The following is a 72,089-nucleotide window of genomic DNA, read 5'->3' on the forward strand; positions in this document are numbered from 1 at the left end:
TGTAAAGTGCCAGTTAGCCCTGTCTATGTTATGGGCAAACCTGTTATCTTCTTTTGAGGAGGGTAGAGAAGGTTTTCGTTGGGCTTGTATTAGCCTACGATACTTGTGGGGTGGTGTGATTTCGTCTGCTGCCTCAAGAATTTCATCATCTGTCAGCTCTTTACATTTCTCTTGGATGGCTTTTGAATGTTTATGGAAAAAGTCTGATAATAGTTTTAAGGGACGTTGGGGCTTTTTAATACCCTTTCTTGTGCCTTTGGGGCCAACACAGACCATTTTGATGGATTTGTCCTGTTTTTCTGTGATCTTGTGGGTAGTCGAAGATTTTACTTGTTTGGTTGTTTTATCTTGAACATGGTTTTCCTTAATTAAATCTTCAGTAGGTCGAATTCTTTTTTTTTGGTTTTCAAGTGGGGTTTCCCCCTTTTCATGAATCGTTGGTTGTAGTGATGGGATGACAGAACTTTCATCCGGACTCATGTTTACAGGGGATAGATTTGAGGAATTGTCCCTGTGGATCGTTGCTATTACCGTTAATACGGTAATAGGTGAAGCTGTCATGTTTTCGCTTTCAGGTGCCGGTGCTGAACACACGGCTCCCGGCACACACGAGCGTCCTTGCTCTCTCGCTCCGGGCTGGATCTCCTTGATGGAATTAGGACCCTGGGCCTCTCTCCTCCCAGGATGAAGACCAGGCACGCCGCTCTCCTGAGCGACAACCTCCTCCGGCCCCGGCACGTCGAATTCACGCCTCACCAGTACCGTCCCGCCTGCGAGCTCAACGCCGCCTCCCCTCCGGGAGACCACGGAGCGCCGGCCGCTGCGGCAACCATCATGGCCGGCTCAGGGGAAGCACCAGTTGGCAACGACGCGGGACTCAAAGCGGGCCCCCCTCCGGGGGAACGCTGAGCACTGGCCGCGGCTAGAGTCGCCACCGCACACTCAAATGCGGAGCCGGCCATCCCAACCGGACGGCTCGACGCAGCCCCCCTTCCGAGGGGCCGCAGAGCTCTGGTGAGGACCAGGCCAGCGTGCAGGTATTTAGCAGTCGCAGCAGGAGTAGAGGAGGAGCGAGTCTCATCACGGTAGCCATCCTGGGCTATGATGCCTCCACAAAGTAAGTCGGCTTCACTTTGGAGTAAAGAAAGTTTATCGTTGGAGAAGCGTAGATGGTTTTCACTGCCTATTTTGTGGGGAAAAAGAACGCTGGCTTCGTTTCCATTTACGAGGTGTAGTGATTGATTAAGACCCGAACTCGGGTGGATAACCATGTCATCGGTTGTTTGAGTAGGGGTAGGAGAAGATTGTTTGTGGTCTTGTGCAAAGATTGTAGTTGTGGTTTTTATTGATGACAACTTCGAATAGCTTCATAGGCAGCGTCCTGTAGTATCTTCTGGATACAGGAGCAGCATCAAAGAAGGAGAAGAGGCAGCCTTGGCCGTCCTGCCTGGTATGACTGCAAGAATGCCATTTGCCACCACTCCGCGTCCGCTCCGTGGAGTAAGTGAGTCTTTGTAGGGTCAGGTGTAGCAGGAAACACACCTCCAACAGTAGAACTGGAGAAAAGACTAGGTGGTGGGAGTAAGCTGCAAGACTGCCACTCGCTGACACTTCGCGTCCGCTCCGCGGAGTAAGTGAGTCTTTGTAGGGTCAGGTGTAGCAGGAAACACACCTCCAACAGTAGAACTGGAGAAAAGACTAGGTGGTGGGAGTAAGCTGCAAGACTGCCACTCGCCGCCACTCCGGATACTAGGATCAAGATTTTTGCGTTGAGAGTGTGGAGGATAGCAGGGATTACTTTCTCAACTGTAATACTTTTTTTATTTCTGGTGAGGTAGGGTGGTGCTAATGGGGGAGCTAGTGGAGTAGGTCTTGTGGTGGATAGGTAGAAGGACACCAGTGAGTGGTCTGTCCATGAAAGAGGCAGGGTAGATGAGATGGTAGCTGTGTAGTTATAGTCTGCTATCCAATCCAATATTCTACCTTTTAGGTGGGTAGGTTTATTAACTTTTTGAGTCAGTCCTAATGAACTGATTATATTAACTATGTCTGTGGTGTTTTTGTCCATTTGGTCATTGAAACCTATGTTAAAGTCCCCTAATAGGAGTAATTGTGAGGACAGTTTAAGGTTGTTCATAGGTAAGTTACGCGGATCCTCCTCGAAGGTGCCAAGAGGACCAGGCGGTCTATATATTAACTGGATAGTGAGAGTTTGTGAGTTATTTATCTGGAATTTAGCAGAAAGAATTTCACATGATTGTGACAGGTGGGTAAGGGCTAGTCTTAAGGAGATACATGTTTTAGAAATGATGGCAATGCCACCACCTCGGGCACCGTCTCGGTCTTGTCTAACTATTGTGTATCCATCCGGGATAGCTAGCATGAGTGAGGGTCCTGCTGCATTGTGAAGCCATGTATCCGTTATTGCTAGGAAATCCAGGTTGCCTTCTGTAATAAGGTCAGCTATGTCAGTGGCATGGGCGACGAGCGATCTTACATTGAGAAGCGCTCTTTTGAGGGGGAGGGTCTCGCTATTTTCTTTGACTAGGATAGGTTTGGCTGTATTATTATCATCACGTAACTTGTACTTGTGATTGTTAATCTGGGGGACATTTATATTAGGGATGGCGGAGATCTCTTAGAGTGGCTAGGTTTCAGACTAGGCTTGTAGTTAGTTTTCAGGTTGGTAGGCGGTAGGGATCTTCTCAATGGTTCATATTGGTTAATCTGGAACGGAGTCTAATGGTTCTATTGGCCGTGGCATAAGTTACTGTCTCTGAGGCACTAGGGGCTTTATTTGTTACTGCCTTTGTCAATGTAGGCAAACTAGGGTCTGAGAAAGGTACTAGCGGGAGCTGAGTGAAATATACTTGGCTTCTGGTGCCGATGTGTGTAGTGGCAGCTATGGTGCAGAGCATTATTACTAAAGTTAGCATCTTTCCCAGTTAGAGTATCAAGGATATGATGTTTCTCACAGATGTATCTGGGCAAGGTTACACTGGGTATCACAAAGAATGGCTCCACTAAACAGCGTAAGAATAGGAATACCTATCAGTCAACTAGTCACTAGGCATAGTTGAGCAGTGAAAGTAAGGCATCTAGACAATAGTACAATTATCAGTGTTCACTTAAACAGCATTACTCCAATAGAGCAAGTCAAGCAGCTGGGCACCTGAGCAGTAGCAAGGCAATGACATGAAGTGCAGTAGTAACGAAATAAGTCAGTACAATAGGGCACCTAGGCTAAATCATCATATGGGAAGCAATGGTAGGCAAGAGAGGGCAAAGCAAGATAGTACAGAGGCCTGTTATAACAGGGTATATGGGACATCTGTGTGAGATTAGGGTTAGCAAGTTAACAATTATCCGTGGTGCAACAGTGTAGAAGGCACTTAGAAGTTTTGGCCGGATCACAGTTATACAGCCATAACAAACATGTTAAGTCAATGCTGGTAAAGCGGCCAGGCTAAAACACAATATGGGCAGAAGTGGTCCAGTAATCCAAAAATACATTAGACCACTAGGCGAGGGGTACCACCGTACAAGCAGAATACAACAGTACTATTTGTAAGTGTAGGCAGGATTGAGGCTGGCAATATGATCAACACCAATATGAGGATACACATAAGGCATGGGGCGAGAATCTAAATTTAATATTTATAAAGCACCTACTGCCATTTTTATAGCTTTGTGGTGCTATAGAACAGAAGGCCCTTCTAAAGACCGTAGTCTGTGCAAACATGACAATAAAAAGAACATTGCAATGTGTGCAAATAGTAATTAGAATGATGTGACCATTCAATTACTAGTTTCAATGAGTTGTTTAAAACATTATAAAAATAATACAGAGCCATGTGTTCAGGTAAAGAGTTGACTGCTATGTCAGTGACTATGTGACACCAGGACCAAATTCATCATGGGACTTAGCTGTATTCTATGGGTTGCAATGCAAGATTGGAAAGGGTATTATAAAGCGTATAAACCCCAAGGGCAACTGTCTACAGTTGAGGGCTTTGCTATGCTTTACATGCAGAATGCATGCAAACTCAATAACATGCAGTCATATGCAAATACACAATTGTCAGATAAGTCAAAGATATATTTAATGCATGTCCTCTTGTCTGTACTATCGGGTTATTGCAGTACAAATGTTTTAAACTGGATACACATGCAATGGTGGTAATAAATAGCCATATGTAGAGAAAAATACTGTTTCGTTCTGCATGCCATCACCAATCTACAAGCAACTGTGGTTCTGACCATCCATTTCCCCGCTGGAAGGAGTCCTTTGTGTCTGGCCTTGGGCTAGTGGGAATTCTAGTGAAGTATTTTGCTCATTTTGGTACCATGCAGTTTCCGTTGGACCACCACAAGCCTCACTCTAACCCATAAGCACAATGATGACACAAAAGCAGCATGCACATTTGGCAGTCACATCTGTGACACTCTGCAATGCATGTCCATCCATCTGGTGAACCCTCAGGAATACTCAGTAGAATAATCTGTTTCATATGAGGTTATGTATAAATGGAAATATATCAGCGGGAATGACAAGGCAATAGTATCCTGAAATATGGTTCTGAAACATGCACAATTGTCAGATATGTCAAAGATACATTGAACACATGCCCTCATGTCTGTATTGCAATACAAATATTTTAAATTGAATACACACGTGATGGCAGTAACACATAGCCAGCTGCAGAGAAAAATACTGCCTTGTCCTTCATGACATCACCAATCTACAAGACAATAGTGGTTCTCTGGAGAAAAATTGCTTGCTTCCCCCAACTGAGTCCCTGAATATCCATTTCCCTGCCAGAAGGACTCCTGAGCACCTGACCTGGGGCTATTGGGAATGTTAGTGACGTATTTTGCTCATGTTGGGACACTGCAGTTCTTATTGGACTACCAAAAGCATAACTCTAAACCACAAGCACAATGATGACACAAAAGCAACATGCACATTTGGAAGTCACATCCGTGACACACTGCAAGATGGACCCTCAGGAATACTCAATAGACAAATCACAGTTTCATATGAGGTTCTGTATGCATGGCAATATATCAGCAGGAATGACAAGGTAATAGTTTCCTGAAAATCCTTCAGAACATATTGTATGAAGACCAGCTGTTATGTACAAATCAAAGCCTAACACATAGATGAGGACATGTGGGTGAAGAGCTCCTCAATGTAAAGCATAGCATATCCTGCAGTAACACCAAAGTGTGTGTTATGCAGGGCATGCCAATGTTATTTTGAGCAGTCTTCTGAGAGTTAATGACTTGATTGTGCAAGTAAATGAGTTCCTGTAGTAGTTAAAATAAGACAGGAGTGTGCCCTTTCATCTGTTGCTTGCACTTAGGTCCAGTTTAAAACAAGTACCAACAATGACTATAATTTAGTCTTTTGTGTAGGTAATATATAGGCATTTGTGAGGTACTGACATCATATTAATGCGTACGTACTTGCACCATTTTCCCGCTGATGCCATGTCAAGGCCAGGTCCATTATTGCAGTGCTTGGGAAATGTTGATTCCTTGGTTTCTAGCTACTTCTATCATGACGAAACCTCAAAGTTTGTGTTGTAAAGGGCTTGCAAGTGTTATTTGTAAACGGTCTTCTCTGTTTTAATGCCTCAATTGTGCATCTACATAAGTTCCTGTACTAATTAGAAGACCGATGCGTTCCTGTTAGGCAGAAACCTGTGCAGTTCCCTTGGGGAACACTGCAAAAGATTTAAGACTACAGGTAGAGCAGTAAACCCCTTTGGTAGCAGTCTGTACCACCCAGATTTACCTGGTAGCTGTGGCTGAGCAGTCAGACTTCTCTCAAGAAGAGTTAGGCAGTATGTAAAGTATACACAATATGTACCAAAACACAATAGCACAAGCAAACACTGACCAGAGCTTGGTTTCAAAAGTATATAGTTATTTATTTAAAATACACATAAGTTAAAAACACTCTAGCAAAAATATAGTAAAAGCACTTCAACACAGTTATAATGAAAGTAGATTCAATCCTTTCTCCTATCTAGACAACTCTAAGTAAACACCACTTAATTAAAACAGAGGTGAGTGCTTAACGTTAGATGACACTCTAGTAGTTTCCAAGAAAGGGAGAGAAAAAGCAGAAATGGGTTAGACACACCACTCTAAGGTCCAGAGCACTTGCAATAGGCTTAAAGAAGAATAAAGTCACAGGTGAGCAAAAGTCACTAGGCAGGGCCCACTCTTAGAGTAGCCGGAGCGAAAATGTGCCCAAGATCACACTGTTAGTTAGAGATTCAAAGTCTTGCAAAGAGTCAAAAAGAGGTTAGAGTGGCTCAGAAAGTTTAGCCAAAGTGTCCCAGGCACTCCCAGGTTCGAAAGCCGGGGACTAAATCTACCCCGTACAGTCGGTAGCAAGGGAAGCCAGGCAGAACACAGTACCTTAAGCGGAAAGGATCCTCCAGCGGTGGCAGTTGTTCCAGGCAGTGGCAGCAGGGCTCGACGTCGGTCAGGGGAGAAGAAGTTCTCGCTGAAGAGCAGAAGAAGAGGGTCGTTGCACTGCCCGGGAAGAAACCAGCCGCGGAGTCCTCCGGTTAAAGGGTTGGTACCGACTTTCGCGGTATGGGGGTAAAGTGTGGTATTCCGGTTGCCGGGGTGCTTGGCACAGGCAAGGCGGCCACGAGATACCTCAAAGAACGGAAAGAAGGCGAAAACTGGTTGTCCCCACCAGTCAAGGGAAGGAGCCACTCCGTTAAGAGTTCTCCTCGGTCGTCGGGAAAAAGTGGTGAGACGGTTCAGCAGGGCTCCACCGGGTGGTGTCGTCGAAGCAGGTCGGCTCAGCTCTTCCCTCGTCGGATTCTTGGTCCTGTGGCGACTTCTGAAGTCCCAGTCCCCAAAGCCCTGCTTTTATGCAGCAAGCCCCCATTCACCCAGCCTAGCTGTCACTCAAACATGCTAAGTGGTGAGCCGGGCGGCTCACCACTTGGGCCAATCAGGACGGAGTGCGACTTGAGTTACCAAGGTAACTCAGTCCAGGGTGCCTAAATCCCCCTCCACCCCTCCTAAGTACCCCAGACAGAGTGGCACCACTTTGGAGGGCTTCTGTGGAGAAGCCCGCCAAAAGTGGAACAAAGGGCTCCACTTTGGGTCAGAGTTACAGAGGCGAACACCAACGCCATTTTAGAATCAAGTTTTGGCAAAAAGTCCCAACCGGAGTTATAAAAATAAATATATAAACCGGCGGTATGTTTAAGGCTACCGTAAATAATTAATTAAATGTGTTAGCCTAAAACAATGGGAAATCCCATAGGGAAATATTCGCGGTTGAATATAAAAAGTAGTTTCCACTGCCACCAGCCAAAACTCGATCAGGGGGGACGGAGACGTGCCCCCTCGACTAACAGACCCTGGGGCAATCGAATTGCCCCAGCCAGTACGTCCACAATATGATGGTTTGTACTGGTTCTGTTCAGGATTCAAGACTAGCAAAGTCTTTGGTGACTTTACATGCCCTGGGAGACAGTAGTCAGTCCCAGGGTATGGAGTCTATGTTGGGGAGTCCCTAGGACACCCCTGGGTCACGGCACAGAGGGTACTGTGTGACCCACATCACAAAAATACATGAGGCCCTATGGAGTAAAAGACCCCATAGCCCATTCAACACAAGGTTTAACCAAGAAAACACACTTCAACATGTCCAAGAGTGAGGGTAAAAGAGTCTCACTCTTGGCAGGAGAAAAAAATTAAACCCCAGAAATCCAGCAAAGCTGCTGGGGGACTCACTAGGTAGGGAAATTCAGCCTAAACAGAGAATTCTCCCTAACACTCGCCCCCCCCAGACTAAGGGACAGGAGGATTTAATCCACTCCTGGATGAACCTCATACCTCTAGTCGATGATATACATCCTAGAGAGTCCATCAGCATTTTGATGGTGACACCCTGACCTGTGCTCAATGGTGAACTCAAAGGTTTTCTTTTGTAAGCTAACGGACCTACAGACCCTTTGAGGAACATCAGTCTTTTTGTTATAGGGGATCTGGTTGACCAGTCCCTCAGAAGTTGGTACAACTTCTGAACCTATGTTAGGCTTTTTCAAGGGGTCCTTATAAAGGATTCCCTTAGATCTAGAGGGGCCTCCAAGGTTCCTCACCACCTCTCTTGTGGGAGCAGGTTGGGTCTTAGGCCTCTTGGTTGGAGGGGTTGGGGTTAGGCAATGTACCTGCTTCCCCTTCCTCTTAGATCTACCCTTACCTATTTTAGGAGTTCCCCCCCTAATATTAGGATTTGAGTTGGGGTCTTCAGTAGAAGGTCCAACAGTCTGAAGGTTTTTGGCCTTAGACTTTTCTTTTCTGGTTTTCCACCAGCACTGAGAATTACCAGTTCTCTCGGGTCCAGATAGGGGCCTAGTTGGTCTATCCACCTCTTCCTCAGAAGCAGGGGGAGTCAGAGACTCTGAGACTAGGGGAACAATGATGGAGCTTGGTTGGGGCTCCCATGTTCCTAGCATACTATCCGGAAAGGTGCCTGGGTCAGAGGTCAACTTACTAAACCCAGGGCTTGTAGTGGGGTTCTCAGTAGAGGGTCCCACAGGCTTAGAAGGGTCCTTCAAGGTAGCCTTTCTAGCCAATTTGGTTAAGTTCTGCTTCTCCATACTGGGAGGCCTGGGGGTATGTGACACTACTCCTAGAGTTCTTAGGTCATTCCCTAACAGGACCTTCCCAGGTACCTCAGCCTGAACACTGACAGGGATCCTTACTGTCATGTTGTTACATTGAATGAGGGCTGGTAGAATAGGAACCATTTGGACAGGGCCTCCAGACATCCTAGTGGGACCTTTGGGTGCTTTGGCCACATCTTCAGGTTGAAAGAAGCTTTCATCCACTACTGTTCTGCTGGCCCCAGTGTCTCTCCTGGCAGGAGTATCCTGGCCATTGACAAGAACACTGTCCACATAATACACCTTAGAGTTAACAGGTAGGGAGTTATACACAACCCTATTCTGGGGACTAACCAGACCCATAGGCTCTAAGTTTACAGTTGCTTGAAGACCCAAGGGTTCTTCAGCAAAGAGTTCAAAGTGGGCACTAGCCATCTGTACTTCATCCTCAGGAGTGAAGGCTAAGGAGACTGTGCTGATCCCTGCAGGTTTACCCTTGCACTTGGGATCTCCTTTGATATGGTCAGTACCCTGACAGACATAGCATTGTCCAAATGCTCTATGGAAGGGTGGCTTGTTCTGACCTCCTTCTGGCTTGTGGCCAGAAGGTACAGTAGCCTGACTAGGTTTCCCATGTGGCTTACCCTGGTTATTTTGTGGTTTGGGGCCCTCTTTGGGATAGGAATTATTAGAATTCTCTTTGGAGTCTTTTTTAGGCTGTTTCTCCCCATCCTTCTTCTGAGTTACCCCAGAATCCTTGTGAGTGGCCCTGTTGGCAACCCACAAGTCAGCAGCCTTAGCTAGTTTCCGGGAATCTAATTCCTTGGAATCAGCCAAGTGTTGTCTGAGCTCAGGAGAGCAGGCATCATAAATAGTCTCCAACATAAACAAATTCTTCATACCTTCATAAGTGTTCACCTTGTAACCCTTAATCCATCCCTCTAAGTTTTTCAAACATTCACTCACCCAGGTAGCCCAAGGGGTACCATCATGCTTTTTGAGGCTCCTAAACCTCTTAAGATACTGGGAAGGGGTCTTCCCAAACCTAGCTATCAAAGCTAGTTTCACACATTCATAGTCCTTCCTATCCTCCTCCCCCATCTCCATTACCACATCAGTGGCAACAGGGGGAAGCCTAGAGAACAACCAGGTGAGTAAGTCATTTCCTGTGATGTTCTGGAGCCCATGATTATATTCAAACAGAGACAACCAATCCAACACATCCAACTTAGGCTCATACATACCAACCAATTCTTTAGGCATCCGGGGTCTTTTAGGACTGGAACTTCTAGAGGAGCCAGAGAGAGAAACATTCTCAACAGATAATTTCTTCATTTCTAAGTCATACTTGAGCTCCATTTCCCTTAGCCTTAGTTCTTTGTCAGTTTGAGCATTAAGTTTCTTATACTCCAATTCTAGCTTCATTTTCTCCAGTTCAAAGTACTGAGGACTAAATGTGGGACCTGGTAAAGGTCCAGTAGGTACAGCAGGTAGAGCAGGCAGAGGCCTAGGGGGGACAGTTACAACAGCCTCACCCTCCTCTTCTGACTCTTCCTCAGAAACATCAACATTTTGTTCCATGTTAACTTCAACACTGTCATCTACAGTTGCTGGAGTGGTAGGTTCCTCTGAACCATCACCCAGACTTTGGTTAGCTAACAATCTTTCAATCAGCTCCATTTTCTTGCCCTTAGTCAGGAGATCCTTATGTTTACAGAGCACTCTTAAACAATCAGCAGTTTTGGCTGCAAGGGACTCTTGACTATAGCTTTCTATAACTGACATGTTAGAGGTTTTACTTTTTCAGTGCTAAGCTTTGTGGTTAGTTGCACTAAGGTATCTAAAGCACAATAAAATGTATACTCAATACAAATCCCACCGCTGTACACCAGTGTTAGGCAGAAACCTGTGCAGTTCCCTTGGGGAACACTGCAAAAGATTTAAGACTACAGGTAGAGCAGTAAACCCCTTTGGTAGCAGTCTGTACCACCCAGATTTACCTGGTAGCTGTGGCTGAGCAGTCAGACTTCTCTCAAGAAGAGTTAGGCAGTATGTAAAGTATACACAATATGTACCAAAACACAATAGCACAAGCAAACACTGACCAGAGCTTGGTTTCAAAAGTATATAGTTATTTATTTAAAATACACATAAGTTAAAAACACTCTAGCAAAAATATAGTAAAAGCACTTCAACACAGTTATAATGAAAGTAGATTCAATCCTTTCTCCTATCTAGACAACTCTAAGTAAACACCACTTAATTAAAACAGAGGTGAGTGCTTAACGTTAGATGACACTCTAGTAGTTTCCAAGAAAGGGAGAGAAAAAGCAGAAATGGGTTAGACACACCACTCTAAGGTCCAGAGCACTTGCAATAGGCTTAAAGAAGAATAAAGTCACAGGTGAGCAAAAGTCACTAGGCAGGGCCCACTCTTAGAGTAGCCGGAGCGAAAATGTGCCCAAGATCACACTGTTAGTTAGAGATTCAAAGTCTTGCAAAGAGTCAAAAAGAGGTTAGAGTGGCTCAGAAAGTTTAGCCAAAGTGTCCCAGGCACTCCCAGGTTCGAAAGCCGGGGACTAAATCTACCCCGTACAGTCGGTAGCAAGGGAAGCCAGGCAGAACACAGTACCTTAAGCGGAAAGGATCCTCCAGCGGTGGCAGTTGTTCCAGGCAGTGGCAGCAGGGCTCGACGTCGGTCAGGGGAGAAGAAGTTCTCGCTGAAGAGCAGAAGAAGAGGGTCGTTGCACTGCCCGGGAAGAAACCAGCCGCGGAGTCCTCCGGTTAAAGGGTTGGTACCGACTTTCGCGGTATGGGGGTAAAGTGTGGTATTCCGGTTGCCGGGGTGCTTGGCACAGGCAAGGCGGCCACGAGATACCTCAAAGAACGGAAAGAAGGCGAAAACTGGTTGTCCCCACCAGTCAAGGGAAGGAGCCACTCCGTTAAGAGTTCTCCTCGGTCGTCGGGAAAAAGTGGTGAGACGGTTCAGCAGGGCTCCACCGGGTGGTGTCGTCGAAGCAGGTCGGCTCAGCTCTTCCCTCGTCGGATTCTTGGTCCTGTGGCGACTTCTGAAGTCCCAGTCCCCAAAGCCCTGCTTTTATGCAGCAAGCCCCCATTCACCCAGCCTAGCTGTCACTCAAACATGCTAAGTGGTGAGCCGGGCGGCTCACCACTTGGGCCAATCAGGACGGAGTGCGACTTGAGTTACCAAGGTAACTCAGTCCAGGGTGCCTAAATCCCCCTCCACCCCTCCTAAGTACCCCAGACAGAGTGGCACCACTTTGGAGGGCTTCTGTGGAGAAGCCCGCCAAAAGTGGAACAAAGGGCTCCACTTTGGGTCAGAGTTACAGAGGCGAACACCAACGCCATTTTAGAATCAAGTTTTGGCAAAAAGTCCCAACCGGAGTTATAAAAATAAATATATAAACCGGCGGTATGTTTAAGGCTACCGTAAATAATTAATTAAATGTGTTAGCCTAAAACAATGGGAAATCCCATAGGGAAATATTCGCGGTTGAATATAAAAAGTAGTTTCCACTGCCACCAGCCAAAACTCGATCAGGGGGGACGGAGACGTGCCCCCTCGACTAACAGACCCTGGGGCAATCGAATTGCCCCAGCCAGTACGTCCACAATATGATGGTTTGTACTGGTTCTGTTCAGGATTCAAGACTAGCAAAGTCTTTGGTGACTTTACATGCCCTGGGAGACAGTAGTCAGTCCCAGGGTATGGAGTCTATGTTGGGGAGTCCCTAGGACACCCCTGGGTCACGGCACAGAGGGTACTGTGTGACCCACATCACAAAAATACATGAGGCCCTATGGAGTAAAAGACCCCATAGCCCATTCAACACAAGGTTTAACCAAGAAAACACACTTCAACATGTCCAAGAGTGAGGGTAAAAGAGTCTCACTCTTGGCAGGAGAAAAAAATTAAACCCCAGAAATCCAGCAAAGCTGCTGGGGGACTCACTAGGTAGGGAAATTCAGCCTAAACAGAGAATTCTCCCTAACAGTTCCTTTGCACTTACGTCCTGTTAAAAACAAGTACTAACAAAGGCAAACATTTTCAGGGTAATTCATAGAATTTCGCAGAAAAGTGTCGCAAGCGGCTGGCGCAGAGTGTCCGCGTGTGATTGTCTGCGCCAGGCGCGTGCGCCAAAACCGATTTCCGCGCACAGCGTATTCATGGATTTTAGGCTCCCAAACCAGCCGTGGCGCAGAGTATCGCAGCGACCCTGCAGCAGCGCCAGTAACGCCCCCAAGAACGCCCTCGCGCAAGGAAAAGCCATCAAAATCGCTAAATCATCACAAAGGGCTGCGCTAACCCTGGACCAGTTTACAGGGCTGCCAAACAAGGAACGCAAAGCGGGTAAAGTTCATATCAGGGGTACGCAGGAAGTTTTACATGCGATTAGCCAGGGTACGTGTATGACAGGGGTACGCGTGAAGTTTTACACGCGATTAGCCAGGGTACGTGTATTACAGAGGTGCGCGGGAATAATAACACGCAATTTGGCTGGGTACGTGTATTACAGGGGTGCGCGGGAATTATCACACGCAATTTGGCTGGGTACGTGTATTACAGGGGTGCGCGGGAATAATCACACCCCCACCCACGTCTCCCACCACCCCCACCCCCCAGCCACCGGGGGCAGCCCCCACCAGGCTCCCACCCATATCTACAACCCCCCAGCCACCATGGGCAGCCCCCACCAGGACCCACTCATGTCACCCACCACCCCCACCCCCCCAGCAGTGTGGGGCACCCTCCACCAGGCCCCCAACCATGTCTCCCACCACCCCCAACCCCCAGCCACCATGGAAGCCTCCACCAGGCCCCCACTCATGTCTCCCACCACCCCCACCCCCCCAGCAGTGTGGGGCACCCTCCACCAGGCCCCCACCCATGTCTCCCACCACCCCCACCCCCAGCCACCATCGGCAGCCCCCACCAGGCCCCAACCCATGTCTACCACCCCCCCACCCCCCAGCCACCATGGGCAGCCTCCACCAGGCCCCCACTCATGGCCCCTATCACCCCCACCCCCCCAGCAGTGTGGGGCACCCTCCACCAGGCCCCCACTCATGTCTCCCACCACCCCCACCCCCCCAGCAGTGTGGGGCACCCTCCACCAGGCCCCCACCCATGTCTCCCACCACCCCCACCCCCCAGCCACCATGGGCATCCCCCACCAGGCCCCCACTCATGTCTCCCACCCACCCCCACCCTCAAGCCACCATGGGAAGCCTCCACCGGGCCCCCACCCATGTCTCCCACCACCCTCACCCCCCAGCCACCATGGGCAGCCCCCACCAGGCTCCCACTCATGTCTACCACCCCCCAGCCACCATGGGCAGCCCCCACCAGGCCCCCACTCATGTCTCCCACCACCCCCACCCCCCCCGGCAGTGTAGGGCACCCTCCACCAGGCCCCCACCCATGTCTCCCACCACCCCCACCCCCCAGCCACCATGGGCAGCCTCCACCAGGCCCCCACTCATGTCTCCCACCACCCCCACCCCCCCAGCAGTGTGGGGCACCCTCCACCAGGCCCCCACCCATGTCTCCCACCACCCCCACCCCCCGGCCAGCATGGGCAGCCCCCACCAGGCCCCCACCCATGTCTACCACCCCCCCACCCCCCAGCCACCATGGGCAGCCTCCACCAGGCCCCCACTCATGGCCCCTATCACCCCCACCCCCCCAGCAGTGTGGGGCACTCTCCACCAGGCCCCCACTCATGTCTCCCACCACCCCCACCCCCCCAGCAGTGTGGGGCATCCTCCACCAGGACCCCACCCATGTCTCCCACCACCCCCACCCCCCAGCCACCATGGGCATCCCCCACCAGGCCCCCACTCATGTCTCCCACCCCCGCCCACCCCCCAGCCACCATGGGCAGCCTCCACCAGGCCCCCACTCATGGCCCCTATCACCCCCACCCCCCAGCAGTGCAGGGGCAGCCCCCACCAGGCCCCCACTCATGGCCCCTATCACCCGCACCCCCCCAGCAGTGTGGGGCACCCTCCACCAGGCCCCCACTCATGTCTCCCACCACCCCCACCCCCCCAGCAGTGTGGGGCACCCTCCACCAGGCCCCCACCCATGTCTCCCACCACCCCCACCCCCCAGCCACCATGGGCATCCCCCACCAGGCCCCCACTCATGTCTCCCACCCACCCCCACCCTCAAGCCACCATGGGAAGCCTCCACCGGGCCCCCACCCATGTCTCCCACCACCCTCACCCCCCAGCCACCATGGGCAGCCCCCACCAGGCTCCCACTCATGTCTACCACCCCCCAGCCACCATGGGCAGCCCCCACCAGGCCCCCACTCATGTCTCCCACCGCCCCCACCCCCCCGGCAGTGTAGGGCACCCTCCACCAGGCCCCTACCCATGTCTCCCACCACCCCCACCCCCCAGCCACCATGGGCAGCCTCCACCAGGCCCCCACTCATGTCTCCCACCACCCCCACCCCCCCAGCAGTGTGGGGCACCCTCCACCAGGCCCCCACCCATGTCTCCCACCACCCCCACCCCCCGGCCAGCATGGGCAGCCCCCACCAGGCCCCCACCCATGTCTACCACCCCCCCACCCCCCAGCCACCATGGGCAGCCTCCACCAGGCCCCCACTCATGGCCCCTATCACCCCCACCCCCCCAGCAGTGTGGGGCACCCTCCACCAGGCCCCCACTCATGTCTCCCACCACCCCCACCCCCCCAGCAGTGTGGGGCATCCTCCACCAGGCCCCCACCCATGTCTCCCACCACCCCCACCCCCCAGCCACCATGGGCATCCCCCACCAGGCCCCCACTCATGTCTCCCACCCCCGCCCACCCCCCAGCCACCATGGGCAGCCTCCACCAGGCCCCCACTCATGGCCCCTATCACCCCCACCCCCCAGCAGTGCAGGGGCAGCCCCCACCAGGCCCCCACTCATGTCTCCCACCCACCCCCACCCCCCAGCCATCATGGGCAGCCTCCACCAGGCCCCCACTCATGTCTCCCACCACCCCCACCCCCCCAGCAGTGTGGGACACCCTCCACCAGGCCCCCACCCATGTCTCCCACCACCCCCACCCCCCAGCAGTGTGGGGCACCCTCCACCAGGCCCTCACCCATGTCTCCCACCACCCCCACCCCCCGGCCACCATGGGCAGCCCCCACCAGGCCCCCACTCATGTCTCCCACCACCCCCAGCAGTGCAGGGGCAGCCTCCACCAGGCCCCCACTCATGTCTCCCACCACCCCCACCCCCCAGCCACCATGGGCAGCCTCCACCAGGCCCCCACTCATGTCCCCTATCACCCCCACCACCCAGCCACCATGGGCAGCCTCCACCAGGCCCCCACTCATGGCCCCTATCACCCCCACCCCCAGCAGTGCATGGGCAGCCCCCACCAGGCCCCCACTCATGTCTCCCACCCACCCCCACCCCCCAGCCACCATGGGCAGCCTCCACCAGGCCCCCACTCATGTCTCTCACCACCCCCACCCCCCAGCCACCATGGGCACCCTCCACCAGGCCCCCACCCATGTCTCCCACCACCCCCCAGCCACCATGGGCACCCTCCACCAGGCCCCCACCCATGTCTCCCACCACCCCCACCCCCCAGCCACCATGGGCATCCCCCACCAGGCCCCCACTCATGTCTCACACCCACCCCCACCCCCCAGCAGTGTGGGGCACCCTCCACCAGGCCCCCACTCATGTCCCCCTGCCCACAGGCCCTGACAATCCTCAAGCATGGGCCTCATGGCCAGCCACCACAGCCCAAAGACACAACCAAGTATTACATGCGCCCATGATACTACTCCAATGGAAACAATGTAAATCAACACATGTGTCTCACACACACACAATGGTTGCAAGTGAACCTGAAAACCCATATCATGACATGCATGAAAACAATGAGATGAAACCACACATTGAAGAATGAAAAAATCCAAATAATGTATTAATAACAACAGTAATGGCAATCAAAATTAAACAGAATAAACAAGTAAAAAAAAAAAAATTAAGCTGGCTGTCCCTTTTCAAATTAAAATCAATAAATGATAATCCAAAAAAATGTGTTCCAAAGTTCAACTCCATAAAAAGGAAATGAAGGGAAAAAAGAAATAGAAACCCATTGCTCCATGGGAAAAAATATTCATAGTAAAAAAATGTCCAAATCCAAAGTCCAACTATGTACAAAGTATTCAGGGTCCATCATCCCAACAGAAGAAATGAAACTTATATACAAAAGGTGGAGCAGTGTCCGTCGACTCCAAATAAAAATAAACTATAAAGGAAACCTATCACTAAATAACTATATACAATGCTGGCGGGCCAGTCCAGCGGCTCACTTAGTGGTGTTCCGGGCCAGGGCATCATCGAACTCCTCGTCTATGTCCCGGAGGCGGTCCTGTTCCATGGCCCGAGGGTCCGCAGGGACGCCCACATGTTCACCTCCAACTCCCTGCGGATTGCCTCGAGGCACTCGGCCCACCTCAGGGCCCTCCGCATTGAATTCTCCACCCTGACCATCGTGAGCCGCGCCTCTTCCGCCCGCCGCCGCTCCGCATCTATGGCGTGGCCCAACCGCTGCCACACGGAAGACACTTCCCGTCCAGGGTCCTCCTGCCCTCCGGCCGATGCCTGCCCCTCCGATGTTGAAGGCCCCGAGCTATCGTGGCTCCCACCTACAGCCTCCTGCTGCTGCAGCTGCTGCTGTCCATGTGCCCTGTCCGATGGTGCCTGCACATCCTCCTCCAGCTGGGGTGCAGTCGTTGATGTGGCCACCCCTGCTGGACGTCCGACTCCCGACTGTGGCAGGGATCTGTTGTCCACCAGCCTGGCCGCACGGTCGGAGGCAGCTCCACAGGGCACCCAGGTGACACATGGGTGGGAAGATGGCATGGAGGACGACTGGGGCATAGGGGGTTCCGTGGAGGAGGGGGTCGGAACAAGGTCCAGGAAATGGAGGAATCCAGCCCTGGTGAGCTGTCCCAGTGGGTCAACGCAGTCAACGAGCCATGCAAGAAGACGTGCAGACTCATCATGAAAAGACTGCAGGTCAGCTCGCATGGCCTGTTGACGCAACGCCACCCCACCCTGGACAGGCTCAACCTGGTGCAGGATAGCCACATCCACAGGGAGAGGAAGGCCAGGTGTTGTAAGCCAATCCCCTCCCTGAGAACGGGTCTGAAGGTAGGCATCCCCGCTGGTGCAAGATGATGCAGTGACAGGAGCAGGGACAGGATTGCACACAGGCACCTCCGTGGCGGCCTGTGCTGCCTCCTGTCCCAGATCCTGCACTGCACCACTAGCACCAGTGGAATCCCCACCTCCAGACCCCGCCTCTGTCGCTTGCACGGCCTCCTCCTCCTCCAAACCCCCCCACCAACCTGGATGACTCCATGCCATCTTCCTCGGTTGGGCCCTGTGGGGTCCCAGCTGCCCCTTCTGCTGCCGAGGAGTCCAACTCCAACCTCCGCCTCTTGGACCTCCCCTCGGCAGCTGCAGCCTGGGACACGGCACCGGACTCCTCACTCCCCGACGAGATCAGAACCTGGGAGGGGATCCGGGCCTTGCGTCTCCGGCTGGTGGTGCGACCCCTGCCGCTGTGCTCCACAGCACCTTCTCCGCCCTCTTCATCAGTTGACGCTGCAGACAGGGAGAAAGAAAACACAGGCATCAGGGCACTGTCCAATGGACTCATACACACATGACAGTCATACATGAGTGGCATTGGTAAACCTCAGACATGGCATCACAATTCCCAAGACACATGTCATTTCAACTTGCACACATGAGCCATACAACAGCCATATTGCAACAGCCAGCACCATCCATTCACATACAACAGCATGAGCAGCCAAAGGTCATCCACACATCACATGCAACATAGGGAGTACACTACACATGCACACACACCACCAAACTTGCATGCATGTGTACACCTCCGCCAACTGTCGCAGTGTTCCGATCGACATCCATGTCACACCTGACAATCATTCCTCCACATCCTGTGCCATGCAAGCCCACACACACAAGCACCATCCATGTGTCACACATGAGACCCCTCGCATGTGTCACCCTCACGGCCCTGTACACCCCCCCCTACTTGCCCACATAAAAATACATGTTCAACCTGCACACTCCTGGCACACCACACGCACAGCTCACAATCAGTATGCATGTACACTTACCGCTCGACTCCAGACGGGTCTGCCTCTCAAGGACCTGGACGTGGAGCGCTGGGGATATGCATTCCAGGACCCTCATCTGATCTTCCGACAAGTGGCCCCGGCGCCCCTTAGCATCCGCTGCCTTCAGGAGGCGCCGGGCCTTGTTGAGGGTCCTGGACCTGAAGTCCTCCCAGCGCTTCCTGACACGTTCGTAGTCGCGGACTGCCACCTCCTCCGCATTGATGGCAGTCACGATGTCCATCCAGATCCGTGTCCGTCCTTCCTTGTCGGCGCGCAACCTTCCGAAGAGGGCATCATACTGCCCCAGGACATGCTCCACCAGGACACCAACTTCGGCGGCAGTGAAGCTGGTGCCCCTCTGCCTCCTTGGCCGGGGGTTGCCACTGGTGCCAGATGTTGCAGTGCCCGACATGGCAACCCCAGAGGCAGGAGTGGGTGGGCAACTGGGTCCTGGGGCTGGGCTGTGGGGCGATGGAAAAGCAGTCGGGAGTCTTCGGTTCCAGCAGGGGTGGTCACAGCAACAGCACCCCTGGCTGATGTGCAGGCAGCAAATGGCAGTGCACGTGGGCAGCAGGCAGTCAGGCAGCAGCAGATGGCAGCTGGGAGCGTGCTCAGGGGTCTGGGGGGCAGTAATTCGGCCTTCTGGGCAGGAGTGTGGTCTTCCGTGTGTGAACGCGTGGCCAGCTTGATACGGAGTGATTTTGCACGTGAAAATCCAGCACGTCTGCGTGTAATCCGAGGAAAGGCCCTTAGCTCGTAAGCGCGTCAACACACGTCTGTACATTCATTTGCCCAAAGGCCACCAGCGTATGCGCGTCTATGAAGTCACGTGCACGTTGAATATGGCACATGTTTGAAATGTTGCGTGTTAAAAAAATGAAAGACACGTCCGAGTGTCAAAGCGTGTAATTGGTGGAAATGGCCTTAGCGCGTACACGCGGAAGTGACAAAGCGTGTAATTGGTGGAAATGGCCTTAGCGTGTACACGCAGAAGTGACAAAGCGTGTAATTGGTGGAAATGGCCCTACATGCGGAAGTGACAAAGCGTGTAATTGGTGGAAATGGCCCTACACGCGGAAGTGACAAAGCGTGTAATTGGTGGAAATGGCCCTACCGCGTACAGGGCCTGCATAAAAGGTACGTGTAGAACACCATTTCCTTGTACGTGCTTTTCGTGGAGAGCGAGTGGGTGAAATCTGTACTTCTTGTCGTTTCACACGCGATTTACTTCACGGCGTTTCAAGTTCGTACTCCCTGTTACCTCTGACAGCTTTTTCTCTTCTTCTGGTTTTCCTGGGCCTGTTCCCTCAAACAGCGTTCTCTTCTACTGTTGTCCTGTCTCCTCAGACAGCGTACAATTCTTCTTTTGGCGGGGGTGTTGCCAATGCGTACACGCGCTTCTTTTTCACGCTCTTTTTCCTGGCAGACGGTGAGTCACGCACGTATCTAACATCTGTGCTCGCCCCGTGTGTAGCCTACCCCTTCAGAGGTCATTCTAGGCTGCGTGTGACACGCATACGTTCATTCTTGTGTTACTGGGTGCCACAGCGTAGTGCAGGTTTTTTTTTTCCGCACACGTGGTCTAGGAGGGGTTGCGTGCACGTCATCTCCCTTTTTTGGGCTTCCTGTGCATTGCGTGACCCGTCATCTTTCCCCAGGGGTCACATTCAGCCTTGCTAGAGCACTAGGGTACAATTAACATCTGGTACCCAACCCCTTTGACCCCCAATTGCCCAGGACAATAGTTTACAGCCACTCCCATACGCACATTAACATCAGTGCCATGGTTGGGAAGCGTGTAATCCGTAAGGGTGGCAAAGGTGGACGAGCCACAAGTGGTGGCCGTGGTGGATCCGGTAGGGGACGTGGTTGTTACTTGCAGGGTGACCCTGTCCCCCCATGTGTGGAGGACCAGTCAAGGGCACCCATAATCCCCCCCACCCACCCTGGTTGAGGCTGATGTGGCTGACACCATCCATGCTCAGCCCTTGTTGGACCAGCCCATTGTGGCACCAGACCTGGCTGACTCCATGGCTGACTTCCAGGTCAGCAGGCCTATGACACGTGCGCTGGTGCACGTTGATGTCATCAGGCCACGTGGATCAGGGGCAGCAAGGTCATCTGCTGCCCCAAGTAGGCAGGGTGGAGAGGCTGCAGGGGCAGCTGTGGCTCCATCCACCCCAGCTCTCACAAACCCAGCCAGGACAGTGTCGGTCCTAGTCCATCCTGCTGACATTCCCCCTGACACCATTACACTTGAGCCAATGCCTGCACCAACTCCCATGCTGAGTGTGCAATCCCACACTCCTGATACAGAGTCCACCAGGGCTCCTGCCCGTAATGTCCAGAGCGGCGTAGGACACTCAGGATCACCACCACCTTCCAAGCGGAAGAGGAAGAGTGCTCGTCCGGCACAGGCTGATGCCCCAGACACGGCTCCACAGTCCGGCCCGTCGAGGAACCCCAGCTTCACGGATGCCGAACTGAATGCACTTGTCGAGTATGTGTCCGCACATGATAACGAAATGGTCATTGTTGCAGGATCCAAGACCACACCTGCACAACGCCAGGCACACTGGCAGACCGTTGCGGACATCGTAAGTGCCCTTGGAATCATGAGGCGCACAGCCAATGAATGCTATAAGCGCTGGAATGACCTAAAGCGCAGGGCAAAGAATAAGCTGGCCTCAAGTCATGCCGCAACTCTAGTGACTGGAGGTGGGTCTCCAGTAGAAGACATGGAACTCACTCCACATGAGTCAGTCGCTGGGACCTACGTCACGGAGGAACAGATCCAAGGCATGGGAGATCTGCCTGATTATGAGGCATTGTCCGGTGAGTGCACATGCATGTGTGTGTCATCCATGTGCATGGTGTGTGTGTGAGGGCTTCTGTTTGTGTGCCAGGTGAGGGTGTGTGCGCCTGAGTCGTTTGGGTCACCCATGTGCTTCATGCAATACATTCTGCGCAGCAGCATTTGGCCATAGCAGTATCCCTTCTGCCAACAGTAGACATCTAGCCCAACAGCACGCCAGTTGCCCTTGAAGTGTCACCTTGCCACAACATTGTTGCTTATTTTTCTCTGTTCATTCAGGCAGATTGTTTGCATTTCACCACTTTTACTAGGCATTTCTCAGTCCTCTAGTCACATGTCTGACATGGCTATGGTAAAGTGGAGTGACTTTGTTACCTGGATATCATTTTTTTAGACATGTCCCTGTGCAATCGGACCATTTTGGACTGGCAGCTCCAGGTGAAAAATCAGACCTGTTTGAATTAGAAAAGCTATTACATGAGGGAACTGGACTGAATGAATAAGTGCTGCCCTCCTCTCCATCTTCACTCAATAGCAATGGTACATGCCATCTGTTTGATGGCATGTGTATTTCACCTGGCAATCACTGGCCAATGTGTGATGCCACTGCCAGGCAGCATGCAGAAAATGTGTTCATCTTCCATCTTGGTGTCATCAGTGTGTGCCATTTGCCTACCCTTCATACGCAGTGAGGGTGCATGCATGGGAGGGTTTTAGTCATGTGGGACATGTGTCAATCAAGTACTGGTTCTGTTGCTTCTCAGCCCTCATTGTGTGCCATGGTGCTAATGCCTGTTTCCATTTGTTTGCTTTTATGTCTTTGCAGGGGAAGACGCACCTGATACTGCTGGGGTTGTGGAGATGGTGCAGACCCAGGAGGGGTCTGAGGGCCGACCGACCACCAGTGAGGGACGTGGTGTGGTAGTGGGTGAGAACCCACAACTGCTGCAGGTCGTGCTCTCAAGGGGTGTCTCTGGCTGCACCTCCCCCGAGCTGTACTCAGGTGTTGATTCGGATGATGAGACCTACGTGCCGTCGCAGGTGAGTGTTCCTGGGAGGGATTCTGTTCTGTCCCACCCACCTGCACCAGGGTCAGAACCCTCAATGGGGATGTCAGTGTTGGCAGCTACGCCTTTGGTGGTTACGGATGCAGGGTCACACTCCGCGACATCTGATCCTGTTCCTGGGCCAGCAGATCAGAGGGGGAATGCAGTCCTGCAGCCTCAGGCAGTGCCGGCACAGCAAGGCGCAGTTCGCCTTGCCCCAGACAGGGGTGGTGCCCGCCGGCGTGGTGGCCGTACGCCACCTGGCAATACCGCATGGGAGCAATCCATTTACGGTATGGCAACCCAACAGGCAGCATCATCAGAGATGATGGCTCAGGCCATGGATAGGGTGGCCACTTCCATTGTCCCCCCCGAAAGGCTGATGGAGCGACTACAGCAGGCAACCGACTCCATCTGCCAGTCACACAGGGAGGATATGTTGGCGTCCAACAGGGACAGGCGGGCGGCACTGGCGACTCTGCAGGAAGCCATCTCCATAGAGTCCCAGGGCCACAGGGAAGCCCTGAGGCTGGAACTCCTTCACCTCAGGACGACTCTTGTTGAGCTTGAGGCTTCAACAAACCGAAGGACAGAACAGCAGCTGGAGCGTCTCACCCGTACGCTCTCAGCTGAGATGCAGGCAACTAGGGCGGAGGTCCGGGCATCCCGTGAGTTGTTGCATGGGGACCTCCGCACACTCATCCTCCAGAACGAGACCTACCACACCCGCATGCTTGCAGCCATGGAGGAACAGACTAGGGCCTTGCGTGGGCTGCCTCCCATAGTGCCACCACCTCCGGATGCAGCTGCACAGGGTGATAATAGCGACAGCAGTGATACTCCCACAATAGGGTAGCCGTGTGGGCCATGAACCCATGGAGGTGTTTTTTTTGTTGCAAGATCCACACAGGTGGGTTTTGGTGTGCACCCTGTCCTCGGACCTCCTGGGTGGCCTCCCCAACCCCCCCGGGCCCATTAATGGCCATTTTTGATTTTTATTTTATTTTTTATTTTTTATTTATTTATTTTTATTTTTATTTGGGACAGTGTGTTGCCTTGTGTGGCTCCCATGGGCATACGCTGCATTGCGGCTGGGCACATGCAGGCTTGTCATGTATTTGGTTCAGATGCTTGGGTTTTTGTCACACACACCCCTCCTGCTTCCCGTTTCCATGGGCTTGCAAAGGGTGTGCCCAAGTGACATTGACGTACATGGTGACATTGAACTCCCACTACATGTGTGGGTAGTCTAGTCAATACTGTGTATACATTCCTAGTGCATATTGCTGTTGTGTTGTACACTGCATGTTGCATTGATGTGTAACTCATCATCCATGTCTACCTCCTAATTTGCAGGTCCTTTCCTCATGTCTACACAAGGCCCTCTACTTTGGAGATGGGGTCCATGTTGGCAGCAGTGCACCTACAACTGTACATGGCGGTAACACTGTACAGTTGGAAGTGGTGGGAGTGCAGGCATTTCCAGGTGGTGAGACTACTGATTCCTTACATTCATAATGTCATGTTAGGTAGTTTTGCGGGTCAGTAGCTGAGAAGTGTTATTGCTAAATACCTGCTCAAGTGTGTTGTTGGTCCTGCATTACTGTGAGCATTTCAGGTGTCGCAAGTTTCAATTAGGGACACTGTTCTTTGTGACACTTGTGTCATGTTGTGGGGATTACTTTGTTTACCTGCACATAGCATGACATGGCACGGTGTGTCGTGTGGCGGTGCTGGGGATGGGTTGGGTGACATGGCACTGTCCTCATGTTGCATTTTGCAAGTGGGTATTCATTTTAGCTGCAAGAATGTGTTTTTTCACGAAACTGCATTGGTGTTGTCTGTGTAGGTAGGGATGCACACATTGTAACACTTCCAGGTGAACAATCTCAGGCTGATATGGTTTTGACGGTTGATTCTCCAGACATTCAGGATCAGTGTCAGGTTGAGTCATCATTGATTGTCAGATGGTATGTGCCAGGGCAGTGTGCACTCCACAGGGGTGTGATTTCTATGTGAAGTAATTAGACACTAGCTGTGTACGGGCTGCCTCCCCCCGTGCCCTTTCCCCTCCCATGCGCAGCGGGCGTGCATGTGGTTGGGGATGTGGGGGCACCACCATGTCCACGGCCAGGCCCCGGCGTGTTGCAACGTTGTGCAGGACACATGCTGCCACTATGATCCTGCACACTACTTGGGGAGCGTATAACAGCTGCCCGCCAGAACGGTCAAGGGAGCGAAAGCGTGACTTAAGCACTCCGAATGTGCGCTCCACTATGCCCCGGGTTGCAATGTGGGCTGTGTTATATCTTACCTCGGGTGGCATGGTGGGGTTCCGAATTGGCGTATTCATGTGGGGGCTGAGAGGGTAGGCACTGTCCCCTGTGGAGGTGGTGATGGGTATCATTGGTGGGGTTGTGACCTTGCTCAGTATCTGACATGCATGCATGTGCAGTGGCATGCATACTCACCAAGCAGCCATGTATCGCCATGCCGCCCAGCTTCTAGGTCCCGGCTTAGGGTGGACATTCGGTAAATGAAGCTGTTGTGGGCGGACCCAGGATAGTTGGCATATACTGAGGTGATGATTCCCTTGGCATTACATACTACCTGCACATTGATGGAATGCCAGTGCTTGCGGTTCCTATAGATGTGCTCAGATGCCTTGGGGGGACGTAGAGCCACATGGGTGCAGTCGATGGCACCTAGCACTTTGGGGAATCGTGCCACACCGTAAAAATCCAGGGCGGCAGCATGCCTTTCTGCAGGTGTTCTGGGCAGGTATATGTGCCTGCGGACTGATGGGCGTGCAGTGATAATGTTCAAGACCTGGTGTAGGCAGCGTGACTGCGTGGCCTGTGACACCCCACCCACTATGGCACTTGTCCGCTGAAATGATCCAGTGGCTCAGAAGTGCAGTACATTGAGGACCTTCTCCAAGGGGCTGAGTGCTTGGGAGCACAGGGTGGGTGATGTGAGGTCATCCTCCCACTCACTCACCAGGTCCAGTATTATGTGTGGTGGAAACCTGTACCTCCCATACACCTGGTCATCAGGCATCCCGAAAAGGATGGTTCTGGGTGTGAAAATTCTGGCCCTGACTATCCTCCTCCTCCTCCTTTGGTAGCCCACGGCCACTGCTGCTAGGAACGGTATATTCATCCTGGCGTCTGAGCTTGTTAGTTTTTTGTGCGCAAATTTATGCGTCGCGGGTCGACGTATGCCTGCTTCCTACTGGCGTACGTGTTTCTTTGCGCTTGTTGTAGGCGAGCGTGTGAAACTTCCCGCGCACCCCTGAAATCCAGTACCCAGGCCTATAGCGTGTGGAAATTTCCGCGCACCCCGGAATACACGTGCGCTGATGTACTCGCGTGTGTAAGTGCCCGCGCACACCTGAAATACACGTACATAGGCCAATCGCGTGTACGCGCACTTTTGTCCAATTACACACGATGGCACTCTGACGTGCAGTCTTTCCACGTGTGCTCCGTCATCACGTGCTATGAGGGAAACACCCGTGCGGGTCACATCACAGATGCGCTTACGCGCTGAGGGCCTTTGGTCCAATAGAATCGTGTATGCGTGCTGGCGCGCTTACGCGCTAAGGGCCTTTCCTCGAATTTCACGCTGACGTGCAGGATTTTCACGTGCCAAATCACTCCGTATCAAGCTGGCCACGCAAAAACACACGGAAGACCACGCTCCTGCCCAGAAGGCCAAATTACTGCCCCCCAGTGCCCCGAGCAGCCTCCCACGTGCCATCTGCTGCTGCCTGCCTGCCTGCCTGCCTGCTGCCACCGTGCCCTGCCATTTGGTGCCTGCACATCAGCCATCTGCAGGGGTCCAGTTGCTGTGTCCACCCCTGCTGGAACAGAAGACTCCCGACTGGGATAACATCGCTCCACAGCCCAGCCCCAGGACCCAGTTGCCCACCCACTCCTGCCTCTGGGGTTGCCATGTCGGGCACTTCGACATCTGGCACCAGTGGCAACCCCAGGCCAGAGGGGCAGAGGGGCACCAGCTTCACTGCCACCGAAGTTGGTGTCCTGGTGGAGCATGTCCTGGGGCAGTATGATGCCCTCTTTGGATCGTCCCGCGCCAGCAAGGAAGGACGGGAGAGGATCTGGGCCGACTGTGTGGTTGCCATCAACGCGGAGGGGGTGGCAACCCGCGACGTCCAGAAGATCAAGAAGCGCTGGGAGGACTTGAGGTCCAGGACCCTCGTGAAGGCCCGGCGCCTCGTGGAGGGGGGCCAGGGCCGCATGAGTTCCATCCAGATGAGGGTCCTGGAACGCGTACGCACAGCGCTCCACGCCCAGATCCTTGAGAGGGAGACCCATCTGGAGTTGAGCGGTAAGTGGCCAAGCATTGCTGTGTGAGACAGGGCATGTTGCGGTGTGCTGGTTGTCTGATACTTGCCTGTATGTGTGACATAGGCCATGTATGCATGTATGTGTGCAGGGACATCATGGTAATGCATGTGCGACCAGTGATGTGTGAACCACATGGTTGTTGCATGTGTTTAAATGCGACATGGGGAGCCCTATGCAGATTTTACACATGAGAGCATGCCAGTCTCTGTTCCTGGACATTGGTGGGGGTGAGGGATGGGTGCTGATGCCAGGTACATATATGGTAGCCTTGTCTGTGTGCCTGACCTGCGTGTCTGTGACTTGTGAATGCCATGGAGGCATTACACATGTGTGTGACAATGCACAGATTCACTGATGCAGCCTAGTTATCCTTGTATCCGCTGTGTTTGGGGTGTATGAGGCCAGATGGATGTGACTGAGGTGAAATGTGTGCATGTGATAGGCATGACCCATGATGCATGTGAGTTCCATATCATTGTATGTTTCAAGAGTCCATTGGACATGTATGGAAATGTCCATGGCATGCACCATGCCTGTTACTGTGTGTGTTTTGCCTGGACTGACCCATGTGTTGTGGAGGGACATGATAGAAGTGTACTTTGACAGTGGTACTCATCTGCTATTGCTTCCTGTCTAGGGGACCATTGAACAGTACCCTGATGCTTGTGTTCTATATCTCCCTCTACGCAGCGGCTAGTGAAGAAGAGGGCGGAGACGGCACTGTGGAGCAAGGCGGCGGGGATGCCCCCATGGCTGCAGCGGAAGGGGTGGGTGAGCCCCCACAGGGGCCTGCTACGGCGGAAGACGGTGAGGAGCCATCCAGGTTGGTGGTTTCCACAGAGGAGGAGGAGGCCGCCACTGAGGCACACATGGGGCCTGGTGGGGGCATCCCTGCAGGTGCAAGTGGTGCAGTCCAGGGGCAGGAGGCAGCACAGGTCACCGTGGAGGGGCCTGTGCATGTCGCTGTCCCTGACCCTGTGAGTGCACCACCATGCACCAGCAGGGATGCCCCGTCCCAGGCCTGTCCGCAGGGAGAGGGGATGTCCATGTCACCTGACTCCCCTCCACCTATGGACGAGGGGACCCGTGGCCGTATGGAGAAGGTCCTGATTGGGGTCGCGATGCGCGCGGGTGCAATTCGTGATGATGTGGTGCTTCCCGGGAGGAGCATGCATGTCATCAATCACGAAGAGCACCGTGCCGACGTGGCCCAATTGGGATCTTCCATGTTCGGGGGTTTCCTGCATGTGTCGGCCAATCTGGCGGCCCTCTCCTCCTCTGTGGAGGCTATACGCCGGTCGTTCTCCTTGCCGTCTTCCGGCCCAGATGCCACCAGGGCCCCCTGTGGACCTGCCCTTACCAATGCAGCCAGCTCGGTGGGGATCCCATCCCTGCCACAGTCGGGAGTCGGAGGTCCAGCAGGGGTGGACACCACAGCAACTGTACCCCAGCAGATGGAGGATGTGCCGGCATCATCAGGCGGGGCACGTGCACAACGGCGTCGATGGATTCCATCAGCCTGGATGCCGTCGTGCTGGCAGAGGCAGTTGCGTCGGAGGCAGCAGCAGAGTCAATGTGGGAGGCATCATGGCTCGGGGACATCAACATCGGAGGGGCAGGCATCGGCAGGAGGACCCAGGACAGGAAGTGTCTTCCATGTGGCTGCAGTTGGGCCAGCAGATAGGTGCAGAGCGGCGGCGGGCGGAAGAGGCGCGGCTCACGATGGTCAGGGCGGAGAACTCCATGCGGAGGGCCCTGAGGCGGGCCGAGTGCCTCGAGGCAATCCGCAGGGGGTTGGAGGAGCAGATGGCGTCGTCCCTGCGGACCCTCGGGGCCATGGAACAGGACCGCCTCCGGGACATAGACGAGGAGTTTGATGATGCCCTGGCCCGGAGCACCATGGAGTGAGCCGCTGGACTTGCCCGCCGCCTTTGTATATAGTTCTTTAGTTTTAGGTTTCCTTTGTTTCTTCTTATGATTTGGAGTCGACGGACACTGCTCCACTTTTTGTATATAGTTTCATTTTAGTTAGGGTTTTTTGTAGGTTTCCTTTGTTCAGTTGGGCTCATGGACCCTTGGATGTTTTGTACATAGTTCTTCATTGGATTGTTTTATTTTTATTTTTTTTTATTTATTCACCATGGAGCAATGGTCTTTGCATTTATTTTTCTCTCTCGGATTGATTTTATTTTTAATGTGACTTTGGACAACATTTTTTTGGATTTGGATTTGTAGTTTTGATTTTTTTGGACGGACATTGCAGCTTATCTTTTTTTCATTGCCATTGTAGTTTGTTTCATTTCATTTGCATTCAATTTTTTTTAATACAATTTTGTTTTCATACTTCACTGTGTGGTATCATCTCATTGGTTTCATGCATGTCATGTTGGGTGTTTTCCCATTCAATTGCAACCATTGTGTGTGACGGACATGGGTTCATTTGCTTTATGAACATTGGAGGTGTAACATGTAATTTCCATTTCCATGTGGGTGAATGGGTTACTTGGTAGGGCCTTTTGGCTGTGGAGGCTGACCATAACGCACATGATTGGGGATTGTGAGGACCTGGGTGCAGGGGGACATGAGTGGGGGCCTGGTGGTGCTGCCCCTGCACTGCTGGGGGGTGGGGGTGATAGGGGCCATGAGTGGGGGCCTGGTGGAGGGTGCCCCTGGATGCTGGGGGGTGGGGTGCAGGGGGACATGATTGGGGGCCTGGTGGAGGGTGCCCCTGGATGCTGGGGGGTGGGGGTGATAGGGGCCATGAGTGGGGGCCTGGTGGAGGGTGCCCCTGGATGCTGGGGGGTGGGGGTGATGGGAGACATGAGTGGGGGCCTGGTGGTGCTGCCCCTGCACTGCTGGGGGGTGGGGGTGATAGGGGCCATGAGTGGGGGCCTGGTGGAGGGTGCCCCTGGATGCTGGGGGGTGGGGGTGCAGGGGGACATGAGTGGGGGCCTGGTGGAGGGTGCCCCTGCACTGCTGGGGGGTAGGGGTGATAGGGGCCATGAGTGGGGGCCTGGTGGAGGGTGCCCCTGGATGCTGGGGGGTGGGGGTGATAGGGGCCATGAGTGTGGGCCTGGTGGAGGGTGCCCCTGGATGCTGGGGGGTGGGGGTGATAGAAGCCATGAGTGGGGGCCTGGTGGTGCTGCCCCTGCACTGCTGGGGGGTGGGGGTGATAGGGGCCATAAGTGGGGGCCTGGTGGAAGGTGCCCCTGGATGCTGGGGGGTGGGGGTGCAGGGGGACATGAGTGGGGGCCTGGTGGAGGGTGCCCCTGCACTGCTGGGGGTGGGGGTGATAGGGGCCATGAGTGGGGGCCTGGTGGAGGGTGCCCCTGGATGCTGGGGGGTGGGGGTGATAGGGGCCATGAGTGGGGGCCTGGTGGTGCTGCCCCTGAACTGCTGGGCGGTGGGGGTGATAGGGGCCATAAGTGGGGGCCTGGTGGAGGGTGCCCCTGGATGCTGGGGGGTGGGGGTGCAGGGGGACATGAGTGGGGGCCTGGTGGAGGGTGCCCCTGCACTGCTGGGGGGTGGGGGTGGTGGGAGACATGAGTTGGACATGAGTGGGGGCCTGGTGGAGGGTGCCCCTGGATGCTGGGGGGTGGGGGTGATAGGGGACATGAGTGGGGGCCTGGTGGTGCTGCCCCTGCACTGCTGGGGGTGGGGGTGATGGGAGACATGGGTGGGGGCCTGGTGGAAGCTGCCCCTGGTGGCTGGGGGGGTGGTGGTGGTGGTAGACATGGGTGGGGGCCTGGTGGAGGATGCCCCTGGTGGCTGGGGGGTGGGGGTGCAGGGGGCCATGAGTGGGGGCCTGGTGGAGGGTACCCCTGGATGCTGGGGGGTGGGGGTGATGGGAGACATGAGTGGGGGCCTGGTGGTGCTGCCCCTGCACTGCTGGACTGCTGGGGGGTGGGGGTGATAGGGGCCATGAGTGGGGGCCTGGTGGAGGGTGCCCCTGGATGCTGGGGGGTGGGGGTGCAGGGGGACATGAGTGGGGGCCTGGTGGAGGGTGCCCCTTCTCTGCTGGGGGGTGGGGGTGATAGGGGCTATGAGTGGGGGCCTGCTGGAGGGTGCCCCTGGATGCTGGGGGGTGGGGGTGATAGGGGCCATGAGTGGGGGCCTGGTGGAGGGTGCCCCTGGATGCTGGGGGTGGGGGTGCAGGGGGACATGAGTGGGGGCCTGGTGGAGGGTGCCCCTGCACTGCTGGGGGGTGGGGGTGATAGGGGCCATGAGTGGGGGCCTGGTGAAGGGTGCCCCACACTGCTGGGGGGTGGGGGTACTGGGTGACATGAGCAGGTGTGCAGGGTAGTCCCCTGTGGTGTCGGCTGCCTGCAGGGGCCGTGGAGGGTGTACAGGGAATACCTGGGAGCACACAGCCAAATCGCGTGTAGAATTTCCCGCGTACCCCTGAAATACACGTACCCAGCCAAATCGCGTGTGGAAATTCATGCGCACGTACCCGGCCAAATCGCGTGTGGAACTTCCCGCGCAACCCTGAAGTCCACGTACCCTGCCAAATCGCGTGTGGGACTTCCCGTGCACCCCTGAGATCCACGTACCCAGCCAAGTCGCGTGTGGAAATTCCCGCGCACGTACCCGGCCAAATTGCATGTGGAACTTCCCGCGCACCCCTGAAATCCACATACCCTGCCAAATCGCGTGTGAGACTTCCCGCGCACCCCTGAGATCCACGTACCCAGCCAATTCGCGTGTGGAAATTCCTGCGCACGTACCCGGCCAAATCGCGTGTGGAACTTCCCGCGCACCCCTGAAATCCACGTACCCTGCCAAATCGCATGTGAGACTTCCCGTGCACCCCTGAGATCCACGTACCCAGCCAAATCGCGTGTGGAAATTCCTGCGCACGTACCCGGCCAAATCGCGTGTGGAACTTCCCGCGCACCCCTGAGATCCACGTACCCAGCCAAGTCGCATGTGGAAATTCCCGCGCACGTACCCGGCCAAATCGCGTGTGGAACTTCCCGCGCACCCCTGAAGTCCACGTACCCTGCCAAATCACGTGTGGGACTTCCCGCGCACCCCTGAGATCCACGTACCCAGCCAAGTCGCGTTTGGAAATTCCCGCGCACGTACCCGGCCAAATCGCGTGTGGAACTTCCCGCGCACCCCTGAAATCCACGTACCCTGCCAAACCGCGTGTGAGACTTCCCGTGCACCCCTGAGATCCACGTACCCAGCCAATTCGCGTGTGGAAATTCCTGCGCACGTACCCGGCCAAATCGCGTGTGGAACTTCCCGCGCATCCCTGAAATCCACGTATCCTGCCAAATCGCGTGTGAGACTTCCCGCGCACCCCTGAGATCCACGTACCCAGCCAAGTCGCGTGTGGAAATTCCCGCGCACGTACCCAGCCAAATCGCGTGTGGAACTTCCCGCACACCCCTGAAATCCACCTACCCTGACAAATCGCGTGTGAGACTTCCCTCGCACCCCTGTGATCCACGTACCCAGCCAAATCGCGTGTGGAAATTCCCGCGCACGTACCCGGCCAAATCGCGTGTGGAACTTCCCGCGCACCCCTGAAATCCACGTACCCTGACAAATCGCGTGTGAGACTTCCCGCGCACCCCTGAGATCCACGTACCCAGCCAAATCGCGTGTGGAAATTCCTGCGCACGTACCCGGCCAAATCGCGTGTGGAACTTCCCGCGCACCCTTGAAATCCACATACCCTGCCAAATCGCATGTGAGACTTCCGGCGCACCCCTGAGATCCACGTAACCAGCCAAATCGCATGTGGAAATTCCCGCGCACGTACCTGGCCAAATCGCGTGTGGAACTTCCCGCGCACCCCTGAAATCCACGTACCCTGACAAATCGCGTGTGAGACTTCCTGCGCACCCCTGAGATCCACGTACCCAGCCAAATCGCGTGTGGGAATTCCCGCGCACGTACCCGGCCAAATCGCATGTGGAACTTCCCGCGCACCCCTGAAATCCACGTACCCTGCCAAATCGCGTGTGAGACTTCCCGCGCACCCCTGAGATCCACGTACCCAGCCAAGTCACGTGTGGAAATTCCCAGGCACGTACCCGGCCAAATCGCATGTGGAACTTCCCGCGCACCCCTGAAATCCATGTACCCTGACAAATCGCGTGTGAGACTTCCCGCGCACCCCTGAGATCCACGTACCCAGCCAAATCGCATGTGGAAATTCCTGCGCACGTACCCGGCCAAATCGCGTGTGGAACTTCCCACGCACCCCTGAAATCCACGTACCCTGCCAAATCGCGTGTGAAAGTTCCCGCGCACCCCGGAATACACGCACATGTTATTTTTCAGTCAACGGGTGTCCGTGTTTGTGGGTACCCCTTTGCACGTCATTTGTCCTGGAGGGCCACAGTATAGGACATTCATCATAGCTGTATATAGGTGCTATTTGTTGGCGCACCTTTTGGCGCACATTTATTACAGGCGCAGAGACGCTACAGCCTGCTTTCTTGTGGCGGTCGTGTTTGTGCCTGTGCGCTGGTTTGACCGTGCGCTTTTTTGCCCTATTCGATTCCATGAATACGTGTTGTAGGCGAGCGTGTGGGCGTTCCGCGCACTTGCACCCTGTACTTCCCCTGTGATGCCCACATTTTGGCAAGTTGTTCCCCATTTCGAGTGTTACGCCCCGTGTTACGCCTACTTTTGTTGTGTGCGCCGCGCTATGTGCGATTTTCGCTGTGGCCTGTGCGATTTTCGCTGTGACCTGGCGCACGTCGTTAGATGGCCTGTGCGCCAACGTGCGCCGCGCACTTTTTTAGCGCACATCCGCTGGTTTTCTCGCACACAGCCTTCCATGAATTGATGTGTGCTGCTTTTCGTGCGATTTTCGCACTTGCACTGCAATTTTCGCTATTCCAGTGCGAATCGCACGTTTTTGGCCACTTGCGCTGCGCTAATTATTCCATGAATCGGCCTGTTTGTCTTTTGTATAGGTTTTCTCTAATGTAATGTAAGTGGTCTTGTACTGCTCCATCGGCTACTATTGTTGCCCTTGCTGTACTTCGCTCTGTTGGAAAAAAGGGTGAAAGAAGGAACTAATGCTTCGCCACATGTGCTACAAGATTAAACCAGGATAATGAACTTTACAATTATCTATACACTGAAGCATGACCAATCATACAGATAACTATGTACAAAATGTTCTTTGACAATTATGCATTGAACTTTCATCATATTCCTTAATCTCCTTTATTTTTCTCAATATTCGCGCATTGAGAATGCTTACTATGCAACTCACCCCAATATATTAAGTATATCAATAAGAAGACTGCATCATTATAAGTATACATTGGAGTGATGTTAACCCAATGTTATGTTTCACCAAGGATGATAGTAAACAGTGGGAAACAAATATGTTTTCATCCATGAGAAAGGGTAGTAAGATGGCCGCCATAAGTGGCAATGTCATCGCAACAAGAAACGCAATGGTATCATACGTTTGATATAAATAAGCGGCTGTTTTTGAAAATCGCTGCACAATTCGGAGCAGCATTTGCAAACGTAACTCGTGCAAGGCTATCACACCCAGCACTGAATCTTCAGAAATGTTTTGAAAAAGGTAAGTTATTCCCTCTTCCCCCATTTTAGTTTCCATCAATTCATAGCATAAGCAATTGTATTGATTGAGCCAATGACATAGGGCCTCATTATGACTCTGGCGGTAGCCGTGCCAGTAAATACGGAGTCATTTTCCGGCACCCAGCAATGGGGACTCACCGGGGCATTACAACCCCGGCGGTCCCGGTAATTCCCATTTGCCGGGTGCCGGAAAATATGACTCCCCATTCCCATTTGAGTCCAATTGGACTCCATGGGAATGGGGAGGACGGATGCACCGGCACCATTGATGAATGGTGCCGGTGTATGCGTGGAGGTTTGCAAATGGGTGCTGTTCTGCCTGCCAGGTCAGACCTGGCGGGCTGAAAGGCACCCACTCACAGAACTCGTAGTTTGCTGGTCTGGAAACAACCGTACCAGCAAGCTTACCGGTACCGTTGTTTCCAGACCAGCAAACTTGTAATGAGGCCCATAGACTCTAGATAGAAAAACTAAGTGAGAATACCATGCACCATTTGTTTCGGATATTGACAACATTCTGAACATTGATGACAAACACCAAGAAGCATAATGAATAGAATGAACTAAGGTGAGTAACACAACAGTATGCTATAGAAGCAGGAGACCAATGTACCAATAATGATGATCATACTGAAACCAGAGTTTCTTAGTATAAATATTGCATTTATTTTTGTTTTAGATGCTAACAACTATAACCTACAGATACTACTGAAGATCCACATTGACAAGTTTGGTGAAACACGTGTTGGGGATCAAATTCAAATAAAGACCCAAACCAGAGACACGTAGTATTTTAATGGATGTTACAATATTCCATAAATACAGAAGACACTGCACAATTATTTAGGACTCAAGAAATATGTGGAGTAACATAGCAAGTCTACATAACATGGAACTAATAAAAAGAAACAATAAGATCAAATGAACCACTGTTGAGCATTTGAGCATTCTTTTGAATGCTATACCCATCCAACAGAATGAACTGAGTGAAGTGACAGGACCCCACATTATACTTAAAATGTATGTAATGCAATGTAAGTGGTCTTGCACAGTGCCATCAACCACTATTGTTGGCTTTGCTGTGCTTGGCTCTGTTAGAAAAAAGGGGGCAGGATTAATTAGTGGGACAGTGGGAAAGGCTGATGTGAAACTGTGGTGCTGATGGTTCCTGAGTGGAAATCAGCTTTCTATGGGTTTGGCAAACAAACATGGGAGTATGTTATCCACAGAGAAGAGCCTAAGATCTGATAGACTATAGCACTTTGGGTCTGGTTAGTCGCTGATGTGAGAGAGTGTAACAGGGTTAAAGAGGGTTGAGTCGTGGCTGGGTTAGTGTTGCTTTGCTCACAGCAATACCTCTGATGGTCATCTGTGGGTAGTTTGTGTGTGTAGCATAAGGTGGAAGGAGATCTTCAAGGGGAGGTGGTTAGTAACGGGAACAGGCTTTACAACTGCAATTTGACAGCTAAATGTCATCACACAACTAAACAGATTAGTTTAATACCGTTACATGCCCAGTGTTCTTTCCTATATTTGGTTGTTTTATATACATGCTGTATCCATATAGGAATATACATTGTACTGTACTGTAAATGGATTCAAAAGAATGAGGTTATAAGTGCATGTACACATATCTTCACAAACACATTGTTAGTGTAGAGTTTTGGACTCTCAATTTTAAGCAGCAAGTAGTCAATATATAAATTTGTGTTTATTTGAATGACACGTTCATCCAACAATAAGGCAAAACCGTTCAAAAACATTTTTCCTAGACACACACACAACACACAATACAACCGATGCATTGATGTAATCGTTTTTATAGTTAACCATGCATCATATAAACAATTCCATCTAAAATAATATCTGCCATTATTATCTCTTGCATACAATAGAAATTCATGACACTATGTACATTAGAAATATGGGGTATAACAGTTCCCTATTGAATTGCCATTAACAATATTCCTTAGTACAACATGTATCCAGGCAACAGTTGTCTAACATATGATTATATAAATATCAAGCAATTACTTCTAATGGTCATGTTATCCAAATGTCTCAAACATATGCCTTTAGCTGGGCATTTGTAAACAACTAGCCCTAGGGAAAAACTCCAAACAGCTATTTAGAAACATCACAAGGGAGTATACGGTAACTCTGAACTTCTCTTGGCAGATAAAATCAGTACAGTGAACAAAGACACTCTCTACGAGGTAGGATATCCACAAAGCAGACCGTATGTTAACCTTAGAAAGTAGGTAAGGTTCAATTCTCTCTGCCAGTGCCCTAATTTAGTGTTTTTTTCCCCAAAACCCTTTCTGTGTGCTGTGTACCAGGACTGATAGCAATTGCTAAAGTTAAAATTACATTTTATGAGTTTAAACTGACCATGCATATTGTCACACACAGGCCCTGATTCTCATCAAGGTGTTAAGTACCGAAAAGGACGTTAAAAGGGTTAACAACCTTTTCTGTACTTAACACCTATTCTGAAGGTGGCGCATTCTTCCGAAGTCGGAAGGAATGCACCACTTTCAGAATACCTGTGGCGGTTGCTAGGATGGGTTGGAAACCAACCTAGCAACCGCCACATTTGTAAACTGGCTTTTTGGAAGCCTATTCTTGTGGCAAGAAGCCTTGTTTGGTGTAAATGGAAGTGTCCATATACACCCGTATGTACACACTTTCATGTACACCAAAGCAAGCGGCTTGAACGTTGCTGCAACGTTGAAGCTGCTTGCTTTGGTGTACATGAAAGGTGTGGCGCTGGCCCTTTAAGGGCGCGCACGCGACGGAGTGACGTCCACTCCGGGGAGCCCACACGACCAACACCTCGTCTCCATGTCCGTGTGTTCGGGGAGTGGGGGGCTCACGGGGAGGCGGTGACTGCACACTGCTGACAGTAGCGACGAGTGTCGGATACTTGCCCGGGACAGGCAGTGATCTTTGGAAAGGTGCGCAATGATCTGTTGTGAGGTGCACCTTCCGAAATATGGCGCGGAGAGTGGAGTGAAAGACGCGGTCGGTGGCCATTTTGCACAATATGCCCTGGGAGGCCACAGCTTCATAACGAAGCGATGGTGAGCCATCCAGGCCAAATTGTTGGACAATCCAGTAGCGGACAGGTACTAGAGGCAGCACATGCCATTTTCAGTGTGATTCATTAACTTTTTCACTGTTTTTCACCGGGTGATTGGGTGTGGAACCAAGGAAGGCCTACTGGGTGTATGCTTGGGGCCCACCCTGCTCAATTTTTGGATCCTCTACTTTGCCTGGATACCTGATCTGCTACATTGTGGGATTGCTCCTGCTTTAGTGAGCCTGAGGAACATTTGGCATCTGTGGGTTGCCAGTGGCCACGTCAAGGAACATCCTCTACAGAGGGACACTGAGTGGTGTGGGGGTGAGTTGCGGCCCCATTTTCTCTAAATCCCAGGGGTGCCTGTGCGCTTGCCTCCATGAGCCAAGTTGCGGCCGCTGCCCAACAACCTTCCACTCCTGCAGCAGCCCAACAGCCGCCACCCATCCTGCCACCAAGACCACTACCCAAGCCACGCGGCGCCCTACAGCCAATGCCTTAGTTTGATGTCTCGGCACCCCATCGAGTCTGGAGCCAAGGTAGAAAATGTGGATGGACAGATTAGAGATGTACTTCCGGGCCACAATGGAGACTAGTGATGACAGTAGGTTGGCCACCCTCCTATATTGTTCAGGCCCTGCAGTCCATGACATTTTTCTGTCCCTTCAACCAGCGGATGTGTCATTTGCGGCGGCCAAAGATGCGCTCCACAATCACTTTCTACCAATGGCGAATGTAGATTATGAACGTTTTCTGATGGGGGTTGCACGTCAGAAGGATGATGAGACTCTCGACGTGTTCTATGGGAGGCTGCGCAGACTGGCAGTACCATGAGCATGGAATGACCCAGACACCATGATTCGTAACCAACTCATCCAGGGGTGTGTGTCGGGCAAACTGCGCCGTCAAATCCTGCATGAGCCAGGCATCACCTTTCCACGCATTCTGGAACTGAGGAGGCGCCATGAGGTCTCTGAGCTGCGTGCAACCAGGATGGAGGCCGGAGTGTGCCCCAACAAAGCAGATGATATCTGCGCAGTCGGCAGAGGCCGTGGACCCAGACGCCTGGTGGGTGCCCAGGGAGCGAGAGGGCAAGCAGTGAGCACTTCCTGCTCAAAATGTGGATATGATCTCCAACACCCAGCAGAGTGCCCGGCCATTAGAAAAACGTGTGGCCGGTGTGGGGGTGCTGACCATTATGCCCGGATGTGCAGGTCTGCGGCTCCCACAGTGGTCCCCAGAGGGCCCGTTCGAGCTCGCTCCTTCCACCCCCACAGGTCATCCAACGTAGCACAGGTGGACCAAGGGGATGAGGGCGCCCTGCCCGAGGGCGACGAAGATGAAGAAGATGAAGAGAACATATTCTTCGCGTCCAGCGTGGGTGTCCTGAGACCCAATGCCAAACGACAGCCCAGGTGCAACGTGGAAGTGAACGGGGACTCAGTACCGATAATGGTGGACACTGGTGCATCAGTTAACGTCATGGCCAGGGAACACTATGACACCATGTGATCCCCGCCGGTCCTGACTGCGCCAAAGGCACGCCTCTTCACTTTTGGGGGCGACCAGCCTATTCCTCTCGATGGTGCATTTGTGGCAAGCGTGCAGTATGGGAACGCATCAGTCCGGGCCCGATTCTACATGACACCAGTAAGCAACAATACCCTGCTATGCTGTGCTGCGGCGGAGGCCCTTGGGATCGTGACGTTTGCATACTCGGTATACCTGGACGACATACAGGCGTTACTGGACAAGCATGCGCTGTTGTTTGAAGGCATTGGACAAATGACGGGCGAACCCGTACGGCTGCCTATAGATGAGTCCATTCAACCAGTGGCGCTCCCAGTGGCGCTCAAACATCGGCGAGTGCCATTCCACCTCAGAGACCTGGTGGATCAGGAGTTGGACAACCTATTGGGGTAAGACATCATTGAAAAGGTGGAGGGCCCGACCTCGTGGGTGTCTCCCATTGTAATCGCCCGCAAGCCCAAGCAACCCGATGCAGTGAGAATCTGTGTGGATATGCGCCTCCCTAAAAAGGCGATAAAGCGGGAACGGCACTTAACCCCCACCAAGGACGATATCATAACGGAACTACAGGGGGCGAAGTTTTTCTCCAAGCTGGACCTCAGAGCTGGGTACCATCAGGTGGTCCTACACCCAGAATCACAATACATAACAACGTTCACCACGCACAGGGGGCTGCACAGGTATAAAAGACTGAGCTTTGGAGTCTCCTCAGCAGCTGAGGTGTTCCAGAACATCATCAGAGGGGCACGGGCAGACATGAAAGGAGTCCTCAATGTCAGCGATGATATCCTGGTGTTTGCAAGGTCGGAGGCCGAACATCTGGCATGCCTGGCTAAAACATTCAAGCACCTACGCTCACGGGGCTCACTTTGTACAGGGACAAGTGCGAGTTTCTCAAGACAATAATTGAGTTCTTCGGGTTTGTCTTTAAAGCGGATGGAGTGTCACCTGATCCACGCAAGGTGAGGGACATTCAGGAGACAAGGTCACCAGAGAATGTAGCTGAGGTGAGAAGCTTTCTGGGCATGGTCACGTACTGTGGCTGCTTCATCCGGAAACTGGCGACCTGCTCCGAGCCGTTGGGGACCCTGACAAAGAAGGACACCACATGGCAATGGGGGCCACTCGAGCAGGCGGCCTTCAACGACATCAAAGGCGCCCTAGCTGCTTATGACACCATGCCGTTTTTTGACTCAGGGCTACAGACTGAGATTGTTGTGGATGCCAGCCAGTACAGCCTAGGGGCAGTGCTCACGCAAGTCGGCAGGGACCAGGAGGTCCGCCCGATTGCCTACGCCAGCAAGGCACTCTCTGAGACTGAGCAGCGGTACTCGCAAATAGAGCGCGAGGCCCTGGTCGTGCTGTGGGGCTGCAGACATTTCCACCTGTACATCTTGGGAAGACCTGTCACTGTAATTACAGACCACAAACCTCTGCTTCCCATTATGGTAGGGTCCTCGTCTAAACCACTTGTGAGGATAGAGCGCTGGATGCTGGCGCTTCTCGAATACGAGACCATGCCCCATGGAACAAGGCCATGGGAAGTGGTCCGTGCCGACTTTGGATCAACAACAAGAGGCACCCACTTCCTAGTAGCAGTAAACGAGTGGTTCCAATATCCGGAGGTGGAGTTTGTGGAGTCGGTGGCTTTTGACAAAGTCGTGGTGCCACTGGAGAAGATTTTTGCCACCCATGGACTGCCCACAGTGTTGTGCTCCGACAATGGTGCGCTGTTCCAGGGTGACAGCTTTGTGGACCTTATGAAGGACTATGGTATCCATCATAGGAAGGTCACCCCGCTGTGGTTTCGGGCGAATGGGGAGGCTGAGCACATGATGCGCACTCTGAATAAGGTGTTCAGAATTGCGCAAGGAAATGGAGAGTGCCTGCAAAGGGCTGTCGGACCGCAGCACTCTCGTCTATGGGTGTGGCACCAGGGGAAGCACTGTTTCAGAGATGCCCGAGGGACATTATACCGGAGGTGGGTGAGCGAGAGCCGGCTGTCATCAATAATGACCAGGTGGAGGAAGAACGCAGAGTGAGGACAGAAATGGAGAATAACAGGAGAGGCTTAAGACCACCTAGGATTGCCCCGGGCGATGAAGTGCTTGTGAGGAATCGCAGGCAAGCTGTCCCTCACGTATGAACCATCTCTGTTGGACATGGTGGCTGTCAAGGGATCGATGGTAACCACGTCCGACGGAACTGCATCCAGAAACGCCAGCTTCTTTAAGAGGCTGGGTGAGCCAAGAGTGGACACTCCTGAGGAAGTGGCCCCAGAGGAAGCACCAAATGAAGGGGGGGTCGTCCCTCCCCAGTGGAGTCTCCGGCCAACGGTAGGCCAGGCAAAGGGACACTGGCCAGAGAGACAGGCAGGAGATACCCCCTGAGAACAGGGCGTGGGAAACCTGCCCGTCTTACGGACTTTATGACGGACTAAGAAGGTGGTGCTGCGTGATACAGACTGTACCACTGTTCATGTGGAGTGCCCACTGGGGATCCAGGGCGGGTACCAATAAACGGGGGTCAGTTGGGTTTTGTTAATGTGTGCTGTTAATGTGTGTTAGTTAGATTCTCACTTTTCAGTTTGTTTGTTAGGGAAAAGTAGCAGTGTGGCGCTGGCCCTTTGAGGGTGTGCACGAGACGGAATGACGTCCACTCCGTCGTGTGCGGGTATAAATAAACAGGGCATTCCCGGCGGCCTCAGAGCCATCAGGGACCCCACATGACCAACACCTTGTCTCCGTGTCTGTGTGTTCGGGGAGTGGGGGGGCTCACAGGGAGGCAGTGACTGCACACCGCTAGCAAAAGTGTTCATATACAACACACGGGTGTATATGAACACTTTCATTTACACCAAACCAAGCAGCTTCAATGTTGCATCTTCACACTGTCCTCTTTCCATGTTCTCAATACAATACTGTATCCCTGTAAATCAGGTGCCCCACGGGCAAACTTGTACTAGGCCGGTGCGGTAAACGGAATTACAGACACGTTGTTACCACACGGGCAAAGAAGTAATGAGGCCCACAACCTACACATGTATCACTCTGGTCTTATGTAAAACAATCAAGAAGGGATTGCCACAGTCACTGTTTTTCTACTCATGTAGAGCACTTGCCTTCAAAGCACTCACATTTGCAGTTACTCCATTGATATAGTTAGATGTATTCATTTTATTACCAGTTGAAACAATTGCATTACTAGATCAATTCATTATTCCATCAATTTTCCTACTGGTCAATCCAGTCAATAGCATGATTAACTCATTTTTCTGCTCATTGTGCTGCCAGTAAACCCATTGCATTGCTATATCAACTCATTGTTCTATTCAATGTACTACTCAGTGCAACCCAGATTAATGCATTTTTCATATCATTGAGTGACCAGTGAATCCATGACATTGCTAGACCCACTCATTGTTCTGTTTATTGTGCTCCAGTGAATCCACTAGTTTGACAGATTAAATTACTTTGCCACTCAGTATGCTATCAATCAATCTAGTAAACAGAGGGATTAACTCACTCTACTTTGTGCCGGGAGGATAGCTCAAGGGCAACGTGTTTATCATGGAAGTAGCGGCTCTAACTTAGAAACTGGTCTCCGGTACTAAGCGTTATAAAAGAACAATTATAATTAATCATAATTATATTTACCATCGGATGAATCCACGGCATTGTTAGATTAACGCATTGTACCATTCATTATGCTACTGGTAAATCCATTGCATAGCTAGATGAATTGATTTAACTAACAGTGAATCCATCACATAGCTAGATAGACTCATTGCACTACTAGTTGCTTCCCTGAGTAGTTAGACTAACTCTTTGAGCTACCAGTTGAGACCATTGTGCAGCAGGATTAATTGTTTCCACTACTGCTACTAGGGACTCCTTTGTATAGCTAGATTACTTAATTGTGCAACCAATATCTCAATTGAATAACTGGACAAATTCTGAAGAGCAACATAACTGTTTGAATCAGGACAATCCTATAAACAAACCTCCAGAACAATCTTACTACTCAGTTTGAAGAAGAATGCTTCAATAAGCTGAGTTTAACTCAGGTGTGCTAATAAATCAAATAAACAAACTGCACTTCTTGTCTCCCTCCTTTCCCTCAAAATACCATAGTCAAGTAGGACTCGCTAAAACATGCAAACTGAAAAGCCAGTTGCATCAGAAAGTAAGAAATGAGAAGGAAACTGATGACAGCTGCCAGTGCAACACTTATTAATCAGTCAACCAAAGATGCTAGTTGGATGACAGTGCTACAACTCAGACATCCTTTAACAATGTTCATAACTAGGTAACTCCCAAAACACTGAAGAAAGCCCAGTTACTAAGGAACAAGTCAATAGACCCAGATAGAAACAGAAACTGTGAAAGAGGACAGGAGCTTATTGCAACAGCCTTGACCCCCAAACCAACCGATTTAACATATGACCACATGAAATGCTAGCAAGATGAACTAGAGCCAAGAGTCAACATCAAATTCAAGGAACCCAAAGGAAACTACAAAGAACGACCCACTGACATTCTTCCCACTGACAAAATCTTCCATGAGAGAGTGGGTGCCAGATGCCTGTTGATCAATTGGAGTTTAATTGTCAAACACGCCTCCAACATATTCAACCTCCTTTTGGTGGACCAAATGGATCTACTCTTCATCAAGGAGAACTGACTCTCTGATGATCAATAGTCAGTTATCCACAAAGATATATCACCAGATGCAAGATCAAATGCGCAAATTGTGTCAAAAGAAAAGGCGGAGGGATAATACTTTTCCAAAGACATTCCATCAAAATCTCAACTCCATATATTGATATCATCCTGGAATATGAATTGCTTGACCTCATCAGCTTCATTTCACACAACTCATCACTTCTTTTCCTCATCATTAATAGACCACCATCGTACAGTTCCACCTTCCATGATAAACTTGCGGATGTGACCACAAAACTGTCAATGGATTGCTAATATCTGACAATACTCAGAACCTTTGACATCTGGCTCTTCAAAAAGAAAATCCCACCAAAAGATTCCTTAAAGCTCTTCTACTGTAACTGCATTATATCTCAAACAAAGAGGCCCACCTACATAACTGATACCTTGTGGAGAGCATTTTCTGTAACGAGAACATGGACACTGATTTCTCCTCATTTCCACATTATATTTGTTTTCATCTATCCATTCCATATAGGCACCCCGACTTACACAACCATTCAAATGACCCAAGACCTTGACCAGACTCTGCGAAGAACAACACATTCAAACTCTATTGAAAAGATTTGAAGGAAAACATGAACCAAGAATGAATACACTGGATGAGCAGCTACACAGTCTCTAGTACTGGATGAACTCACCCTTGGGCAGCAATGCAGTGACAAAACCATTTAAAAAATACACAGGAGAAGAAACCTGCTAAATAGTTTACTCCAAAACTAAACTGCATGAAAAAGAGAAAATCAAAAATTGAAGGAAATCTGGAAAAAACAACTTGAGATCAGACAAATTAGCCTACCATCAACAGCTATGCTTCGACAGCGCAGAAATTATCAAAAGTCCAGAAAGCACACTACTCCCTGGAAACAAAATCAGCACAATACAGCAAAATGGAAATGTTCAAAATCATTGAAGAATTCAAAGACCCGGCAGCACAACCCCAACTCTGACACACAACTCTGTGACCAGAGTGCAGCGTATCAAACAATACAAATGTACAGGTCTAAGAGCATCTGAATAGTAAATGGCCAGCTACCCCCAACATACCAAGGAGCCATCACCTCAGGCACCATCCGCCCACTCTCTAACCCAATGGTATTCAAACTTTGATGTGCTGAGTCCCCCCCTTGAGCAAAAAGACCCTCAGTGGCGGTAACTGCACTGTGCTTTTGGCAGAATTACCACCCATTTCGACAGTATTTCGACTTGCAATGTGACAGAATTACCATTTTTATTAATGGTACTAATTTCACTGTCAAATTAGCCCAGGTGGTTATTTCACTGGTTTTCCGGTGGTGATTCCGCCAGCAGTAATTCCGCCAGTGCTAATTCCACCGATAGAGTTCGTGTCAACTTCTAATTCGGTGGTGTGCTAAAAATGGCAGTAATTCCAAAACAAAGAACGAAGAACAAATAACGGAAACAATTGTATTTAACATATCATCTAAACAATTAACAAAAACTCAAATAGATACCTTAAATTTGGGCCTATCTTTCGTTCCAACTAACAACACTACAATGTTTGAAGAAGAAGTCAATCTGTTCAAACTTATAAGAAAAATGGAGCTGAAAGTATTCTTCGATTCACTTCCAGAAACAGCAGAAAAAAGGAAAACATGTAACTATTTGGAACTGAGAAACAAGAGCTCTTTCCATCCCCAGATCAATCATCCTATAATCAATCTCTTCAATCTCAAAACTACGAAAGACCTCAGAAGAATCAAATACTCTTCCAACAACAGAATGAATATCAGAAAACATCAACTCAAAATAATTAAAGAATTAGCTGAAGACCCATCAATCACACTTAAACCAGCAGACAAAGGAGGAGCTCTTGTACTAATGGACACTGAATTCTACAACAAAGGATGTTTGAACTTACTAAATGACCAAAGCATTTACCTAGTTTTGGACTCTGACCCAATATTATCCATCAAAGAAATAGTCAAGAAAACCATTGACAAAGCTCTGGAAATGGATTGGATCACAGATCAGACAAGTGACTTTCTTATCAACACATTTCCAGTCACACCTGTTTTTTACTCATTACCAAAAATCCACAAAAACAAGATGAATCCTCCGTTCAGACCAATAGTAGCAGGAACCGAAAGCATATTCCACCCACTGGCTATTTAGCTAGACCGAGCGCTACAACCTTTGGTGCAAAAAACTTCTACATACTTGAAAGACACTGCTCATTTCTTAAGACTACTTAAAGAAATAGCAATAGACGATCCATCAGTGATTCTATTTACCCTAGATGTAAATAGTCTATAAACATCCATTCCCCATAATCAGGGGATTGAGGCACTTGAATGGTTTCTTTTGATCCACCACAACATTCTGATCCAAAAAGTATTTGCCATAGAGTTGATAAACATTATCCTCTATAACAACTACTTCCGATATGAAGGCAAATATTACCTACAAACATCAGGGACATCTATGGGGTCAGCAGTAGCCCCTGCTTATGCAAACATTTTTATGTTTCACTTGGAGCAAACACATATACTGAATAAAGAACCATGGAAAAACAAAATGATCTGCTGCAAACGCTACATAGATGACATCTTTGGGATTTGGCAGGGGACTCAAGAAGAACTACCTAAATAAATGTCACAAAGAAATTACCTTTACCTTGGAAATCGGCCAACCGAATATACATTTTTTGGATGTTAACATTACGAAAATGGGCACTGATCTGGTTACCAACATCTACAGAAAGCCTACAGATACAAACAACACACTCCAATTTGGGAGTTTTCATCTGACACACTTAAAGGATAATCTTCCTTGTACCCAGCTACTCAGATTAAAAAGGATCACGTCTGACACAAGCAATCTCTAGAATGAATATGAAGATATGAAACAAAGATTCAAAAACAGAGGATTCCCAGATGAAATACTAGACAAAGCAATCCAAAGAATAGCACCGATATCTCGAACTAAACTTCTAGAGGAACAACCCAAAAAAACAACGACAAGATTAATTCATACTCTGAAATTCTCTAGTCAGAGCTTCCAGATAAAAAAGATTATTACCAAAAATTGGGACTTCATTAAATCAGACGCGAATTTCAACCGATTGTTCCCCGAACCACCAATGCTGGCTTATAAGAGAAGAAAAAACCTCAGGGACTCTCTCATCAGAGCAGAAAGACCCAAAAAATCCAGCCAAACGACACTGAGGAAACAAAATACTGGTACATATCCATGCTTGAATTGTCAGCATTGTGCTAACATCATAAAAGGTGACCACATAAGACACCCCAGCAGTGGTAAAACAATAATTCTGAATGATTTCGCGACCTGTGACAGCAAAAACTTGATTTACACACTCCAATGCCCCTGTGGGAAATATTACGTGGGCAAAACAACCCGAAAGGCAAAGGAACGCTGGACGGAACATAAATCCAACATCAGGACATGTAATACCGGTATACAGACACTTCAAAGAGAATGGACATAACATTACCCAACTTAGATGGGCAATCCTTGAATTAATCCACCCCCTTCCAAGAGGTGGAGACCTAGCCAAAAGACTATCCCAAAGGGAATTATTCTGGATACATAAACTTGATGGTTTATCACCCCACGGGCTTAATGAGGAATACTATTTAGGACCCTATCTATAAAACCTCCTTTTGCATAATCTTCCTCTTAACATCATGTCGAATTTTCTACTACAAGACGCTGCCTAGACACGTATAAAAGCATCAAAAGAAATGTATACGAATTGTACCAATTTCAGTTACAACTAAGATGAAACCTGATGTTCTTTTATGCCAAAACCAAGAGACTGTGAACTCTGAATGAGGCAGCTGAATAATTACACCTAGAAATGTATAAAAGCATCAAAAGAAATGTATAAGAATTGCACCGGTTCTAGTTACAACAAAGATTTAACCAGACGCTTTTTCATGTCAAAACAAAGAGATTGTTAACTCTGAATGAGGCAGCAGTATAATTACAAATATGTGTCAATTTTTCACTTTGTTTTTTACTTGACCTGTCTACCATTACTCGCTAAGAGAACCATACCCCTTCTTCTCTTCAAAAATATCACAGTATAGTCCTTGGGGTAGTGTTGGTACTTTTACCATCATACTCCAAGTGGACCACATCTTTAAATATCGTATTTGAAAACATCTGATGAAAGCTTTAATATCTGTTCAATTTACATATTTACTCTACATGTTGCTCCCACATTTCCCAATAAATTCTGTTCGAGTTTTTTGCATCGCTATGTAGCTCTCCTCTCCTCAAGACAAGGTTACTATAACTAACTTCTTCACATCTAAGAGTTGGTCCTCTTCATCTAAGAGTTGTATCTCAGCAGACCATGTCCACCATTTTTTTACCTTCATTTTTGTACCTTTATTTTTTACCTTTGTTTTTAATGTTCATCTACTATAGACCCCTTATTTTGATATACACCATAGGGTCGTATCCGATCGCATCTACAAGTTACACCACGGCACTAAGATATTAATCTAATATGTTGTTTCGATTGAATCCTCTCTCAACGTCACGCACCCGTCTCCTTGTTTACATTCGTGACGTCATGCACGCACGCCGCGTGATGACGTCATGTCTACATTATCCACAAATACAGCCATCTTGTAACCTAGTCTCACACTCTGTATTTCCCAGCATATGGAGCCGGACAGTACTTGCTTCCAGTCGAGTCATACAGTCAGAAACCTGTAAGTAACTTTTTTATCTTAAGAGAAATCTTTTAGATCCTAAACTGGGTTTCTTCGATTCCCCAGATTAAAGAAAAAGCCACACCGGCATTTCTCTCCTCCTAATGGAGAATCCGTGGATACTACGGTAACGTAGCAGTATGCCTACAGACCTCGAGCACGACCATCTTTCCCACATCTCTAGAGATTGAACTCCATTAAGTAAGTCTATTATGTATCCCCATTAGTGAACATCTCAGTTTAGATTGTTCGTGTCTTTAATCATATCAATATACCAATATACTTAGACTGGTCCATTACTTATTTTACACAGGCTTAAACACTGTATTGACTCCTGTTGAAAATGTTGATGTGAAATATTTTACAGACCCATAATCATGGATCATCCTTCTTATTCTAATGTTTAAAACATAAAAACAGGGTAAGCCAACCACTATTCCTTACCTCCTTGAGATCTCGTGCTGAAATAATAAAATATATAATTAGGAATTACTCTATGTCCTTCTTTCTAAAAATGGCGATTAACTAGTGTTTTTTCTTTCTGTTACTTTAATATTAGCTAAAAAACCAATTGGTTTCAATGAACTAAGTTTTTTCCACAAGAATTATGGATACCTCTTTTGGTTTTGTATGGTGTAATTGCCAAAATTGTGAACATATGCGACAGTGGGATCACTGTTACACGATAATCAATGCTTATACTGGAATTGTAAATAACAAGGTCTTCTATTATCTAATGAATATCTTCTTGTAAAAATGAATATTGCAATAGAATGTAAATTATTAATATCAATTATTCAACTAATCTAGAACATTGTTTAACCTTTTTTTAATAGATTTAAAGTTTTGAATTACATATAGCCCCTGAAGAAGAGAATAACTCTCGAAACGCGTTGGGCAATCCTGTTTGGACCAATAAATCCTGAACTAAAGATCAAGTCACAAGTTGTCTTTTGTACTTAAGTGAATATCTATTCTATAACTGTCTCTATGTTTTAACTATGTTAGGCAAAAAAAAACACTTGCTTCAATTAACGCTTGGTTTAAGTCTAACCAAAAACTATACCAAATACCTATATTAGATACTCTTTGAATACTTTGGCTCCATAAGCCCCAGATAGTGTGCAGGGGACGGGAGTTCCCTAATAGGGAACTTACTTTGTTCTCAGTAATTCCATTACTGCCACTTTTACCTTATACCGCCAAACTCCTATCCCTAGCTGCTGTAATTGATAAATCAAATATTAACAAGAAACTTGTTTGCTCTAAATCCAGTCTTATAAACCGCAGCACGTAAGCAAACAGAGGGTACCTGTTCAGATGCCCATTTCCTCTCCTCCAATGCTTCAACCCAGACCACAGTCTCTGGAACCAAGGAAGGAATCTACCGCTACACTTGGAACTCTGACCCATGCTTTTTCCTTCTCCTTCCCTGCCGCTCATTCTTCACTAACATATCACCACTAAAATCTCTCACTTTTACACCAGATTCACTACCTACCAACCTGACTCACTGCTCCCCCCCACACATAGAGAGCCCATTCTGGCAAATGGGTACATCTGACCGCCACTTACCAACACCACAAGCTTTTCAAACCCGCATTTACTTCTGTCCCACTCATAACACCTCCACCTGCTTCATTTTTATAGCGCCCAGGGCAGCGAGGACATTATTTCCAGATGTGCAGTATAAAAATGTAATTTGTTACCCTACCATCACATTTACTCCTACTATTCCTGTATTTGAGGGGGTCAACATTGTATTCAAATCAATTCAGGACCTTTATGGGCACACAAGAATCAATGTAATAAACTAAACAATATTTATTCTCAGAATCTCAACTGGATGACCCTGCGTCATCCTTCCCTTCAAGATAAATGTTTCTCCAGGCGAGGGAGACCTACTGTTCCTGGTGCCATAGCACACAGTGACTGTGTCACGGGAATGCAGTCCAACTGTAGAACTCCCATATACGGACTCATACATATAGCATTCTCAAACTCCTGTCCCATGGTCACTTTACAACTGGAGTACTGTACTATTGAATAACCATCTAATTGGTTCATAGCAATGAGATATGGTGTATGTTTATAGGGATCCATGTTGTCGTCTCTTACTTGGACACACTCCCCAGGTGAACAAACATTTGTCCATTCCTGTCACAGTGACATTTGCCCTCAGCAATGCACTGTGATGAAGTAACCTCTGGGGATACTATAGAGGGGACACATAGCACTGGAGGAATACACCCTGAGTATATCAACCTTACATAAGGGCTTCAAAGAAACCCTGGTAGGTTAGAAGCACATTATTTTCTCCAGGTTCAGTTCATGATTCTGCTCAAGGAGTGGGATTCCTCATAAGAGGAGGAGAAGCAAAGGGAGAAAACAGGAGATGTCCAAGATAAGTAGTTAACTATTTGCGAAAGCTGGGAAACCACAGTTAAGTAAGCCTGACAGCCACATTATAAGAGAGTAAATACTTGCAGGAGTGAATAAAGTGAGGACCATGATACGGGCCCTGATCCAGAATCGGATGTGTATGAATTGGCGTTTTGACAATTGATCATGAAATGAAGGTCAATTAGGACGTATATGCGGGGGGAAACGCCCCAAAACCTGCCACTCAATCCATAACCCCCCGCAGCCCCCTACCCAATCCCATTATATAATTTATTTATTACTCCAAACGCACGCCACACACACACACATATATATATATAAAAGTAAAATAAAGGAAAAGGTCAATTGTGCAGAAGGTCAATAAGGACCACTAGAATTAGGTCAATTAGGACAAAAGGTCAATTGTAAAAGGTCAATTCGGGTAACACCCCAGAATCTGGCAATAGCCAGATGATTCTGGGGAGGGCTAGAGTGAGAGTAGCCTTCTGGTGATTCTGACCTAGATCCTGAAATCAGCTGCAAGGCCACCAGAGTTCAACAGAATCATGTTCCCTTGAGAGCCTGATAAAGTGGGCTCAGGCACGCAACTTTTGAATGGGGGTTATTTGTATTATTACTCTGAGCATAAAATGTGGGAGTAAAAATACTACCCAAGTAGACCCCTAGAGCAAGAAGGGAAAACAACATGGTCTGGACAAGGTCAGAGTTAACGGAAACCTCTAGGTGAAAAGGGGAGACTCTTTCCACTGTATGGGGCATGTAACATGACTGTAGATTCCAAGGAGATGGCAGGTCCTCTGGATCATCTGCCAAAACCAAGTCAGAGCTGTGCACTGGGGAAATATAAAGTTCCTGAGGCTGTTTTTGCATTGAAGTATGCTTTCCCAGGTGTGGCCACCTCTGACCTGTGTGGACTAATAAAGGGAATGGACATGTAACTAAGAACATTAGATCCTTTTTGTTTAGGCCCCTGTCAATTAATATGGTTTGTACCTTCACCCTGAAACTGCTACCCGAGAGTCTCCTTTTTTTTAATATTGGTTTCCCAAACCCCTATAGGTATTTCTCTAAGCCCTCCAAGCAGATACCAAAGTTGTCAATGGTCTGTACCTCTTCACCCCTAAAGCTGATCACATTGAACCTCCCTCACATCAGTGCCACTGACCAGTGCTGTAACACAAAATGTGGGGGCCCCTCTGCGAGTCGTGCTGAGGGCCCCCCCAACTCTGCAACAAATCACGGGCTGTGCTACACTCTGTGCCGGCCTAGATTATCACGCTTGCACAATACGCATGAACGTGCTCCTGAAGGGGTATGCCGCACACTGTACTAGGAGAAAGATATAAATATATGTTTTAATGCAATATATAGCACAATTTGAGAAAAATTGGCTAAAAAGCCAGAGTGTTTGCAATTGTTTTGTAAGGTAACACCAATCCAATACATGTAAGTCACTAACAGTGCACAGGAACATTAATGCTTTGCTATTAACAATGCCATGACACATTGAAAACATGTCCCACTGGCTGCACAATGTAGACAATTGTAGACATGTAATAATATTACAGTAAAGCATTCCAGGACACATTTAGACATACCTGGACTTGTTGCACAAAAATGCTAGTCGAAGAAATAACACTCATCAAGAAGAGAGCACACATTGAAGCCTGGGTCTCTGTGGCCTCTAACAAAACAGCCAAACTCCTTCAAATCTGCACGGACTGGTCAATCCTGTTGCAGTCTACACATCTCCTGTTCCCTCCTAGGCCCTCTCTACCTCTCCTCCTCCTTCCTCCTCTTTCTCTCTGACAACACCTGACAAGGTTTCTAGACAAGTCTGATCTATGAAAGTGTTGTTCAAACAGGTGCTCCCCTGCTCCTCCAGAACCACCAAGGACCATATTGACACCCTTGCTGCAGCCTTGGCTGATTTCTAAAATCACTCTTTCACCACTGGAATGTTCCCCTCTCCACTTAAGCACTCCCTTGTGCATCCACTCTTCAAGAAGCCGTCTGCCGATCCCACCTGTCTAGCAAACTATCGTCCAATCTCCATCACCCCTTTCTTGGGCAAACTCTTGGAAAAAAGTTGGCCATCTCCCAGCTTACTCTCCACAGTCTGGCTTCAGAGCTGCCAGAGGCACGGAAACTACTCTCCTGAACACCCGTGAAGATCTGCTCTCTAACCTTGATTCCAGCATTCCTTCTGTCCTAATCCTCCTTGATCTTTCCTCTACATTCGACACAGTCAACCACGCCATCCTGATCAATCGGCTACGTGAGAACCTTGGCAGCACAGGTCAGGCCCTGGAGTGGCTGACCTCCTTCCTCTTGGACTGCCCCTACCAGGTCCAACTTGTTCCCTTTCTCTCCGCCACCTCTCTCTCTACCTGTGGCATTCTCCTGGGCTCTATCCTCTCACCCTGGTTTTTCAACCTCTACTTGCCCCCTTTGGCCCACCTGATCTCTACCTTCTCCTCTAACTTTCAATGTTATATGGATGCCGGTTATCTTTCCTTCAGGCTCCTCTCATCTCTCGCTCATTCCTGACTGTCTATCCGTGATTCAGGATTGGTGTGCCTCCAATAATCTCTTCCTTAATGCCATTAAGATTGAGATCCTTCTCATTGGGACCCCTGCCCCTGCTTTCTCTCTCTGACTCTGGCCGCCCACCTTGGGCCCTCTTCCTTCGCCTTCCTGCCAGGCAAAAAACCTTTTGTGTCATTTTCGACTCCACTCGCCCTTTCTCTCCTCGCATCTCGGACAACGCCAAGAAGTCTGACTACCTACCAGCTGCTCCTCCTCAAAGTGACTCTTCCCTTTATCACTTTCCCCGAGAAGCTCACTGTCTCCAGAACTCTGTTTCTCTCTAGCCTGGACTACTGCAACAGCCTCTTTCTCAAGCTGCTTTCCTCTATTCTTCGCCCTCTGCAACTAATCTAGAACAGGACTGTAAGACTTATCCTTGGCCACAAGCCGAGGGATCATATCTCTCCAGCCCTGAAATCTCTCCACTGGCTCCCAGTGTTTGCAGAAATCGAGTTCAAGACCATTTGTATTGTCCACAAGGCTTTCTGGGGTCAGGCCCACACTACATCCAACACTCTCTTCCAAAATACCTCCTTTCTCGAGCCCTTCTCGCAGCTACCTCCAACTCTCTAAGAGTTAGACACTTCTCCAGACAGAGAGTGGGGGGTAGATCTCTCTCCTCTGCAGATTCTTCCCTCTGGAATGACCTCTGTGCCTCTCTCAAACTTTAGTGGACCACCTGTTGTTCCAGAAGCAGCTCAAAACGTTCCTCTTCTCCTTTGCTTTCACTCTCTCCCTCCCCTGCTGACCTACCTGACCTACCTGTCTGCTTTAACAACTGGCTGCTTGGCTACCCTCAGAGTCTCACCGAGTCCAGGCTCTTTCTTGGCCAGTCACCGTTGAACTGCCTCCGGCCTACCACACACTTAAGTGCTGTAACTGTAACCCTGCAGTCCCTCGTTCTCCTTGCACTAACCAGAGCCGCACTGCCCTGGATGCAATTACTCAGAGCATTACTGTTCTGTTTTCCCCTCCCTTCTAATTTGCACTTCCCCCTCCCTTTCTCCTTGCATTTCTCATTCTTGCACTTGCACGATCTGAATGACACAAGGCCTAGTAAGCTCATTTGTCTTGTCCTCCCTCTATCTTTCCTCTCTTGCTTGTCGCGCCTAGAAACACTTGTGTACAGTTGTGTTATAATAGACTTATATCATATAATTTTATCACAGATACCCAATAAAATATACAATGCCGCAGTAAGAAACGGCTAGACTTGCAGCTCCCAAATGCCAGTCTAGCCAGGCAATTACACTTAGCAGGACTGCTTTATCAGAAATGCGCAGTTAAAAAAGTCATACCAAACTGAGGAATAACTAGACTCGCTGCACCAAAATACCTCTCTAGCCAGTAATACCATATATCCTGCCTGCTTAACCTGGACATAGAAAACCATTATGATTTGTCGCACAATCCCGCCCCCGCACCTCCCCTCTCCCTCCCATGCCTTACCCCAACTTCCAAAAACAGCTCCTTGGCCCAGAATTGCCTTCACATCCCTCTTTCTTGTCCCAGAGCTTACGTTTGAGGCTCCTTGCCTCAGAGGTAAGTACTGGGATGAGGAAGAGTGGGATTAAGTGGGATTAGGAGTAATGATGATACAGGTAGCTAGCTCAGGCATTACCTCCATGTACCTCTACCTCATCCCATCATTTGTGTATGAAGCATAGTGCCTCATACACAAGTACTGCCTCATACACAACTACAGGGCCAAGGAAGAATAGGGCTAGGAGTAATGACGATTCCCAATAAGTAATTAAGGCATTAAACAAAAGTAGGGGCTTAACAATATTGAGTTGACTGGGCTTCAGCGCCCACCCCCAGAAATTTTGGGCTAAGTTGACTCAACCTGTCTGACCTTCAGAGCAGTTGCTGGCAGAACAGGGCACAGATGTTGAACGGCACCTCGGTTTCGCAGTTAACAAGGGCCCAGCAATTACTAACGTAAAGCATTTCACTGTTAGTACCTGCATTCAAATGCCACATTTTTTAGGCAACTTAAATTGTGATGTGGGTTTAGTACTTTCATACCAGGGAAGTGAATGGAAGGGTAGAAAGGGAACAGAAGACTGTTCATTCTCACAGCAGTTCATAGGTGGGTGCTATCACACTTAAAGGAGAGAGTTAACTGCTTGTAACATTGAAGCTGTACTAGAATAGTCACATTAAAATGCCTAAAGAAGTTAGATGCCACCACACAAATAAGGTTGCCCCTGCCCCAACACCCATGAAGTGTGCACCCTTTCACCCTACAGGCACACACACTCAGGCACCCACCCATGCATTTAAGTGTTCACCCTTTCACCATACACTCACACAGGCAACCATCTATACATTTAAGTGTTCACCCTTTCATCACGCAGGCAGCCACCCATACATTTAAGTGTGCACACTTTCACCGTACATGCACACTCAGTCACCCATACATTTGTATGCACCCTTTCACTATACACTCACACAGGCAGCCACCTACACATTTAAGTGTACACCCTTTCACAATACACTCACACACGCACACGTCATGGGGTTGAGGGGAGTCCTATTACTTCAAAAGGAAATTGTTTCTTTGTGAAATCACTCTGACTTCATAAAGAAATGATTACCGTTAAGGACCGAACCATAACAGAAATCATTTATTTATGAAGGCAGGGTGACTTCAAAAATAAACTATTTCTTTTTTGAAGTCATAGGGCTCCCCCAACCCCATGACATGGAGGCCTCCAGCCTGGGGCCTTCCATGTCATGGGGTGGGGGGATCCCTAGACGTCACTCTGCCTTCATAAAGACATTATTCCTGTAACAGAAATATTTTCTTTATTAAGGCAGAGTGATTTAAAAAAGAAATGTAAAAAAAATAAAAATTGTAAAAATATTTTTTTAATTTCTTTTTCAAGTGGGGCCCCCTCCCAGGACATGTGCTAGCGGGGCCTCCCGCACCGCAGGGGCTGCGAGGGCCCCTGTTACCCCAGTGCCACTGAGCTGATTTTAGCACCTCTACTGAAGTATGGCCATCAAAGGTGCATTGGACTAGCTTTACATCTCAGATTGACATGAATGCCTTCAAACATAGTTTGTGTTTGTTTTAATTGAAGGCCATTTTATAACAGTTTGCATTCAAAAAAATGTAGAGTACTGAGGGGAAGGTTTCAACTCTTTCACAAGCTAGCCCTTTTTTCAAAATCATGGACCTTTACTCTGTGATACCAACGCTCTGGTAATTAAGCTTGAACAACCACATTCAATCTTTACATGAGCTGAGCAGCACTGTTGCTTTGAGTGCTGGAGATTGTCTTTCCATCAGTCACAGCGATTGCCGAAGGTCTGTCTCGGGTAGCTGACCAATGCTCCTTTATTTATCAGTTTTGTTGTTTTACATATTCCTTTTTGTTCTAATCAATTTTTTTAAACTTTCTGTGGAGCGACAAATACAGTGTGGTCTAATTAGCAGCCTGAGGGAGGGCCATTCTCACAGCCAATTGGTGCAGTGAGTGTTTAACAATGGCCTCACATAATAGCAGCCAGTTGGCAGGCGGCCACATTCCATTACAGAAACTAAAGAGCAGCTAAAAATGTAGATTACTGGAAGAGAAGTTCTAACCCTGCCACCATAACTTCTACGTTTTTGCATTATTATCTACTTTTCCAATCTGTTTGAAAAACAAATTGTACATTTCACTTAAATGGTGTGTTTCATTTATAGCTATACACAAATAGGAGGGGCACCGTAACCATAAATCATCCAGCCGTCTGCTGGGTCAAATCCAGTAAGCAATCAAGAAAATAGACCTCTATGTATCTTATAATGCTTGTATAAAGAAGCATAATCAATACAGTAACATATAACAAGGACAATAAATGTATGCATGGTGAACTAATGATTTTCAGCAGCATTCATCCACCACAAATACAGCTGATCACAGCATTGTATACATTGAGGGGTGAACCTCAGAACACTGGATACATTCGAAATAAAGACATACAGGGGACACTATGTAACCTGGTTGGGTTAATACTCATGGTAACATCTCTGAATGTCTATGTTACATGCGTTACATCACTGAGAAGTACTCTTGTTTTGCCCTGAGGAAGGGTGAGCCACAAATGATAGGCTTGAATCGCTGAAACTGAAGTTGGCAAGAAATAAATGAGATCTCCATGAACTGATGATTATATGTGCATAGATAGCAGATTAGAGAAATACTTCATCACATGCAAAAAAAAGTCATTGTTTCTTGAAAAACGTGGACACTTTTCAGGAGATGCAAGTCCTAATTTTTTTTAGGGATATTTGTTTTGAAACAATTTCTTTTTTTGTTATTGTTTGAAAAATTGTATGTGCATTATAATTAAAAACATAGTGCTGGGTGCAGATTTGGTGCTACATTGAGGTAGTGAAACGCTTTACATAAATGGGGGTTGTCACTACATCATATTTCTTCTGGAAAGAACAGGAAGAGTATACAACTAGAAAAGTGGCAGTCGCATGGAGATCGATTATTTGTTTTGCCCGTAAGCATAATGATAAGTTTGGGGCCAGAAGTCTTAAAAGTCCACTATGTCAATTAAGGTTTGGGGATTTGGTATCGTATGGATCCATGATTTGGGGCCTTTTCAAGACTGTTACCAGAGTCTGCATTTGTGAGCACCAATTCTGGAAACAGCTACTTTTAAAAATGTATTTATTTGTACATTTGTAAAGCGTGCAAAGCCCAAACGCATTTTGGCACAGAGACTTAAGAAGATGATTACGATTTTTGACACTTTGAGTAATTACATTTGAACAGAATAAGTTCCTCAATGAAGGAACTCCTATCCCCTGCACACTATCACAGGCTCCTCTAAAGTAGCCAAACAGTTAAACTATGGCTTGTGTTCACCCTATAGGTGAGATCTGTTCAGTCAAACAATCTGTTGTTTCAATAGTTAGGTAGACAGTACATTTAGGATTTCTTAATGACAAGCACCAAGACAACTTTCTTTGACTTCTTTATATATTGTTTTATTTTTCAAAATTAGCCCAACGCGTTTCGAGAAAAACATCTCTTCTTCAGGGGTATATATATTCAAAATATCAATCCGATCTAAGTGAAAATTCCAGAAAACATAAAGTTACTATAATTGTGGAAAATGTGCTAATTCAATAAAGATTCTCAAAGACAACTATTTCACGTGCAGGTCTGAACACTATCATAAGTATCATTAGACATCTACTGGGTTAATTACATTTGCACAGTATGGACACAAGTACATTACACATTCAGAGTTTGCAAAGTGACTTATAGTAAGCTTAGAGTGACTTAGAGTGGCTAGGCGATCTAGAGCAAGCTTTGAGTAAATACATTTGCACAGTAGGAACACAAGTACATTACACATTCAAAGTTTACAAAGTGACTTAGAAGCAAAGGATAATAATAGTTGCGAAAACTAATGATTTGTATGCCTAAGGGTTGTCATAGTGGTGGCAGAGCCATCACTGTGAGTGCTACTAGCAGAAAGGCAAGGGTGTGAGGTCGGATCTGAAAAATAAAGTTTTTACTTTTTTTCTAAATGACCAGAGGGAGGTGTCATTTCTGAGTTGTGCGGGGAGGGCATTCCTTCATTTAGATGCTATCACCCGAAAGCTAGATCCTCCTGCTTTCTACCTTCTATATCTGGGTGTGATAAGCATGTTGGTGTAAGATGACCGAGTGAGTCTGTTAGATTGAGTTTTGCTGACCAGATTGTTGAGGTAAGCTGGCGCGTTATTCGTGATACATTTGTGGTTGAGCATAAGAATTCTAAATTTGATCCTGTCATGGACTGGGAGACAGTGGATGTTTCACCTGGTAGATGAGATGTGTTCGTGGAGAGGAATATTCTACTGTATCTCCACAGAGACTTTCCGAATGCTGCCATGTCTGTTGACCTGGGGCTTCTGCAACCAACAAAGGAGGGTGATGGACTCACCTTCTAGGCATACGGTAAAAAGAGTCATATCTCAGACCAAAGAGCTAGTGCACTCATAATTGGCGAGAACATTTTGCCCAAGACTTTGTGTCCATATAAGAATCAGTTGCAAAAATACCTTACGCCACTGGGTTTAGGACATATCATGGACCGACATATCATGGACCCTTCTGATTGTCCTACTGACACACACAGCTAATGATAAATAGTTAAAAAAACTCTCAATTGGTAAGAACAAGAAGGACTTATGTTGAGCTGATATTTTTGAACTACGAGGAGGACACTTGACCTATCTTTCAATTTTGTCCAACCCCCAAGTCAGACTTCTTTTTGCACTGGCCAGAGCAGACACTCTCCCTCTGGTGAATAACTTGAAGAAACTGAATATCTAGCTCAGCGCAAAGTGCAAACCGTGTGGATGAGAATTTTTAACCACTTCCTCCTCACATTCCCAGCATATGAATCTTTAATGTCTCTTTATTATGTGCTTTGGCTGCCAGAGGCTTCTCCCAGAGGCTTCTCCACACATGTTGCTGGTCATACTCTTGATTGGCTTCTTGTACACCATCTCACGTTAGCTAATCTGATTATTTCTCCATATATATATATATGGTCTGATCATCACCTACTCTAGTTCCATATTAATTTACCAGGGCCTCCAGCTAGACTTGACACTAACCCCAGATCCTTTGTGCGGACTGGAAATTGTAAGTCCCTAACCCCTGAAAAATTTCTCAGAGGGCTATTAATGAGCAAGCACCCTTTAAAAAACTGGTCTGTAAAGCGTAAAACCATTAACAATGGTTGTTTCGATGATACTCTAATCCACCTCAGACCTAGGAAACGGACCGCTGAACATTGTTGGCAGAAGAAATGTCCACCCACCACCTTGGCCATTTATAAATTGTTGGTCGAGCAATTCAAAGAAGCTATTATTTCTGCTACATCTTCTTTGTATAATGACAGGATTATGCATGCCAAACCCAGCTCTAAGAAACTATTTGTTATTCTGAGTGAATTCAAGTGCATGCCATGCTCTATTCCTGCCCCAGTAAAAGATAATGGGCCTCATTCCGAGTATGGCGGTAAGGGATACCGGTCACTGTTAACGAGACCGGTGCCGGTAATCCCTTACGGCCACATTCCGAGTTCCCTTTGCGCCCTCTTCCTTAACGCCTGCTTTTAGCAGGCGTTAGGAACGAGGGTGCAAAGGGGCTTTTAAGCCAATAACGGTGACCGTAAAGTACGGTCACCGTTATTTGCAATTTCCCCATTCCCATTGAACCCTATGGGGGCTCATTTGGGAATGGGGAAGAGCCCTGGGGAATGGGAAATTACCGCCCTGGCCAACTCGGAATAGGGACATAATTTCCCATTCCACCAGGGCGGTGCCAGTACGGGTCCGGCGCCGACCAAGGCGCTAATAGCACCATTGGTTAGCACCAGACTCGGAATGAGGCCCACTGACTGGTGTTAAACTATTCATAATGCATTTAATAATAAGGTCAACACTAATCAAAGCTGTATCCAATACACTAGGGATGCATTCTATAGTAGGGATAATTTCAGTTGCGTAAGTGTTGAACCCAGCCTCTCCAAAGCTACCGTTCCCCTTTTCACTTTTGCGCCTTATTCTGAAACCACTATTTCACAAATGATTTTCAGCATGAAGCCTACCTGGTGCCAGGGTGATGCCTGTCCCTCCAGACTTTTTATTAACTGCATGGGTGTGCTTTACCCCTGGGTTCTAAATTAATTAACCTTTCATTTGCTGAGGGGTCTGTTCTGTTATTTCTCAAAGAGGCCAGTCAGGTTTTAGAATGGGGCATGGCACTGAGACTGCCATTTTGGACCTTAAGCCAAATGTATTGAACATCATTGGTCCACATAACGCCAGAGTGACTGGTGGTGAGGCCTCCCCGAAGCCCACTCCAATTACTTGTTGTGTCCTGCAAGGATCGTGTCTCTCACCATCCCTGTTCAATATTTACATTATCCCCTTTTCGAGACTACTGGACCGCCTGGGTGCTCAGTATACTAATTATGCTGATGATACCCAGGTCGTCATGAAACTCACAGGTTCCTACTCACACGATCTGGCTAAACTTAACTCCGTCTATTGTGCAATTCATGTTTGGATGGCTACCAACTGTTTGGTGTTAAACACCAAGAAGACAGAACTCTTGATTGTAGCTTCCAGCTCTAAACTCAAAATCTTACCCCAAGAATATAAGAGATTTTCTATCTCAGGCACTATATCCATGTATCTAAAAATGTGAAGAACCTGTGTATTATTCTGGATGCAGAGTTAACTATGAACCAGCATGTTGCTCAGACTCGTTCATCATGTGGATTGATGAACACATTACTCTGTAATATCTGACCTTTAGTGACACATGAAAATGCAGCTATCCTTGCCACTGCTCTTGTTAATTCCCAGCCGAATCACTACAATATGTTGTGTTATGTTATGTTATCAGTATTTATAGAGCGTGTGTTCACCAGAAAACATCATGGTGGTAAAAACCGGCAACAAACAGCTAATAGCAGAGCTAATCTCAGGCGTATCTAGACGCACTCATATAACCGCCTCTAGGCGGGATCTTCACTGGCTGCCCGTGAAGCTTAGAATCACCAATTAACTCCTTAGGCTAACTCACAAATGTCTTCTTAATCTTGCTCCGAAACATCTAACGGATCGCCTTTTGCATTATGTCCCTTCGTGCACTCTCAGGACTAAGAACCAACTTAAAATTGTACAGCATATATTTAAACTTGCCAAAGCTGGCGGACACAGCTTTGATGTCCAGAGTCCGATTTCCTGGAATTCACTTCCGTACAGCCTCAGAGCTACTCCAACAAACACAGAGTTTTAAACAAGGCTAAAAAGTTACCTCTTCAACCTACCTCCTGACTAATTTGTCCTTGCCTTCAATCTATTTTGCCCCTTTGACATTGGATTTCTCACTTTCCTCTAATTGTTCTCTATGGGTACGCTCTGAGGCCTTTGGGCATGTGGCACAGTTTATAAAAAAATGTAATAAATTGTAATAAATAAATAAATAAATAAACAACCATATTGAATGCTTCTCACAGAGTACTCCAACATAGTACAGATATATGCTGAAACTTTTTGCAATTACATAATATGCTAATGTTTTTATGGAATAAAAGCTGACACTTCAATGTACTCTTTGCAGAAAGTGGCATAATTTGCAGCAGAATTCTTATTTTCTGCTGGCATGTTCTCCACTTTCAGTCTAAGATGCCTAACAGTAGAATACACAACTGAACAAAGCTTTTACACTTCATTGAGGGTGTTCAGGCTTTAGTGAATTTGTACCATGAAGGGAGAAGGCAAGGCACACAACATATTACCATATCTCAAACTTTCAGGAGGAAACAAAGTGTAGCTAAAGAAAGCTTGATCAAAAATAAAGTTAAAAAAATGTTCTGGTTCTGCTGGTTGTCCTTTAGGTGGAGCTGTCAAAGAGACACCTGCACACTTCTTCCTTTTTTGCAAACCCACTGTGCGGTTAAGACGGCTATACTTGAGACCCTTATTGTTGAAGGCAGGTATTACATGATGGAGACATGCCTTCGAATGTTTAGCCCAATGCTCTTCTCCTCTGATAGCGAGCTTAGTGGCTTGTTATTTGCGCGCAGCATGGCTATTGAGGAGAAAGGTATTAGTATCTTAAACTGGGACCCCAGGCTGCAAGTTCTTCTCTCCTGGTTTTTATTTTTCAATCCATGATATTGATTAAATGCTTCTTCTTGTTCTTTGAAATGTTTTTGTGTTGAATTTTGCAATGTTATGAATTTGATGTATTTAATACATGTTGTATTGTATTCAACTTGATGACTTTATGTCGAAAAAGGTTTTGTGAATAGACAGAAAATAATACCATATCTCAAGAAGCAAACAAAGCAGAGGGTCATTTAAAGAAAGCTTTAAAGTTAAAACAAGTTGACAAAGTAGGGACAAAAAGAAACCGCAGGATTTATTGAAAGGGAATTGCATTCTTTAGTACTAACACACTTTAGGACCAGTCCTCAATGAAAGAAAAAGCACCAAGCAATCATACCAACCAGCTACATTTTAAGGACAGCAACTTTTGCTGCTTTTCACTTTTGTGTTTAATGCTTGCAGTTTTTTTCAAAAGCGTTTTGAAAAAATGTACTCAGTACATTCATTGAAATACTTAACTCAGCCCTTAGTTTGTATCAGCATCAAGGATTATTTTTTAGTGGTGTCTCCATAGTTGTGAGACGCATATAATCCACCCTGCATAACATGCGGACTACCCCGAGGGTCAGGCAGCATGTCTATGTGAATCCATGCCACACTGGTACCACAACCCCAATTCTCAAACATTCCTTGCTGCAGGACTCGATGAACAAACTTCGACTTTCATCCTGCAACCATCAATGATTGCAAGCAGGATCCCCAATTCACAAAGTGGACCCGTGTGCAGAAAAAGTGCAAAACCGCCCCACAGTACAACCGCTATTGCATAAGTTAGGGGCAGCACATAGATATGCATTAGTTCTGTGCACTTATGTCACCAACCCTTCACCCAGACGGACGCTGTGTTCCCATTTCAGGTGGTAGATTTAGTAAGGTTCTCACCTCAAACGTCATATTGACTTTCGTCCACCTTTTTTAGTGGTCGAAATGCATACACAAATAGAAGAGAAACGTTTATGCTTTTGCATGAGTGTTTCTATTGAGGGGAATGTAGTGAAGGCAGGGGGTCTGCAAAGGTGCTTGCCTTTTCGTTGCTATCCTTTGCACCTGACCTGTGACAGCCAGTCCAGTTGTAGAGGAACATGACGCAGCATGAATATACCCCATTGTACTTCAAACATGTCGTCTGTGAGTTGCTTTGCACCCGCAGGTGCACGCAGGAAATGCCTGTTTTCACGAGGTTCAAGCGGTATGCGCAAGGCTTTTCCTTGTGCGTTGCTTGTTTTTTAGAATTAGATGTCACAACAAAAGCATTCATTTTTCATGTACGCGGGCACACACAGGAATGGAAACTATTTAGTTAGTCAGAACCCATTTTTCCTGCCGTGGACTAACCTGTATAATATAAAAAGTGCATTGTGGGATTTTTAATACGGGTTCAAGTAATTTAACCATCAAGCGTCAAATAAAGTTTTGGAAAAGGACATCTCCGAATGGAAAACATGGGCTACCAGTGATACGGGACCACTGGCCATTCTAAAATGAGCTTTTCAATGACTGTGCTATGACCATGCAATGATCCGATGAGGGGTGCATGCTTCACATGGATGCTCTTAATGGCACCGCAAACTGGATGCCTATAATGTATATATCCCCTTTACTCATTCAGCTTTATTGTTCACAGGTGCAAAGTTCAGCTTAAAGCATTCGCTCCTGATCCAATGTGATTTCTCGGTTTGTGAGTCAGACATAACCATTTGTTCCATCTGTCAGATGGGCTGTAATGTTTTGCCTTGCGCACACTCCATCACACCGCGCAACATGTTATGTATACTCCTCAAGGTTGCTATATCTTGCAAGCCTGAGAATGCATGAAGGCCAGTGTTTCAACAAAGTGCTTGAAATCATGTGCTTAACGATGTAACTCATGTATAGCTCTTCCTTTGTAAGGCATCTCCTTTATGAAGAGAAATTGACAGGAAAGTCTTCGAAGCAACTGTTCAAAATGATACCTATCAAAAATCTATCTTCTCCTGGCCCTTTGCCTTTTCGGACTTGCTCTGAAAGCATTTTGATCTATGGATTTTCATGGGAAACCTTTTCTAGGGTGGCTATTTCTTTTAAGAGAATCTTCATTTTCATGTTGTCTGATAACCCCAAATGTGTGCTGCGGCAGTGTAAAATAATATGATGCGGTGTAATGTGAAGTAAGTCTCTTTTTATACTCTGGCGGTTACAACTGTAGCAGTACCCCAACCCAAAGTCTTGTCTGCATTTTGGTGAATTGTGCCCCTCTCAGGAGTGTCCAGACTGGAGAATGAGGAGGGAAAGAAGGGGGGTTTGAGGTTGCAGGGCAAAGCAGGAGCAGCTACAGACAGACTGAAACTTGAATTACTGATGAAGTATTCAACGGCCTGGAAAATGGGTGGGTGCTTGTTTATCCCAAGATACCTGCAGGGTGAAATGTGCTATCTTGAGCCTAATTAAGTGAGTAAGAGTAAACTAACAGTAGGGTGCAAAAAGCTTAGGGGACGATCTGGATGGCAGAATATTGGTACTTAATAGCAAGTACCATCAGCAGGTGGGCAGTTTAAGATATGTTCAGTCGGTCCTTTGAAGCATTGAGAGTTGTTTTGGTACTAAAACGATATCACCACACAATCCAACCAAGTAGCTTAACGTTGGGACTGCCAATTGTTAGAATGTCAGTGAGGAAAGTGCCAAGAGGTGACATGTAAAGAAGTGAGTGTAGGAAGGTGGAAGTGTATTCAAGGAAGGGCCATTGGCCAGTCAGATGGCTGGAACAGTGGGCGAGAATATAAATTCCCCATCTCCTGTTCTATCCACCTGAGGCCATTCCACGGGTGGCACCATTATCTTTTTTTATGTGGGGGAGGAAACAGGGAGCCTCCCCTTGTTGCCTCCCTACTTACCTCCAGCCCCAAAAACCAATGGACCCCTTTCGCCACCACCCCATCCCAATTTACTTGCAGGACTTGAGCTTTTGAGGGACCTTTGGTCCCTTCGCTCCTTCCGATCCTGGGCACCATAGAAATGGAAAAGGCACATAGTGACCCATTACCAGCCATGTCCACTCTCTGCCTAGGGCTCAAAGCCGTAAGAGGAAATCAAAAGTATGAGGTGATGGAGGGGAAACAAAATCAGTATTTCTAACCAACTTGGGAACCACTGGAAAATAGGCTGATCTATGGAGTGGTCCTGTATATTTTACTGAATCCCGGGTGAATGATTGCTCTGTGTGGCATGAATTCTGAGTAGACTGGAAATGAGTAAAATGGATGGTCCTAATGGATATTTACCAGAAGTAACAGAAAAGTTATGTTGAAAATGTTTAGCTAAATGGTACAGATTATGTCTCAGATAAGTCTCAATGAATTTAGTTAACTTCAAAAATATGTAGGGTACATTGAAACAGTGTAATTAAGACCCTCTTCCTCTAACAAATAGCACTTTTTTCCAGATGTTATTTGAGTGAAATTTCGCTGAAGTTTTCAAAACAGTCAGCAAATAGATATTATGGAAAACTAAGGATATAGGAACACGTTACCAAATACTACTTTCACTTTTTTCATCACTCAATGCCATTCCTTCTAAACAAATACACTAATACTGAAAGGAGTGTTATGGCTATCACCTGGTTTAGAGATGTAAATAAGTTGTCCAACATGATAATCATGGAACACATATTACTAAATCCTACAGGAAATAACCCCAAGGCTGCAAGGATCTATAAGATTATATTGCAAGAGAAATTGTCTGTCCAAAGAGAACACATAGAGTTCATGAAAAGTGCCCATCGACAGCATGCTATACTATTAATTATCTCCAAAAATATCTTGTATTTTTTAGGTTTTTGAACACATGCTGTCTTACTACTCAGGCACAGTTTAACTCACTTACTTGAAGGTTTTTTCTGCTAAGTGGGTTGATCCCACTTCTAAAAAATTGTGTTGTATTCTACCTGGAGATCTATTTCACTTTCTGTCTTTTTGCACCACATATGTTAGAATTCGTAAGTTAACTCTAATTCCGTTCTTGCACAAATTCAATGTAGACCTGTAACGTATTTTGTTCTTCTAGCTGATTTCCCTCTTGTTGCTTGGACCTTACTTTCTTACTTGAGATCAGCTTTAGCCATTAGGAAAAACTGTTATTGCATCTCCTTCGGTTGAGAATTGTATAGCTTATTCTTTTGTATTAGTTTTAACATTATTGGAACTCTGAAGATGTTTATTAATGTTTTCCCTTATTATAGGAATGTTTTTTTTAACAATGATACATCATTTGTATTATTGTATCCTGCATTATGTATATTTTATAAGGTTATATTATATATGTTTTATATGCTGTTTTCTTTATTTGTATGTTATTTTATGGTACATTGTTTGATGAAAATGAATCTAATTGTAAAACATTTAGAAACATGCTGATTAACATTATTTAAAATACATCACACGGGCCTAAAGTTAGTAAAAAAGGATTTTTGTCCCCATTCTCTTTCTCTTGTGTTCTTTTCTTTGATATACAGAGTTATTACAGAAAAAGATAGTCGGACAGCGATCACTCAAAAGGCCTAAACCACACATACTGTCCTCGATGTGAAGCACTGTACTTACAAGTTTGAGTCACAATGTTCTCTCTAATCATTTTTGGCTGTGTGCAGGATTAGAATGAACTCTTTCCTTAGTCGTGTGTGCAACCAAATTATGCAATGTGATACTATTATGAAGAAGTGTAGCCAACAAGAAACTATTTGATTGGGGAATGGATTTAGGTGTCTCCCCAAGATGTTCTTTGAAATTAGAGTGGAAGGGTATTGTATAAAGGCCCATAAAATGATGGAATGAAACAGACATACACTCAAAGACTAGGAAGCAGTTCTCGTTGCTGACAAATTACACTTTACGGAGGGCCCTGTTATTCACCCAATGTTTTGCATTTAATGCGTAATATGTTCAACGACTTGAGCATTAGTCTAATAAGTGGAATCCAGTATGAAAAAAACAATAATGCTATTGTAGAGAAATTCCAAAATGTTAGATTCAAAGACACAGAGAAAGAATGGACATGCTTTTTCATGTGTTCCCTGAACAGTAAAGCGTTTGACATGCACAGAGGGCTTCAATTTACAATTTTTTAACCAGCCACAGATTTTCCAACTTCCTGGGATAGACAACTAAATAATTGCTTCCAGTCATTGTAATGCCCAACCGGACTAAGCAAGGCATCCTTCACCAGTGTGTTGGTACTAACATATTGTTGGAGATTAGTGTGTGCTTTTAGTTTAGTTTAGTTTAGTTTAGTTTATTTATTTGTAATGCGCACCAGACCCAGGGGCATCAGGGTGCAGAAGATAAGGATATGTTCAGCTTAGTTATAAGGTACATGGATACATGAAATGCAGGACAAAGTATACAATAGCACATCAGTATATACAGTGTGAATTACATGGTCAAGTAACATAGAATTAAAGTGAGCGCAATACATCCGGAAAGGAGTCCAAGTGGACTAGCACATAGTAAGCGAATCAGTAAACAAAGAGGGTATTAGTCACAGTGATTATTTACCATTTTCTTTCAGCAAGTTGGTCAGATTCTGTCTGAATTTAGAGAAGGGCTGGGGTTCTGTAATGCCAGGAGGTAGGGAGGTCCACAATTGTGCAGCCTTAACTGGGAGACTATGTCCTCCAATAGTAGAGCGTCTGAATCGTGGTACTTGGAGGCAGTTAGAGTTGGCTGTTCTAGTCGGTCTGGACGATGTTTTTTTACAGCTTCTGTCCCTAAGGTATGGCGGTGCATTATTATTAAGGCACTTGTGGGTAAGGGAAGCAATCTTAAGTTTTATTTTATCAAAGGTGGATAGCCATTTTTGTTCTCTTCTTGTCGAGGAAATATGCTCATTTCTATTGATCTTAAGTGCTGCTCTCAGGGCATTGTTCTGGAGAACCCGTATTTTATGGATAGTCTGTTTATTCGCTCCAATGTAGAGTGCATTACAGTAATGCAATTTGGAAAGTATGAGTTCTCTGGCGAGCGTAAGGCAGCTGTCAGTAGAGAGGAATTGTTTACTAGCTCTGATAAGTTTGCATGTGTATGCGGTAGCAGAGGCTAGGGAGTTGACTTGTTTAGAGAAGTTCAGGGTGGCATCTAAGTAAAAGCCTATGGTCTTCACTTCCTTTGCTACTTTTATGTTGTTGCCATCAATGGTGAAGTTGGCATAATCAGGGTTAAGTTTGGATATGTGGGACGGGGTGCCTAAGATAATAAGCTCAGTTTTGTCATCGTTCAGGCATAGTCCATGGGTGGCCATCCATGCCTGAACGACGCTGTAAATTCTATTCACCAAAGCCAGATCAACGTCGTAATCTCCTGAAAGCGGAAGGAGGATTTGGGTATCGTCTGCATAGTTCATGTAAGCGATACCCAAATGGTCCATTTCGTCGAACAGGGGCTTAGTGAATACATTGTAGAGTGTAGGTGACACACAGGATCCCTAAGTGTTGGATACTAGAGCACCACTTTTTGTCTTTGATGCAGTTTTCTTGTGGTACAATGGGTGTTTCCAGTTCTTTCAGAATACTGAACAATTCTTTGACACTGGATTTCTATTGATATATTCTGTTATTATAAGTCTCCTTTTTGGCTAAGAGGATGTCTTTCTTATATTGGGTTGAGACATTGGTAAGGTTTAGTTTGTTTTCTGCTGATGGGGAGTGTATCCACGCAGTTTCAAGCTTTCTTTTAAGTAGTCTAAGGTTTTTTAAGTGAGGTGTGAACCAAGAGTTGAGGTTTTTTATAGGTTTGCTATTCCTTAATTTGAGCGGTGCAATATTGTCAAGGGCTGAGTTCATGACTTCGTTGAACTGTTCGACTAGAGAGTTTGGTTCTAGATTGTCCGGTACAGCATTACGTTTAGTTATTATGTGGGGCAGCAGTTTTTAAACTGTCAAGAGTTTTTTGTTCCTCGTAAGTGAAGGTGGGGCAAGCGAGGACTGGGCGGTGGCTAGGTTAGTAGCCAAAGTGAATATTAGGAGATGGTGGTCTGTCCAGATCTGAGGATCAATAGACGTGATCTTTACCTCGCAGTTATATTCTGCAATCCAGTCGAGGATTCAACCTTTGTTATGCGTGGGTGAGTTAACTTTCTGGGAGAAGCCAAGCTCTTTCAGGGTCATAGTAATGACAGTGGAATGGGTATCCTTAGTATCGTTGTAACCTAGATTAAAATCACCTAACACTAGTAAATTGCAAGGTGTTTTTTTAGATTATTGGACAGGGCCGTAGAAATATCTTCCGAGAAGGTTCCAATGGGACCTGGTGGTCTATAGATAAGAAAGATGTTTAGTGTTTGTGAATTGGCAGTGGCGATTTTGATGGTGAGGCATTCACAAGATTTCCTATTTGGTGTTGTGACAATTCTCATGTCTAAGTTAGTCTTTGCTATAATTGCTATTCCTCCTCCTCGAGAGATATGTCTATCTGCTCGCAGGATAATGTAGTTATCGCGGACTGCCAGCGATAGGGCAGGGCCTGCCGCATCATGTAGCCAAGATTCTGAGATGGCCAAGAAATCCAGATTGTCGGTTAGTATAATATCTGATATTTCGGTTGCATGGGCAACTAGAGACCTAGCATTTATGAGAGCTCCTTTAAGGTTTGGTTGGTGGCTTTCTGATGTGGGGGTGGTGCTAGGACTATCTTTGGTCGTCCGTTTAGTACGGATCGGAGTAGGTCTTTTGTGACTAGATTGACTAGTCTTAGGCTTTGCAGTTACTTTCTGGAGTAGGCACTTTTTTAGGTGGTTTAATTGTTCCATTTTTTTAGCCGGTAACTCATATAGTTTGGATAGGCGAGCGCGCAATCTTAAATTGCTGTCTGTAGTACTACATGGTATCTGTATGGTCGAGTATTCTTGATACTGGCTCGTTTTGTGTGCCGTTTTATAATTTTATGTGTCTAGCATTGTAGGGCAGAAGAGAGTGTTGGGAGGGGTTGTGGTACAGGAGAGCATCATGGCGCTAGTTTTAGTGAGCAGGCTGTTAGTCTGTAATGCTAGTATGAGGGAGGAGGTGATGTAGAGCGTTCACCAAGCTATCTTAGAGAAGGTACCTGTTGGGAGTTTGCCTGGACCGTAAAAGTACATCCTGGTAGAGGGTGGTAGGCAGTTTTAGGTGAGCCAGATAGGCTACTAGTCGGCTGATTCCAGGACACACTATAAGCTATAGAGATAGGTAAGCAGTGGCAGGTTCCTGGGACAGAATCAAAATCAATCTAAATGTAACTTTGCTATTGTAGTCAGGAATAGATTAGTAGTAGCTGCTTACATACAGTCTAGATGCGACTTTACTACTACAGGCAAAAATGGTTGGCAGTGGCTAGTTACTAAAACATATGCGAAGACAATCTACATGTGATTTGGCTTTTGTAGTCAAGAGTAGAATGGTAGTGGCTGTTTACACAATGTAGATGCAACTTAACTAATATTATCAGGAATAGGTTGACAGTGGCTAGTGAGAGGGGCACACAATTAGGTTCGACTTTGCAGCCTCCATGCTGTGGTAGGGTCATCCAGTAGGTCAACCAGAGTTAATTACACTTATTTGTCTGCATGAAACCAATACATAAATATTCCTTAGGCTTCGAACGTGACATGTCCAAATGGAATCTAGTTGTGAATCAAGTTTGACAGTGCCTTACTGACTCACATAAAAAGCAGCAAAAACAAAAATATAT

The sequence above is a fragment of the Ambystoma mexicanum genome, chromosome 3p (assembly GCF_040938575.1).
Source record: "Ambystoma mexicanum isolate Mex_15411 chromosome 3p, UKY_AmexF1_1, whole genome shotgun sequence".
NCBI classification, from domain to species: Eukaryota; Metazoa; Chordata; class Amphibia; order Caudata; family Ambystomatidae; genus Ambystoma; species Ambystoma mexicanum.